Source organism: Antechinus flavipes, chromosome 3 (assembly GCF_016432865.1).
Source record: "Antechinus flavipes isolate AdamAnt ecotype Samford, QLD, Australia chromosome 3, AdamAnt_v2, whole genome shotgun sequence".
NCBI lineage: Eukaryota > Metazoa > Chordata > Mammalia > Dasyuromorphia > Dasyuridae > Antechinus > Antechinus flavipes.
In genome coordinates, this window is record NC_067400.1 from 176,314,860 (window position 1) to 176,386,948 (window position 72,089).

The window sequence follows — 72,089 nt, forward strand, 5'->3', positions numbered from 1 at the left end:
ACTTCTCCAGGCTCTTTTGCCAAGCCTCCCTCTCCTTTTCCCAAGCCTCCCTCTCCTTTTGCCAAGCCTCCCTCTCCTTTTCCCATTTTTCTTCTAGCTCCCTTGTGAGAGCCTTTTTAATCACTTCTATGAGGTTCATCTGTGCTGAGGAACAGACAATCTCCTCCTTTGGGGAATCACCTGGGGACTGTCTGTTTTTAGTCTCCTCAGGATTTAGAGTCTGCTCTCTATCTGTATAGAAGCTGTCAAGGGTTAAAGTCCTCTTCAGCTTCTTGCTCATTCTGTCTATTAATCAGAGACAAACTACCAAAGAAAAACAGAAAAAACTGGAGTCTTTCTTTGGGGGGGGGCTGGGTGTGTTATCGAGCTTCCTCTACAGACTGCAGGGGGCAGCAGTGAGGCACTAGCAGGACTGTGCTGCGCCTGCGCTCTGAGATCCCAAAGCGTGCTGAGTCACTGAGGGGGGGGGGAGGGGGGGGGCGGCCAGGTCCTGAGAGACTCCAGCTGTTTGCGGTTGTGTTCTTCAGCCCCGGTGTTTTTAGCTTCTCTGCTGGGCTGTTGACTTGCTGCAGGTTCCAAACCTGTAGCGAAGCTCTCCCCGCAGAGACGGCTACGATCACTCCCCACCCCCTCTCAGCTCTGCTCCCGCGCTCTCACTGCAGCTGCCCTCAGCCTGCGCCCGATCTAAAACCGCCCCAGCCCTCCAGTAAAGACAAACCTTTCTTGGCGGATCTCAAGGATGGCTTCTCTTGGTAACTATTTGTGGGTTTTTTTCAGTCAAGCATTGATTCAGAGGCTTGTAATGAAGTGGATAGTGAGAGAAAGCGTGGAGCTTATGGAGCTGTGAGTCTCCTCTCCGCCATCTTAACCGGAAGTCCTTCAGCCATTTCTCAATGGATGGGCATGCCCTCACTTTCCAGTTCTTTGCCCTGAAAAAAGAGTTGCTATAAATATGTTTGTACATATAATAGTCCTTTCACTTAAAAAAAAATCTCTTTTAGGATTCATGCCTAGTATAATATTATTATGTCAAAGGATATGCATGATTTTATAGCCCTTTGGATTAGTTCATATGTTTTGATCATTTATCAGTTGGGGAATGGCTCTTATTTTTTTTATAAATTTGACTCAATTCCCTAAACATTTGAGAAATGAGGCTTTCATCGGAGAAAATTTCTTCAAAATTCTTTTCACAATTACCTTTGCTAAATGTATTTCCCTTTACCAATTTTTCATATTCTCTCTCTTTTCATCCTGTTCTTCCTCAAAAATGTTTTACTGTTGATTACCCTGTCCTCTTATATGCCTTCTTTTCTATTACCCTTCCTCCTTCTTGTATCCTCTTTCCCTCCTATTTTTCTGCAAAGTAAGATAGATCTCTAAGCTAATTTTGAGTGTATATGCTATTTCTTTTTTCATTCAATTCAGATGAGAGAAAACCTTACTCATTCCTTTCTACTCCTGTTCTTCCCCTCCACTGTAAAAAAAGAAAAAATTTTATGGCAAATAATTTGTCATTCCACTTCTTCTAATACCTTCTTTCATACCTTAATTTAATTTTTTTAGATATTATCTTTTCATATTCAACTCATACCTATTTCCTCTGTCTATATATTCCTGACTGCCATAATGAGTAGGTATGTAAACAGATAAATCTTGTTAATTCCCTTATAATTTTCCTTTCCTGATTATCTATTTATGCTTCTCCTGAGTCCTGTATTTAAAAATTATATTTTCTATTTAGTTCTGGTCTTTTAATAATGAATGCTTGACTATCTTCTGTTTCATTGAATATATACATTTTCCCCTGAAAGATTATAGTCAGTTTTGCTGGGTAGGTGATTTTTAGTTGTAATCCTAACTTCTTTGCTCTCTGGAATATCATATTCCAAACCCTTTGATCCTTTAATGTAGAACCTGCTAAATCTTGTCTTATCCTGACTGTGGCTCTCCTATGCTTGAATTGTTCCTTTTTGGATGCTTGCAATATTTTCTTTGGGGCCTGGGAGTTTTGGAATTTGGCTATAAAATTCCTGGGAATTTTCACTGTGGGATCTCTTTCAGAAGGTGATTAGTAGATTCATTCAATTTCTATTTGACCCTCTGATTCTAGAACATCAGGAAAGTTTTCCTTGATAATTTCTTGAAAGATGATATCCAGGATCTTTTTTCTGATCATGATCTACCTAAAGGTAGACCAACAATTTTAAAATTATTTCTCCTGGATCTATTTTTCAGATCAGTTGTTTTTCCAACAAGATATTTCATGTTGTTTTATTCCTTTGGTTTTGTTTTATTGTTTCTTGATGTCACATAAAATTATTAGTTTCTATTTGCTCAAATCTAATTTTTAAGGAGCTATTTTCCTTAATGATCTTTTGTACTTCCTTTCCCATTTGGACAATTTTGCTCTTTAAAGGCATTAGATTTTTGCATTTCCTTTTGCATCACTCTCATTTCTCTTTCCAAATTTTCCTCTACATCTTTTACTTTATTTTCAAAATCTCTTTTGAGCTCTTTAATGGCCTGAATCCAATTCTTATTTTTCTTTGAGGCTTTGGATGTAGGAGCTGTGACTTTGCTATCTTGTTCTGAGTGGGTATTTTGATTTTTGTCACCATAGTAACTTTCTATGATCAGGATCTTTTTCAGTTATTTGCTCATTTTCTTAGCCTATTACTTGACTTTAAATTCTTTGTTAAAGTTAGACTCTGTTTCCCTGGTGGAACATGTAATATTCCAAGTTTCAAGGGTTTTGCTCTGCTGTTTTCAGAGATCCTTCTAGGGATTGTAAGTTTTTAGTTCTTCCAAGGTGTTATGATCCAAGAATTGTGTTTGAGTGATCACAAGCATTCTTTTCCCTAATGGAATTGTAAAAATGGTCCCTGCTTCACTGTGGCTATAAGTTCTAGTGTGCTAAGTCAACAAGGTCCTTCCTCAGTGTAAGTAAAGAGAGTCCTTCTGATCAGTGTGATCCTCTTATCATCTGTGGCCTGACACCTCTAGAACCCACCACTGCTGCTTCTCTTCCTCCTCCTCCTGCTGATGCTGCTACTGTTGCTGCTGCTGCTTCTTCCACTGCTCTGCCACTGCTGATTTAGTGGCCTACTCCTAATTTGCTGGTTTTCCAAGGTCCTCTCATCCCAGTCAGACAAACATTTCCTGCCAACCCTTCACCTTATCTTTGTTGTCTCTGGACTGAGAGGTCTGGAAACGTCCAGTGCACTGATTAAGTAAGAGACCCAAAAGCTTACTCCAGTTTGCTGGGTTTGGGCCTATACTTACATAGCCTGTGCTGAGATAGCACTGGAGTCCCACCCTTGTGAGCCGAACCTTTCCTTCTGATTTTCTAAGTTGACTTCTGCTAGAAAATTGTTCCATCTCTTTGTGATTTCTAACACTCTAAAATTTATTTAGAGTCAGTATTTAAAGGGATTTGGAGGGGTCTAAGGGAAAGCTTGCCAAGTCCTTGACTTTAATTCACCATCTTAGCTCTGCCTCTCCTAAATCAATGATTTTCAAAAGTTTTGTTCTCAGGACCTCTCTATATTCTATTGACTTCTTTAATAGCTTTTTTTTTTTTTTTAGATGTGGATTTCATTTCTTTATCAGGTATTAAAATGTCTTAGATATTATAAAAATAGAGTTAACCTTGCAGATCTTATGAAAAAGATATTAGGAATTACCAGAGGTCCCTAGATCACATCCTGAGGCATTGATATAATCTAGAGAAACCCTTTATCTTACAAATAAAGAGATTAAGGCTGAGAAATATAAATGGTTTTTTCATAAATCACACAGGTAATTTTTTAAAAATCAAATACAGGATTTTAAGCCAGGTTTTTTTTGCTCCTTAAAACACTAAAAAACCCCCACTTAAAACACTTAAATTACTCCATAATGTAGGTATGTAGTTATGCTGGTTATATATCAAGAGTAAGACTATTGGAATTATTCAGCTAATCATAACATTTCAAATTTTTGGGGAAGGAGAGGTATAAATTCTAAAGTCTGTGTGCAAGTAGACTCATACACATGGGTAAATGTATAGGTAGAAGGTGATAAAAATGCCACTTCTCTTATTTTTCCTCTTACTGCATTATAAAGCAAGAAGGAAGGACTGACTTGAATGAAAATCACCACAAGAGACAGTAGTAACAATGCTACTAACGGGGAGATGACAAAACCCCTGTCAATGGGGAATAATATAAGTGTGCACTCCCATTTAAGCTAGTCTTAGGGGTAGTACATGAATGATAGCTCTGATGTGCAGAGGAATAAGTGTTTTTACAAATGTCTCAGAACTACTAAGGATCCAATAGTTCAAGCCTATCTAGAGTGTTTAGGCAAAGAATTGATGCGATCACTGTTGGGGTAAAGAGGAGTTAAGGCAATAGGATGGCCTATATCAACAGAATAAAGGATGAGGTGTAGGAAGCCAGGAAGCTTAATTCTAATTGTATCTACTCCCATTGAAACACGCCAATTGAATTTAGATTGCTTTAATGATCTAAAAACAAGATACCTTCAAATTTAAGATGTATGCTTAAAATGAAATCTCTTTTAAAGGAAAAATGCATATATGCAACAAGTTCTGAAAACATTAGATCATACACACATCTTTACTGTAAAAGTGATTTACATTTTTAAGTCAATAAATATGTCATTCCTTTTTTATCATGACTGCTTTCTTTTTCTGCATTGCTTTGTCATTCTCTTATTCCTTATTTTTGCATAGTATGCTGTCTTTGTTATCATCCATTAGTATTACAATTGAATATAAAATCTCTGAGGATATTGAACACTCTGTATAGACATACTGAGCATAATACCTTGCATCTGGTAGATACACAAACAAGAAATTCTTGTTGAATTGAATTGTCTAAAGTGAATCTGAATTAAGCTCATAACGATTGATTGTACTTTCATTCTACATGAACCAGATTTTGGAAGAAGATAATGCAGCCTATATTTGTATCAGTACAGTACATAATGCTTTTATGATTAACATTTTCACCCTCCAACAGGTTTTAAAACTGTCCAAAAGAGATTAGTGACTTTAAAAAAAAATCCTAATTTCTGAGATGTTTACTTTTGGCCAATTTTCATTTTAAAAAGCAATTGTAAAGTCTCCAGAGGCTCAAAACCAGTAGTAATTAGATACAATGTTGTGCGATACACTGATTCAAACAAAACAGAAGTTCATTTACCAAAAAAACGATAATGCTATTATTGTCTTGATTTTTGTCTAAACACATTGATCGCCCTAATTATAAATCAGAGTAAAAATAAACAGAAACAAATGGCTGGGGTTGAGGGGTTTTTTTTTTTTTTTGGTTGTTATTGCTGTTTGTCATTTAACTTTGTATTTTCAATGAATTAGAGTTTATCCAACTGATGTAAAATACAACAGAAGCTAATTATATAATTAATAATACTTGCAAGTTGGCAACAGCACAGCACATATGTTATTTGAAAGGACCTCCAAGACTGAGCTTTCCAGCCTTAAGAGCCTCAGACAATGATTGCCATAAGGTTATAATACCCACCTAACCATTCTCTGGGAGGGGAGAATCTTTTGGAGGTTTGAATTTTTAATTTTCAATTCTCAAAACCAACTCCCTGAACCCACCTTTGGTGCCCACCTCCTTAGAGACAATAGTTGGAGGTTACAATGAAATTGTCTGCTCTCATGGCAGCACTTTCTGAGACAAGCCTTCCAAGCAGGAACAGCCTCTCAGCTTTCCCTGAAAACCCTCAATTCCTGCAACCAAATTTTTCTCTGACACTTTAATACTGCCTGTTCCTAAATCAACACAATGGGTGATAATTAATGGCTGATAGCTACACAAAAGCCCAGTCCACAGGAGGATTTGTCTGAAACTATTGTTTTTGATGTGACTGCAGACCAAATTAGAGCCAGGCTTAGAAACTATTAGAAGCCTGCTAAGGGAAAGAATGGATTAGGCCATAGCAAAATTATCCTGGGCTCACAGATAAAACACCATGAGTCAGTAAAGTTGACTTTGCCATTAATTCCCGGACCAACCCGAGGTGAATTACTTTTCAGCCCACTCTTTTCTCTCAATGCACTCTGGCAATTACTATTTTCACCTCTCCACATGTATACTAATTGCACATTCATCCTCCTGGTCTCCCGGGCTCCTGAAGGGCAGGAGTATTAGAACTTTACCAGGCACCTTTTGAGACACCCCATAAATATTTGTTGACTCATTAACTGATAATGTTGTAATGCCCTAACTTATAATTTAGAGAGGGGATGAATCCTATTGCCCCAGTATTGCCCCAGTACTTTTAGAATCTTAGTGCAAAACAAATAAGCAAATAACAAAGAAGGCCCTGCAGATTCTTTTTTTTTCTATTTCTTAAGAAGGATCAAGTTTGACAGTATGTGTCCATCTGCCATTGAAAAATATTGCCGTTTTTAACATTTGCTTTAAGCGACTTGAGTGGAAGGTGCTAGACAAGATAATTTGTTTATATTTTTATTCCAACTGCCTTTATCTTCTCATATTTAAGTGTTCTCTCAGGATTTGTTGATGAAGCACTGAGCTGTGACCACTGAAGCACCAACCATAATGTGGTTCAAGAAATTCCCTTGAGGAAAGGGACTTGAATGTGCAAGAATGTTTGTGGCAGCCCTCTTTGTAGTGGCCAGAAACTGGAAATTGAGTGGATGCCCATCAGTTGGAGAATGGCTGAATAAATTATGGTATATGAATATTATGGAATATTATTGTTCTGTAAGAAATGACCAGCAGGAGGATTTCAGAGAGACCTGGAGAGACTTACACGAACTAATCTGAGTGAAATGAGCAGGACCAGGAGATCATTATATACTTCAACAACAATACTGTATGATGATCAATTCTGATAGATGTGGCCCTTTTCAACAATGAGATGAACCAAATCAGTTCCAATAGAGCAGGAATGAATTGACCCAGCAAAAGAATTCTGGGAGATGACTATGAACCATTACATAGAATTCCCAATCCCTCTATTTTTGTCCACCTGCATTTTTGATTTCCTTCAAAGGCTAATTATATGCTTTTTCAAAGTCTGATTCTTTTTGTACAGCAAAATAACTTGTGGGCATGTATACATATATTGTATTTAACTTATACTTAAAAAAAAGAAATTCCCTTGATTTTGACCAGGATATCATGTGTACAAAGAAAAACAGCTATAATTGAATCACGTAATATCTATTAGATCAATGAGGGAGCTTTTGGACCTTAATAGTAAAAGAGATGATCAAGAGAACTAATGATTTATATGAATACTTTCTTATCTATACAAAAACTTTATGAGAATCATTTATATAAAACACATGCAGAGTGACTTCATTTGTAGACAACATATTTTCCCTTTAATAAGTGATTAAAAGATTCAGAGAATCTAAAATCTTATTATATTTACTGTCTATGGAATAGAGAAAATAAAATTTTTTTGGACTCTTTCAAACTAAAACATTTCTTTCCAAGTTCTCTTACAACAAAATGGCAGGAGTCCTTAATAGGAGAAACAGCATGTGAAAGTGGTTCAGTGGTTCTTTGAGAATAAACATTATGTGAGTCATAGAGTATACCTGCCAAAGGAACTTACTGCTCTGATGGAGGAGATGTAGTCTAGGATCTTGGTTAAGGAAAGATTCTCTATGGTTGCTCTGAGGCTCTCTAAATACTCCCATTTATGTACAACATTGTACTGATTATTTTAAGACCCAAGATACTGCAGGGCTTGTGACCAGTCAAAAGGGTTTATTCTGTTTAACTGCAGAGAAAAAAAAAATTGATTAATAAAATTGCCCAGCTTTCAACATGCATTTAGAATTTAGGGGTCCTCAAACTTTTTAAATAGGGGGCCAGTTCACTGTCCCTCAGACTGTTGGAGGGCCAGACTATAGTTAAAACAAAAACTTTGTTTTGTGGGCCTTTAAATAAAGAAACTTCATAATCCTGGGTGAGGGGGATAATTGTCCTCAGCTGCCGCATCTGGCCTGCAGGCTGTAGTTTGAGGACCCCTGATTTTAGATGAATATGCATACAGCTTGTCTAACAATATGTGTATTTGAGACAGACAGGTGAGGGGACTACAGTAGAAAAGAAGATAGAGAGATGGATTGCTTTGTGCATATTGCAAAGGTTCCCACAAGATTCATTTATTTCCTTCCTTCCTTTTTTCCTTCCTTCCTCTTTTCCTCCCTCCCTCCCTCTCTTCCTTCTTTCCTTCCTTTTTTTGCAAATTTTAGGTTATACATGTACATTCATTTTTTTACATATTTCTGTGTGAATTAGATTGGGAAAGAAAAATCAGAACAAAAGGAAAAATCACAAGAGGAAAAAAAACAGAAGGAAAAAAAGGTGAAAATTGTATAATCTTCTTAGCAATTGAATGATCTAAGGCAACTCCAATAAACTTTGCATGGAAATTCTCCAGAAAGAGAATTATGGAGACTGTGTGTATCAACACATACAATTTCCACCATTTTTCCTCTGATTTTTCTTAGAGTACATTACAGTTAATCATCACACAATCTTCTTGTTGCTGTATGCAATGTTTTCCTAGTTTCACTTGTTTCAGTCATCATCAGTTCATGTAAATCTATCCAGACTTCTAAAATCAGCCTATTTATTATTTTTTATAAAGCAATTACATTCCATTATTTTCATATACCATAACTTGTTCAGCCATTTCCAAATTAATAGACATCTACTCACTTTCCAATTCTTTAGTAAGGCCCATTTTGATCAGTTTAATCAGTTTAATCCTGGGGTTGTAGTAGAGTGTAAGAACTAATGATGTGTCATTGCCTATGAAAAACTAAATAAAGGCATTGCATAATGGGCAACAGAAAAGTTCATGGAGGGTGGGATCAGGCTGTGACATACAAACTAAGAGGACAGGAAGAATGGTTGTCATCAAGAAATCAAATGTCAGAAAAAAAAAAATGGGCTTTATCAGAGCTGTAGGGAAGCAGCATACACATTGCTTTAAGCTCATTGTTAAGTGACTTGTGAGATCTTATGGAAAGGTGTTTGGGGCTCATCTTCCTAATATGGAACAAAGCAGTATGGAGTCAGGAACATCCAGATATCCTGATGATTTCAATCCTAACTATGAAACTTAATAGCTATGTGATCTTAGGCAAATCAGGTTAACTAACACTCAGTTTCCTCATCTATCTAATGAATGGGGTTGATTAGAAAAAGCGATGACAGATAGATACCCAGGATACTTTATTATTCCTTTTACTATGTTGAGAAAAAGCAAGGAAAGATTCTGGACCATTGGTTATATTCTTATAGTGAACTTTTGGGAGGATGTAGATGAGAGTCATTCAGGATAAGCATATGTGGATAGGTTTTGATCAGGATCATTAGAGTTAATTCCTGAATCAATGAGCTCACAAATCCATTTTAGAATTTTAACATTCTGTGTATCTGGGGAAGATTTGGTGAAATGAGGAGTTTTCAGAAGTAAAAAGATACAAAACAGAAGATAAATCAGGGATCATTTAAGTAGAGGGGAAAAATGAGTTTACAGGCTGTTTAATCTCTTGCCTTGGAGATGTTAGTTTCAACTAAAGATCTATAAATGGTAAAGGAAGCTTACATGGTACATAGGTAATCTTGCTGTAATATATTGGTTAGTTCTTGTTTGGATATCATTTGCTGATGATTTTTGCTTATTGTTCAGTCGTTTTATTGACAAAGATAACAAAATGGTTTGCCATTTCTTTCTCTAGCTCATTTTACAAATAAAGAAACTGAGGCAAACAAGACTAAATGATTTTCCCAAGGTCACACAGCTACTAAATATCTAAGGATGATTTTGAAGTCAGGTCTTCCTAATTTGAGGCTGGTGCTATGTCTACTGAGTCATCTGCATGATGATTAGTAGAAGCTTTGGCCAGGGAACGGAGGAAGGTCCACAAATCACAAAACCTAGGGTACACAAATTTAACTTATTTGTTATGAAGATCACATGGTCATTCTTCCATATCTGATCTTTGGTTTAATTTTCCCCTGTATAAATTCCTATGTCTCCCACATTACAAATCCCTATAAACATAATCCATTTCTTTCCTGGACTGATATCTTTGATATGATGAAAGTCAGTAAGGAATGGAGTTCTGGAATCATAATCAGCAATAGAGACACTTCCCTGTTTCACTTACTTGATGTGTGATTGTAGGTAATTTGGATGATCTCTTTGGGTCTCAGTTTTGTCATCTGTAAAGTAAGATAGTTGAATCATAACTTCTAAGATCCCTATGAGGCTTTGTTTCTGCCTGCAATGAAGAACTTTTTTCCTATAAGTTGGCAGTGGCTTCTTAGTGCCTCAAAATCATGTAATTGCAGCTTTAACTCCATTACTTCACAACAGGTCCAAACATTAGCCACTCCTTCCTCCACAGATCTAGCTAATCTATTTCTATCTACATTGTTTTTTTACTCTCTTCTTTTCAAATTAATTTGATTTCTATTTGAAAATGAAATCTATTTTATCCCTCTACCATGCTAGCACTCATCCTATCAGATCAACTCAACAAAGAAATGAGGTCCTGGTATAAGGATTTACAATTAGGAAGATCCTGAAAAGGACACAAAACAAACTGAAACTGAGCTTAGACAAAAAAGGATGGATCATCTGCAATGTCTAGGGGTTGTTCTGATACACTGTCAATCAGCCTCTGTCTAGGAATAATTAAGTGTCAAAAAGGAACAATAATATCATCTGCCCTAAAGTATTTTGGGTAATATATCCAGAACCAAGAAGTTAAGTCAATAAGCAGCCAGTTGCCATAATAAGATAGAATATTGAGTTTGAAGTCATGAAGACCTGAATTCAAATATAGTCTCAGATATTTACTCTAACTCTATATCTTTTGTGAAATCACTTAATCTCTGTCTGATTCAATTTTCCTAAGAAAAAAATGGAGATTAAAAAAACAAAACTGACAGGGTGAGTTATCTCAGAGTGGTTGTGAGGCTCATCTGAAAAAATATTTATAATCCTGAAGTCAGGAGGATCTGAGTTCAAATCTGGCCTCAGACACTTACCACGTCCTAGTTGTGTGACCCTAGGCAAGTCACTTAACCCCAATTGCTTCAGCAATATATATATATATATATATATATTTGTGATGCTTAAATATAGTGCCTGGTATATAGTAGTCTTTTTTATTTTAATTTTTTTAAAAAAATATTTATTTCACTGAATATAAAAATAAGAAAAACCGGCATTGAAAAAAGAAAGAAAACAAAAACAAAACAGAACAGAACATTGCCATGTGTTCTGCAGAAAATCAGAGAGCATTTAAAATACATAACAATAAATTTCCATTTCAAGAAAGCATATATAATGATGGAAGAAATTATATTCACGAGAGTCTATCTTTTCTTTGCTTCCTTGTAGATTATTCTTTTGTTCTCTGTTGTGTACTTTTTTTTACTTTATTTTTTCTCTTTTCATTCCCCCCTTCCCCAAGGTAGACTATAAGCACATCTATATTTATATAGACAAAAAGATACATATATATATATATATATAAATACAGATACAGACAGACAGATAGACAGAGACACACACATATATATATATACACACACATAGAGCTACATGGATACATACCGTACTCAAAACACACACACACACACTTATGCATATATAAACATGCATCTAAAACAATATTAATGTGGCTGACATATAATGTAGATTTCTCTGAATCTTTAAAGTTTAACTTCATTTAAAATCAATGATTACTAGTCCCTCTTTTTTTCTAATAAATTCTACTCCTGATCCTTGTGTTTTTATATATCTCTTATTTTCTATCCTTAATAACTCTTCTACTTTAATTCTGCTCCTTAACTAGCCTTGCTATTACTTGGCTTCCCTCCACCACATGGATCTCTCCCTTGTCTTCTTCCTCTACTCTTTCCTTCTCTCTTTATCCCTTGCCCATTTACCCTAGTCCCCTCAACCCCCCTCCCCCATTGCCTAAAATATATTTTTGAGAATGCTATACCTTTCATTGTATGTATGTTTATACACACATGTACATACATATACTTATATATCATTCCCTATTTAACTCATTTCTGATATGACTAAGTTTTCAGATCTTTATATTTTGTTTTGTTATTTCTTGGCCTCTTATAGCTTCACTAGCTTCCCCTTGCCCAATTCTAATTTTCAAATAATTATTTTTTTCTTTAAGACTCTATTTTCTTTTCTAGTTGGTTAACTTTTTTTTCATAATCTTGTTTTTCTTCAATAATCTTTTTTTATTTTAAATTTTTAGTTTTTTCTTCCTCTCTCTCATTTGATTTTTAAAGTCTTTTTTTTTTTTTTTTTTTAGTTTTTCTATAACTTTTTTTTTCCCAGGAAAGTAATCATTTAACATTACTCTTCAGGGTAGAAAAGGCTTTTTTTACTTCACTGTCCTCCTTTGAAAACAAAGACTGGTCTTCTCTATCCCCATGTAAGTTTCTTTAGCTGGGTTCTTTCTTCTTTACCAATTCATTTCTTTTAAATAAGAACTATTAATGTAAGTATCTCTAAGTCTGGGATGGAGGGATACTGTCTCTAGTTTCACTTCAGCTCTCTCTTCTGAAATAGAATCCCAAACCAAAAGTATTCCTGCAAGTGTCCACATCCAGCAGCCTCCCTGCCCCACTGCCTCTGTATTCCAGGGTGTGCTAGTTCCTTTTTTGCCCGGGTTGTATCTCAGAAGCACAGCTGATACTAGCATTCCTATTCAGCCAAGATTCTCTCAGTCTTACTAGACTCAGATTTCTGACTCCCCAAACTGTCTGGGAGGTGAAAATTTCTGTGGTTTGGGGTGAGGCCCCAGCCAAACTCAGCTAGCCCCAGCCAGGGCTTCCCCACTGGCTGTTTCTGCAGAACTAGCCTGGAGGTGTTTGCACTTCACACTGATTAATCTCTATCCTGGGATTTTTCTTTGAGTCTTTTCTGATTATTCCAGAAAGATCCCTGTTCTGCCTCAAGTCTTCTCTGTTTTTTGTCAGTCTGTGTTTCCCCCAGCAGCACAAATTTAATTGGTTTGTGGGGAAAAATATGGAGAGCTTAAATTTTTCTTACTTATTCTGCCATCTTCCCAGAATCCTCCCTCCAAGTTTTTTTTAAAGCTTTTTTGTTAGTATTTTATTTTTCCTAGTTGCATGTAAAAACAATTTTAAACATTCATTTAGAAAACTTTGACATTTTTGTTTAGTATTTTTTTCCTAGTTGCATGTAAAAACAATTTTAACATTCATTTAGAAAACTTTGAATTCTCATTACCACCTCCACCCTTACTGAGAAGGCAAGCAATTAGATATAGGTTATGTCTACGTAGTTAAAATAAAACATTTCCATGTTAGTCATGTTGTAAAAGAAACATAGATCAAAACAATTAAGGCAATATAGAAAGTTTAAATAGAGCTTGTTTCACTCTGTATTCAGACACCGTCAGTTCTTCCTCTGGGGATGGATAGCATTTTTCATCATAAGCCCTTCAGAGTTGTCGTGGATCATTGTATTGCTGAGAATAGCTAATCTTACTATATTGCTGTTACTCTGGACACAATATATTTCACTTTGCATTGCTACATATAGTTTTTCCAGATTTTTCTGTGAGCATGCTACTACTCATCATTTCTTACAGCACAATTGTATTCCATCACAATTACATACTGCAATTTATTCAGCCATTCTCTGAGGATGGACATCTCCCTGATTTCCAGTTCTTTGACCCAAGAAAAGAGGTGCTAAATATTTTTGTACATAGTGGTGTTGCTAGGTCAAAGAGTATTCAGGGTATGCCCTTTGGGCATAATTCCAAATTGCTCTACCAAATGTTTGAATCAATTCACAACTCTACCAACAATGCATTAATGTCTTATTTTCCCCACATCCTCTCCAACATTTGTCATTTTTACTTTCTGTCCCATTAGCCATTCTAATAGGTATGAGATAGTATCTCAGAATTGTTTTAATTTGCATTTCTCCAGTAAATAGTGATTTAGAGTATTTTTTCTTATGGCTATAGATTCCTTTGATTAGTTCATCTGAAAACTGTTCATATCTTTTGATCATTTATCAGTTGGGAATGATTCTTATTTTCATAAATTTGACACTTCTATATATGCTTGAGAAATGAGGTCTTTTTAGAACTTACTTTAAAGCTTTATTCATACTTGCTATTATTAATTACTTCCCTCCATCCTATTCCTCCCACCCCTTTATTCTATTGGCTCTCTTTTCATCTTGTTCCCCCTTAAGAGTGTTTTGCTTCTGACTATCCTCTCTTCCAATCTGCCCTCTCTTCTCTCACTACCACCCTCCAACTCTCCTCCTCCTTCTTTCCTGCATGGTTAGAAAGATTTCTATACTCAATTGAATGGGTGTGTTATTCACTCTTTGCCAATTCCAGTAAGAGTTAGTTTCATTCTTCCACTTCATCTCTCCTATCTTCCTTTCTAGTGTAAAAGCTTTACCTTGCCTTTTTTATGTGAGATAATTTTTCCAATTCTAGCTTTCCCTTGATCCCAAAGTATTTTTCTCTTACCCCTCAATTTTCTTTTTTAATATATTATATCTTCATATTCAGCTCATACCTGTGTCCGTATATTCCATCTAACGACCTTAATAATGAGAAAGTTCTTATGGGTTACAAATGTCATCTTCCAATGTAGAAATGTACACCATTCAACCCTTTTAAGTCCCTTTTCTGTTTACCTTTTTATGCTTTTCTTGAGACTTGTACTTGAAACTACAATTCTCTATTCAGCTCTGGTCTTTTCATCAAGAATGCTTGATAGTCCTCTATTTCACTGAATATGCATTCTTCTCTCCAAGCCTCCCATGAAAGATTATACTGTTTTGCTTAGTAGGTGAATCTTGGTTGTAATCCTAGCTCCCTTGGTCTCTAGAATATCATATTCTAAGCCCTCAGATCCTTTACTGTAGAAGTTGCTAAATCTTGTATTATTCTAACTGTGACTCCATTGTATGTTAACTATTTCTGGTTGCTTGAAATATTTTCTCCTTACTGTATCTCTGTTAGGGCCATACTCAGAGGGTGTAGGTATAATTTGTGTTGATATAAAAAAGAAACTAAGAGTGGAAAAAATGATTGTGCTGGGAAAAGAGGAAAGGGGAAGTAAAATGGGGTAAATTACATCACATGAAGAAGCAAAAGAGACATAACAATTGAGGAAAAGAAGGGAGGGGGATGAGCATTGTGTGAACCTTAATATCATTTGATTTGGCTCAAAAAGAGATTATCAGATATATTTATTTTGATAGAGAAACTTCTCTCACCATCTAGGGAAGTTAAAAAGGGAAAGGGGAAGAGAAAGGGGGAGGGGCTATAAAAAGAGAGGGCCATTTGGAGGGAAGTGATGGTCAAAAGCACAACACTAGGGAAAAGGGAAAGGGGGAAAGGAAAGAGAAGAGTATAACTCTACTGGGCTTATATCCCAAAGAGATATCAAAGAAGGGAAAGGGGCCTGTATGTGCAAAAATATTTGTGGCAGCCCTTTTTGTAGTGGCTAGAAACTGAAAATTGAATGGATGCCCATCAACTGGAGAATGATTGGGTAAATTGTGGCATATGAATGTTATGGAATATTATTGTTCTGTAAGAAATGATCAAGAGGATGATTTCAGAGAGGCCTGGAGAGACTTAAATGAACTGATGCTAAGTGAAATGAGCAGAACCAGGAGATCATTATACACTTCAACAAGATTATATGATGATCAACTCTGATGGGTATGGCTCTCTTTAACAATGAGAGGATCCAAATCAGTTCCAGTTGATCAGTAATGAACAGAACCAGCTACAATCAGTGAAAGAACACTGGGAAATGAATGTGACCACAACATAGCATTTATACTCTTTCTGTTATTGTTTGCTTGCATTTTTGTTTTTCTTCCCAGGTTATTTTTACCTTCTTTCTAAATCTGATTTTTCTTGTGTAGCAAGACAGCTTTATAAATATGTATGCATATACTGTATTTAACATATACTTTAACATATTTAACATGTATGGGCCTACATCTACTAGGGGGGGAGGTGGAGAGAAGGAGGGGAAAAATTGGAATAGAAGATTTTGCAAAGGTCAATATTGAAAAATTACACATGGATATGTTTTGTCAGTAAAAAGCTACAATAATAATAATAAAAAGAGAAGAGTATAACTTAAGGAAAATAAAATGTCAGGATATTCGGAGTTAGTAATTTTAACGATACATGTAAATGGGATGAAGTCTCCCATAAGATGGAAGCAGATAACAAGCTGGATTAAAAACCAGAATCCTATTTTTTACAAGAAAAATACTTGGGGGAGAATCCAAGATGGCGGAGAGGAGACACATCTTTATCTTAGCTTTTCTTGATATCCCTCAAATCAACACCAAAGCAAGCCTCTGAACTGCTTTTGTAGTGATAGAACCCACAAATGTTTGTAGTGTAACAAATTTCCAACTTCAGAAAAGGTCTTTCAATTGAGCACAGAGAGAGGGGCTGAGCACAGCTAGCATATGGACCCTGGGCTATGGGGTGTCTCGCAAGTCAGAGAATATAATCAAAGGACTCAACAACAGTGTTGGCTACTCTGTCTTGGTTGTAAGCCAATAGATCAGCAGATTAACTGCCAGACATCCAACATAAATACAAAAGGCAAATACTGAACTCCTGAACCTCAGAATAATGTGGAAACTAGAATTGCCCACCCAACACTAGAAGTTTTTCAGCACCAACTTAGCACAGTCACTGTTACCTGTAGAGGAAGCTTGCACAATCTTCCCTTTGATCTAAAACCAGACCTCAAACTTTTTAAAAAATGAGCAAAAAAGCAAAAAGAACTCTGACCATAGATAGTTTTTATAGAGAAAGATAAGAACAGATTTCAAACCTTGAAGACACTAAAAGCAGATCATCTCCAGATTAAGTCCCAAAGAATGATATGAATTATTCTCCATCTCACAAGGCTCTTCTGTAAGAATTCAAAAAGAACCTTAAGAGAGAGTTCGAAGAAAAATGGGGAAAGGAACTGAGAACTTTGAAAGAGGTTTTGACAAAGGAAATAGGAATTATTTGAAGAAAACGCCTTAAAAATAGACTTTATGAAATGAAATCAACTACTTATTCAGTACTGTACTTATCAAACTCCCAAGAAATCTTACAAAATAGATTTGAGAAAATGGAAAAAGCAAATAATTCCCTGAAAAACAGAATTTGTGAAATGGGAAAAATATCCATTGAACAAAACAACTCATTTAAAAGTTCAATTGGCCAAATACAAAAGGAGCTAAAAAAAGATAACTGAAGAAATAATTCACTAAAAATTAGAACTGAAAAAATAAAAAATGAATGACTCAATGAGGCATCAAGAATTAATCAAATAAAACCCAAAAAATGAAAAAAAATAGGAGAAAATGTAAAATATCTTGCTGGAAAAACAACTGACTTGGAAAATAGATCTAGGAGAGACAATCTAAATATTATAGGACTTCCTGAAAACCATGATAAAAAAGAGCCTAGACATTATTTTTCAGGAAATCATCAAAGAAAACTGACTTGATGTCCTAGAACCAAAAGGTAAAATAGCCATTGATCACCTCCTGAAAGAGACCCCAAAATGATAATGCCAAGGAACATTGTAGCTAAATTTCAGAATTATCAGACCAAGGAAAAAATATTGCAAGCAGCCAGAAAGAAACAATTTAAATATTGAGGAGCCACAATGAGAATTATCCAGGACCTAGAAGTGTCCACCTTAAAGAATTGAAGAATCTGGAATCTGATATTCTAAAAGTCAAAAGAACTTGGATTGCAGCTAAGGATCAACTATCCGGCAAAATTCAGCATTATCTTTCAAGAGAAGAAGATGGACTTTCAATGATACAGGAGATTTTCAATTATTTATGATGAAAAGACCAGAGCTGAACAAAAAATGAGGTAAATTACATCTCATGAGGAGACAAAAAAGACCTATTACAATTGAGGGAAAGAGGGGAAGGGGGTGAGCATTGTGCATATCTTATGGCTCAAAGAGAGAATATCAGACATATTTAGCTTCACAGTGAAACTAGTCTCACCCTCTAGGGAAGTAAGAGGAGAAAGGGGAAAGGAAGGGATGAAGCTAATAGAAAGGAGAACAGAAGTAGAAGGGGTAAAGTATAAGAAAAGGGGAAGGGTTGCAAAAGGGGAGGGCTATTTGAGGGAGGGGATGATCAATGACAAAATGCTGGGGAAGAGGGAAAGGAAAGAGAAAAGGATAACTGGGGGTAAACAAGATGGCAGAAAATATAGGCTTAGTAATTTTATTTGTAAGTGTGAATGGAATGAACTTTCCCATAAAACTAAAGTGCATAGCAACTAGATTGAAAGGCAGAATCCTACAATTTCTTCTTTACAAGAAAATCATTTAAAGCATAGTGATACATCCAGATAAAGGTAAAAGGCTGGAGCAGAATCTATTATGCTTCAGCTGAGGTTTAAAAAAAAAAAAAAAAAAAAAAGCAATACTGATCTCAGATCAAGCAAAAGCAAAAAATACAAATAATTAAAAGAGATAAGGAAGAAAACTATATCCTACTTAAATGTACTATAGATAATGAAGTAATAGCAATACTAAACATATATGCACTAAGTGATATAACATCCAAATTCCTAGAGGAGAAGTTAAGAGAGCTACAAGAAGAAATAGAAAGCAAAACTATACCAGTGGGGGATTTCAACTTTTCTCTCTCAGAAATAGATAAATTGACCCACAAAATAAGTAAGAAAGAAGTTAAGGAGGTAAATATAATCCTAGAAAAATTAGATATGATAGACCTTTGGAGAAAATTGAATGGACACAGAAAGGAATATACTTTTTTCTCAGAAATTCATAGAACCTATACAAAAATTGACCCTATATTAAGGTATAAAACCCCTCAAAATCAAATGCAGAAAGGCAGAAATAATAAATGCATTTTTTTTTCAGATCATGATGCAATAAAAATTACATGCAATCAAAGGCAAGGGAAAAATAGATTAAATGTTAGTTGGAAATATTCTAATTCTAAACAATGAATGGATGAAGCAACAAATCATAGACACAATCAATGATTTTATCCAAGAGAACATAATGAGACAACATACCAAAATTTGTGGTATGCAGTCAAAGCAGGTATTAGGGGAAATTTTATACTTCTAGATGCTTACTTGCATAAAATAGAGAAAGAGAAGATCAATGAATTGGTCTTGCAAGTAAAAAAGCTAGAAAAGAACAAATTAACCCCCCAAATTAAATAACCAATTTGAGATTCTGAAAAAAAAGGAAAATTAATAAAACTGAATGTATGAAAACTATTGAATTCATAAATAAAACTAAGACTTGGTTTTATGAAAAAAATCAACAAAATAGATAAACCTTTAATTAATTTGATTAGAAAAATGAAATAAAATTGTTAGTCTCAAAAATGAAAAGAGAGAACTTTCAACCAAGGAAGAGAAAATTAGATAAAAAATTAGGAGTTATTTTACCCAACTATATGTCAATAAATTTGATTTCTATGTGAAACAGAGAAATATCTACAAAAATATAGATTGCCCAGATTCACAGAAGAGGAAATAAATTTCTTAAATAGTTCCATTTTATAAAAAAGAGATAGAACAAGCTATTTAATCAATTCTCTAAGAAAAAAAATCCCCAGGGCCAGAAGGATTTACATGTGAATTCTACCAAACATTTAAAGAACAATTAATTCCAATACTATGTATATATTTGAAAAAATAGGGAAAGAAGGGGTCCTACCATAAAATTCCTTTTATGACACAGATATGGTGCTGATATCTAAACCAGGTAGGATGAAAACAGAGAAAGAAAATTATAGACCAATTTCCTTAATGCATATTGATGCAAAAATCTTAAATAAAATATTAGCAAAGAAATTACAGGAAGTCATCCCCAGGATAATATACTATGACCAAGTAGGATTTATACCAGGGTTGTAAGGCTGGTTTAATATTAGGAAATCTATTAGCATAATTGACTATATCAATAGCCAAACTAACTAAAATCATATGATTAATCAATAGATGCAGAAAAATCATTTGATAAAATCCAATACTCATCCCTATTAAAAACACTACAGAGTATAGGAATAAATGTAGTTTTCCTTAAAATGATCAATAGCATCTATTTAAAAACATCAGCAAGCATCATATATAATGGGGATAAACTAGAACCATTCCCAATAAGATCAAGGGTGAATAAGATAAGAATAAGGCAAGTGAAGGTTGCCCACTATTACTATTACTATTCAATATTGTATTAGAAATGTTAGCTTTGGCAAAAGAAAAGAAAAAGAGATTAAAGAAATTAGAGTAGATAATAAAAAACAAAATTATCTTTTTTTGCAGATGATATGATGGTATACTTAGAGAACCCTAGAGAATCAATTAAAAAACTACTAGAAATAATCCATGGCTTTAGCCAAGTTACAGGATACAAAATAAATCCACAGAAGTCATCAGCATTTTTATATATTACCAAAAAGTCTAACAGCAAGAGATAGAAAGAGAAATTCCATTTAAAAAAAAACAAACAAACAAAAAAAAAAAACCTCTCAATAACATAAGATATTTGGGAATCTACCTGCCAAGGGAAAGTCAGGAACTATATTAACTATAAGGAATACACACAAACACACACACACACACACACACACAAAACACTTTTCCACAGAAATAGTTAGATCTAATCAACTGGACAAATATCAAATGCCTGTGGGTGGACAGAGTGAATATTATAAAAATTACAATTCTACCTAAATTAATCTACTTATTCAATGCCATACCAATCAAACTTCCAAGAAATTATTTTATAGATAACAAAGTTCATCTGGAATAGCAAAAGGTCAAGATTTTCAAGGGAATTAATGAAAAAAATGCAAATGAAGGTGGCCTAGTTGTGGCAGACCTAAAACTATATTATAAAGCAGCAGTCATCAAAATCATTTGGAACTGACTAAGAAGTAGAGTAGCTGATCAGTGGAATAGATTAGGTTCATGGGACAAAATAATCAATGATACACTAATCTAGTGTTTGACATACCCAAGACCCCAGCTTTTGGAATAAGAACTCACTATTTGAAAAAAACTGCTGGGAAAATTGGAAACTCCTGTGGCAGAAGCTAGGCATTGATCCATACCTAATACCATATACCAAGATAAGGTTGAAATGAATTCATGATTTAGACATAAAGAATGATATTATATGATATTATAAACAAATTAGAAGAATATAGGATACTTTACCTCTCAGATCTATTGAGAAGGAAGGAATTTATGGCCAAAGAAGAACTGGAATCCATTATTGAGTATAAAATAGATGATTTTGATTATATTTAGTTTAAAAGTTTTGTACCAACAAAACCAATGCAGACAAGATTAGAAGGGAAGCAATAAACTGGAAAAACATTTTTACATTTAAAAGTTCTGATAAAGGCCTCATTTCTAAAATATGTAGAGAATTGACTCAAATTCATAAGAATTCAAGCCATTCTCCAATTGATAAATGGTCAAAGGATTCTTCAGATGAAGAAACTGAAACCATTTCTAGTCATATAAAAAGACGCTCAAAATCACTATTAATATTGATCAGAGAAATGCAAATTAAGACAACTCCGAGGTACCACTACACATCTCTCAGGATGGCTAAAATGACAGAAAAAGATAACAAATGTTGGAGGGGATGTGGGAAAATTGGGACACTAATACATTGTTGGTGGAGTTGTGATCTGATCAAATCATTCTAGAGAGCAATTTGGAACTCTGCCCAAAGGGCAATCAACATGTGCAAACCCTTTGATCCAGTGGTGTTTCTACTGGGCTTATATCTCAAAGAGATCTTAAAGGAGGAAAAGGGACTCACATATGCAAAAATGTTTGTGGCAGCCCTTTTTGTAGTGGCCAGAAACTAGAAAATGAATGGATGCCCATCAGTTGGAGAATGGCTGAATTGAATTGTGGTATATGAATGTTATGGGATATTATTGTTCTGTAAGAAATGACCAGCAGGATGATTTCAGAGAGGCTGGAGAGACTGAACTGATGCTAAGTGAAATGAGCAGAACCAGATTATTATACATGACAACAAGATTATATGATGATCTATTCTGATGAACATGACTCTTTTCAACAATGACTCAGGCCAGTTCTAATGATCTTGTGATGAAGAGAGCCATCTACACCCAGAAAGAGGACTGTGGGAACTGAGTATGGACCATAACATAGTATTTTCATTCTTTTTGTTGTTTGCTTGTATTTTATTTTCTTATTTTTTTTCTTGTTCTGATTTTTCTTGTGCAGCAAGATAATTGTATAAATATATTCATATATTGGATTTAACATAAATTTTTACCATGTTTAACATATTTTTGATTACTTGCCACCTAGAGAAGATGGTAGGGAGGTGGGGGGAAAATTGGAACACAAGGTTTTGCAAGGGTAAATGCTGAAAAAATATCCATGCATATGGTTTGAAAATAAAAAGATTTAATTAATTTAAAAAGAAAAATATTGGGAATTCCTAAAAGATTCATTTTCCAGTAATTGATTTATTGCAATTCAAGGCTAGCTTTGATTTATCATGTAATAGGCACTTAATAAATACTTTGATTGATTCATTGATCTATCTTCTTCCCATCCATTTATTTAACTTCTTTGCAATTCTGATAATAATACCCATAACACATATTTTATAGATTTGTTGTAAGATTCAAATGAGATAAATATCAACCTATTACTCAAATTATTCAAATACAGAGTCAACTGAAAAGATATTTGTTAATGAGATAGAATTATATTAATATGAGATAGAAGCATATTAATTTCTAATGATAGATATGCCTGTCTTCAGAAAGAGGACCAGTTGTCTATATGTAACTTTTTTTTGATAAGTCCACTTAGGGAACTAAATTATTAACTGGAAGATTATTTAATGAACACAGGATTAGAACAAAGAAAACTGGATATTCTCAAGTGATATTTCCACTTTATTTTTCCAATTAGTAGTGGACCTGGGGAATTGTCCTTTTGTGCATGAGGCTCTCAGAAAAGCTACACCAAGTTCAAAAAAACCTCTATGGGTTTACATTCAAAAGTGTAGTGTTCCTCTTTTTCTTCCTTTTTTTCCTTCCATCCTTTATTCCTTCCTTCCTTCCTTCCTTTCTTCTTTCATTTCTTCCTTCCTTCCTCCCTTCCTTCCTCCTCTCTCCCTTGTTTCCTCCCTTCCTCCTTTCTTTCCTCCTTCACTTCCTTCCTTGTTCCCTTTCTCCCTTCTTCCTCCTTCCCTTCCTCCCTCCCTTCCTCCCTCCTTTTCTCCTTTCTTCCTTTCTTTCCTCCCTCCCTTTCTTCCTCCCTTCCTTCCTCCCTCTCTTCTTCCTTTCTTCTTTTCTTCCTTCCTTCCTTTCTACCTTGCTTCCTTGCTTCCTTCCTTCCTTCTTTCTTTCCTTTCTTCCTTCCATCCTTCCTTCTTTCCTTCCTTCCTTCCATTCCAGATGGCTTAGCTGCAACAAGACTCCACTGCTCTGTTGCTAGGAAATTCTCTCCTCTTCTTCCTCCTTGTTGCTATATTTTACCCCACTTCTGCTTGGGACTCTGTGATTTTTCCTCTTCATTCTAGCCACAATCAATTAAGGAGGGAAGCTAATAGAAAGGGAAAGTGAACAATATTATACAAGGAAGAGAGAATGAAAAGGAAAATCCTAATTACTTGACTGTGGACCCCTGTAACTTCTCCATTTTTAAAAATCTCTCTTCTTACTGGAATTTTTGGATAGATTTTTTCATTCCATCTAAGTGTCAGTTATTGGTAGATCAGGAGAAAGAAAAACTGATTTGGGATAATAGAAGGGAGGAGAGAATCCATCTAGAATAATTTGTACATGCGTGCATGCGCTCTCTCTCTCTCTCTTTCTCTCTCTCTCTCTCTCTCTCTCTCTCTCTCTCTCTCTCTCTCACTCTCACACACACACACACACACACACACACACACACACACACATATACACACAATCCATGTCCCATACCCTCAGCTCCATCTAGATTCCTTGTTGAATAGGTCAGCATCGGCTATTCACTCTACTCTAAAATTGGAATAAAAAGGTAACTCAGAGACCACCTACTATAATTACTTCTTTTTTTATAATTGAAAAGTCCTAGAGAAATAAAATAATTTCCCCAATGGCACCTAACTAGTAGGTGGCAAGACAAGGATTTGATCCTACACTATTGATTACTGATCTAGTGCTAATTCTACCAAATGCTTCTTTGGGAGATAACAAAGCATAGTACAGAGAGATCTAGCCTTAGAGTTCAAACTACTTGGATTCAAGTCCTACATTGGCGATAGGTATGTAATGTGACAGTCACTTAACTTCTGAAAACCCCAGGCAACTCTCTTAATACTAAATTCCAGGAAACTTGATGACCTGCTTTGGAAGGGGAATTTTTACATTAAGAATTCTTTATAACAATAAAACCACAAGTCAGGGCCAAGTAATGCTTGACATTTATAAAACACTTTTTAAGGTTTGCAGAAATTCTCAACATATTTTATTTCATTTGATCTTCACAACAATCCTATCAGGTAGATACTACTGACATTTTTATTATTATTCCCAATTTGCATATGAGAAAAACGAGTATTTTTATAAGGTTCCAACAGTTAGTAAAAGTTAGAGCCAGTATTCTAACAAAGATTGTTAGGAAACCAGAGCTTTTTTCATGAGAGCATGCTGCTGTATAGGATACAAAGGGTCATGTTACTTTAATTTGTTCTTTCTCATCTTTCTGAAAATCAGACTTCACTATATGATTCTAGATTTTCTCTCAAGTCTGTCCAGGTCTAAATCTATGATTCAGATTATAATTGAATATGTTGCCACCAAATCTCCTTGCAAACCCACAGGTCATAAAATTCAAAGACAATATTTATTTACACAGCAAACAAAGCAAATTGAACTTAGCTCATAGAAAATATTAGCATCTACTAGTGAAGAATACTTTCTTAAATATCTCTATAGTTTTAGCCACATAATTAGGCACTATGTAGGACTAAGCACTGCCTCACACAGTTTCTCAGCAAAATGCACCTCTTCATATTTTGCAGTATGTGGCTACTGTCATTACTCCTCTTGCAATTATCCTTGGCTCCCAGCAAGTCATAAAGCTGTCACTGTTTTTTTTTTTTTTTTTTCCTAAGATGGGGAAAAAACCAAACCCTCTGGTTGTGGGTCGTACCACTTTAATTTAAGAGATTCAAATTTTCATAGTTCTGATTGTTATCTAGAGTTCAAAAACAAAAAGGAAGGTTGCCCTTATCTCAAAATACTTCCTTGTACTAAGGTTCCTGCAAACCTCTGGCCTATCACAAAAGCTTGTTTGGGTGTTAGAAATACATTTCACCTTTCTCATCTCTAACATGTTCTTCCTTGTCAACCTGAAGTTGGGACATGGTGATTCTACAATCTGTATTCTCACAATCCAGGAATAGTGAGTTTTTCGCCATATGAGCAATTTCAAAAAGTGTAGAATCTATCTTTTAAAAAAAATAACCCAGATTTATTCCTAATTTTTTCAACAGTCTTATTGATGATAATTCAATAAGGTTACTGAAATGATTTTGAACTGTTCTTCATTGCTCTTAAATGCAAGTGGAGAAAAGAAGAAAGCCAAGAACATGTTTGTTGGTTAACAGAATGAAAGAAAAAGAAAAGAAAATGAAATAATCACATGTATGTGATATCATTCAATTCAATTATAAAATACTAATTTAATACCAACATGGAGTTGGCAATAGATATTGTAAGAGATAAAATGAGATATAAAACTCTATCTGCCCAAAAGCAAATTAATAGAAGATAGAAAGCAGATAGATAGATATATAAATAGATAGATAGATAGAATCACTAACGACTTGAAAAATATACATATGCCCTGCTATCTAGGTATAGATTTTAAGTATATTTGCTTAATGGGACAATAGTGATTTAATCCAATGATTCATCATATGGATTATTTTTTATAGTTAAAGACCAATTTTTTTTCTATATACTATGCTAAAGTATTTAAACTTCAGCTTCAGTATTTGACCTTTCATTTATTAGCTTAAATTATTTTCTTTAAATATTGATTATTTGATTTCTTTGCTATCCAAGGGAATCTCAAAAGTCTTCTGGAGCACTACAATTTGAAAATGGACCGCTGAAATTTTCAGTGAATGAAGCCCCAGAAGTGATCTGAAAAGATTAAGATAGAAATCAGAGTTTTGGTAGAAATTAAAAAGAATTTTCTATCTCTAAATTGGCTGTTAACAAAACCTCCATGAAGGCCAAAGAAGAATGAAAAAAGATAATTTTAACTTGGACTTCCATTGGCTGCCAACCTAGATGCTTTAGACCTTAAGCCTTGTGATATGGAAACAAACTTGACCCTCTTTTTCAACAGCAAAGTCTTCCTACCAGATTTACCCCAATCAGTTAATCAATGAGTAGATAGCACATGGTTCTAAAGAGACTGGAGAGTCAAAAATTGGCAGGCCAATTGAGATGCCCAATGCAGAGCAGACACTCAATGTGATTGTGGGTGTAGAGCAGCAAAAATAAAGTGATGATATCACCAGGAGACATCTACAGCTCTGAATTATTGAAAACATTAATCTTTTTGGTCATACTTTTGGCCTCCATACATGCCCAGTTCACATGTTCTGTGTTTTTCTGATTTGTACTTCTCCTTCTACCTTCATATAACTCATTTTCCCACACTTTCTAATGGACATTTCTAATGAACTGGATGTTCAAGATAAACACATACAAGATAAAACATTATTTCCACCCTAAAAATCATTCCTCTTTCAAATTTCCCTTTTTCTAATGGGGGCATAAACATTCTCTAGTTCTCAGCTGCAAAGTGTTCCTTTAAACCTTATTCTCTTTCACTCCATCTACATAGATTAGTGTTTATCTTGATATCTCTCACATTCATCCCCCTTTTTTTACTAAAATATGCTAGTCATAGAGGATAAACCTTATTCTCCCTCGCTCCATATATACACATTAGTGTTTATTTTGATATCTCTCATATTCATCTCCCTCTCTTTACTAAAATATGCTAGTCATAGGGGATAATAATATAATTATCTTTACTTAAATATTCTATTTTATCCTATTTTTACTAAAATATCTTATTCATGTCCTTATCACATTTTATGGCTTTCTGTTTTCTGACTCTTTTGTTTTTAGCCCTATTCATCCTACATATAAGTGTCAAAGTGATATTTCTAAAATGACAACACCATGAAACTATTTTCTATTTATCAAATTTCAGTGACTGTATTAGGATTAAATTGAAATTCCATATTTGCCATTTAGAAATTTTCACAACCTGGCTGCAAACTATATTTCCAGCTGAATTCTATATTACTCTTTTGTGTGTACTTTACATTGCAAACTGATCTTCTTTCTCTTTTTCACATGCAACATTCTAGCTTCTATCTCCATGTCTTTGAACAGATTATCCCTTATACATGAAATGCATTCCTTCCTGAACCTCACTTCCTAGAGTTCCTGGTATTCTTCAAATATCAGTTCAAGCATCACTACTAAGCCTTTTCTGTTCTCTTCACTTTCTGGTTCTCTTCTCCACAAAATTTCTTTGGTGTCACAAAAATACTTCTAAAGCTACACTAAGATTTATGCGTATGTGTGCATACCTACATGAATATATATGTATATGTATACACATGTATATATTGCACATATGTATTATATATACACACTGTGTGTATTTCCCATTATATCCTCTGAATTCAATATAAAGCCTGGCAAATTCTGCTGTTAATGGGTCATTTCAGTCATATATAATTCTTTATGACTCCATTTGGGTATTTCATGGCAAAGATACTGGAGTGATTTGCCACGTTTTTTTAGCCATTCCTCATTGATGGGCATTTACTCATTTTTCAATTCCTTGCCACCACAAAAAGAGTGGCTACAAACATTTTTGCACATGTGAGTCCTTTTCCCCCCTTTATGATTTCCTTGGGATACAGACCGAAACTGTTTGGACAGTTTGATAACCCTTTGGGCATAGCCCCAGATTGCTCTCCAGATTGGTTGGATCATTTCACAACTCCAACAATGCATTAGTGTTCCAGTTTTCCAACATCTCTTCCAACATTTATTATTATCTTTTCCTGTCATTTTAGCCAAACTGAGAGGTGTGAGGTGGTACTATCAATCAATAAACATGCATTAAGTGCCTACTATGTACCAGATACAGTGCTAGTTCCTAGAGGATACCAATACAAAAAAAAGAATAAATTCCTATTCTTGAGAGTTTTAAATTTTAATAGAAATGGAGACAGGAGGGAATAAAAAGGAAAGGGATAGTTGTTCCAAAACGTTACAATTATCTACTTGGATCCTGACAGAGACAATATGAACATATATAAGTTTATACAGAATAAGTGGAAAAAATAAATAGTTAGGGGACAAGTAAAGGAGATGCTTGAGCTTCATTCTGAAGGAAAATAGATAGTTTATAAAATAGAACTAAGAAAAGAGTGCTTCCTAGGTATATGAGATGGCTGTAGAAAAGGCATGGAGAAGGGAATTTGAGTGTCATGTGTGAGAATAAAGAAAAGGTAAATTTGCCCACCAACATTGGGATCTAAGTATGAGGATAATGTTCAATGATTTTGAAAAGGTAGGGTGTAGCCAGGATGCGAAAAGGTCTAAAAGCCTAAAGTTATACTTAGTCCTGGGGCAACTAAAATTATTATCATGGTCACATTTATGCTTAAGCAAAAATCATCTTGGCTGCTGTGTGGAAGATATGTGGAAGTGGGGAAACACTTGGTACGAACAATTAGGAGTCCATTCAACAGTAGATAGAATTCACGGAAAAGGCTTTGAATTTGGGAAAGACTGAAGGCAAAATAAAAAGGGATGATAGGGGATGAGAGGAATTGATATCATAGAAACAAGAAATAAATTTGGACAGACTGAGAGACAGTGGAGCAGAGAAGGGCCTGGCATACCACAGCAGAATAATGAAGAATCAGGGAACATGGAACAACAAAACAATAACAAATAAATGTGTGAATTGGTATTAAGAACTGTTTTATTTCCTGTCCTCCAATTAGATGGGAAAGCATGATGGGTAGATGCCGTATATCTCTTTGTATCCCTCTCATTGTGATATTTGGAAGGCATAAAATAAATATCTGTAGAACGATGAATGCATTGATGACATTACTATATGTCTATTAGTCATGTTGGTTGGAGTAGCTTGTTTCAGCAGTGGTGATGGGCTACTATTAGAGTTCTACATTCTCTCACCCAACATTAGGTAAGTAAACTGTTTCAATTGAAACAGTCTTGGCCATTATTTTAATTCCCAGGGAACCCAGTGGCTCTTAACAAAGACACAATTTTTAAGACAGCTAGGGAGTCTCTAGCTAGGGAATGGAACTACTTCTTTGGGGAGCTAACCTTCCTGGTAAGAAACTGAAACTTAACCTAGTTGGCTTCATGTTTAATGCCTTAATCCGGCAATTTTTAACTTTTTTGCAATTATAGAGTTTTAAGATTAATCACAATTTTTTTTCCTTTTATTTCTCCCCAAATGAAAGCTGAATAATTACAAAGTCTAATTGGGAACAAGCAATTATTAATGAGGCAGGGAATATTGGAAATAAAGATGTTAATGCCACTGAAAAGTGAAAGCCTGGTAATGAGGAGGCAATAGAGACCTTTGGAAAAAAAAAAGGTAGACCCCAATGTAAAAGGCACATGGACAAGCAGCTCTTAAAATCATGAAAATGAAAGTTCCCAGTGTGTACTAAATCATTCCTATTGAGCATAAGGCACATTCCCGTGTCTCCTTAAAGCAAAGTATATTGAATAGAGAACCAGCATTTGAGTCATAAAGTTCAAATCTTATATTTGCCACATATTGGTTCTCTGGCCCTGTGGTCAAGTCATTTAATCTCTCAGTGCCCTACTCAGTGAGACTGTACATTATAAAACATACACATAGGAATTGGTAATGAACTTGTGATTTAATGAATATAAGAAAATCAGGGGTTTGAGAACTCCTTCTACCAATGTAGGTTGACAACTTCTTTGCAACTTGGAACCATAGAGACCTACTTAGAGTACTGAGAGGTTAATTGCTAGGGTCACTTGACCAATATTTATCAGATGTAGGAGTGAAAGTCAGATTTTCTTAGTTTAATGGTCAGCTTTCTATCCACTAAATAATGTTATTCCATGTGTATGCATGTATTTATGTAGATGTCGATATATGTGTATGTATGCATTCACATGGATATTTCCTATTATAACAACTTTTATGGAAATCTTTCTTTTAATTATACTTTGTCTTTTTAAGTAGAATGTATAATGAATATAAATATAATGAACAATAAAGATAAATAAATAGGTGCCTTTATGCATGTACCCATATATATTATGTAGAAATGCATATTTGTATACATGCATATATGTATACACATATATCCACATATAAAAATAAATATACATATATGCACACAACCAACATTTTGTTTTTGTTCAAGTCATGTCTGATTCTTTGTGACCCCATTTGGTGTTTACTTGGCAAAGATTTTAGAGTGGTTTGTCATTTCCTTTACTAGATCATTTTACAGATGAAAAAACTGAGACAAACAGGGTTAGGTGATCTGACTAAGGTCACATTAGCTGAATCTGGATTTGAACTCAGATGGATGAATCTCCCTGACTAGAACTGGCTCTCTTTCTACTGCACCACCTAGCTTCCCTACCCACCCCCCACATACATTAAAGAAGATGGGGGCTATAGTGTATAAAACCTTATAATACAGATTTGTATTTTGGGGTAAGGTAGGGAAATTCTATCTCTTTTTTTAAAAAATAACTTTTTATTGACAGAACCCATGCCAGGGTAATTTTTTACAGCATTATCCCTTGCACTCACTTCTGTTCTGATTTTTCCCCTCCCTCCATCCCCTCCCTCAGATGGCAAGCAGTCCTTTACATGTTAAATAGGTTAGAGTATATCCTAGATACAATATATGTGTGCAGAACCGTACAGTTCTCTTGTTGCACAGGGAGAATTGGATTCAGAAGGTATAAATAACTCGGGAAGAAAAAAAAATGCAAGCATTTTATATTCATTTCCCAGTGTTCTTTCTTTGGGTGTAGCTGCTTCTGTAGGTAGGGAAATTTTCATGGGATTTTGCCATCCATAGACCTCTTTATTCCTATGCTTCTTTGTTAATGCTTTTCTAGTTCTTTTGACTAATATTTTTCATTCCGTTTGCTTCCCAGAGGCAATATATGGGTTGAGATATATGGACTACAATATCTAGTTGTGCACATAGACATTCCTTCTTATGAATTTGTCAATATCTTCCCTAAATCTTTTTATAGCCCTTCTTTATATACTGTTATATGTCACTGAGTCTGAGGATGGTTACAGTCTTTTTCTCTGGAGTAAAAAATCACAAGTAACTTGTTCACTTTTGAGAAGAATTTTTAATTTACTTCTAGATTCATGATAAGGATTTTTGCTTATCTATACTCATAAAAATATGCAAGGGTCTGTGATTCTCTAGTGAGATAAAAATCTCCATCAATGCAAATCACAATGTCTATAGCCTGATAGATACATTCTAGGCACGCAGAGGTCCTCAAACTTTTTAAATAGGGGGCCAGTTCACTGTCCCTTAGACTGTTGGAGGGCCGGACTATAGTAAAAACAAAAACTTTGTTTTGTGGGCCTTTAAATAAAGAAACTTCATAGCCCTAGGTGAGGGGGATAATGGTCCTCAGCTGCTGCATATGGCCCGCGGGCCATAGTTTGAGGATTCCCTGTGAGACTAGGGAGTTGTCTAAAACACAGAAATTAAATGATTTGCCCAGAGAATACAGCAGGTGCGAGAGGTCCAATTCAAGCCAATTCTTCCTCACTTCCAAACCTAACACTCCATATAGTATACCACCACATGATCTCTCGACTATATTTTTTATATTTAAGCAAATTGATCATTTTTTTTTTTTGAAATAAGCTTCATAATATCTCTTAAAGAGAAAGATTTTTCTTGGTGCTTGGAAACCATGGAGTCTGTGTTCTATGCAAAATTATCTTCAGGAATTCATGTCAGAATGTTCCCTATGATTCTCAATCCTTGATCAGGAAAGTAGAATTTGCTGATAGCAGGTGCTTTACTAAAATCAGTTTCCTGCCAAATCTATTATCTTTGAGATAAGGACAATTCAAAGTCTTTTGAAAAACAAAACAAGACAAAAACAAACAACATCCCCCTAAAAAAAACCCTAAAACCCCCAAACCCGACACAACCCAACTCATGAGTTTTATGGTGAAAGAGAAAACAGAAACTAACTTGATTTTTCTTCCAAAATACTAATCATTCTCCATACATATCCTTCTGTGGAGGTCCATGCTTTCTAATTGTCAAGACTAGGGGCTTTGTCTGTTTCAACAAGGAATTTTCCTAATCTTTCCTTAGTGATTTTTGAGGAATACACACACACACACACACACACACACACACACACACACACACACACACACACGTGTATACGTATCTATGCTTCTTTGTTTATGCATTCAGTGATAAAATTACTTCAGCTTATTTTAATTTCCTTCTGACTTCCTTTGTCCTAGCTCCTCCCCCACTTCCAAGTACAAAAAACAAAAACCAAAAAAACTCATTACTTGTTCTTGAAGAAAATAAGATGTTAGGAAAGTTTCTTAATGAAACAAACCATACTGATAGAAATGGGCTTTAATACCTTGAGGCACTGAGGGAAGAAGAAATGATGAGATGTATTATTAGTATGTTGTTTTGCTTCCCCAGCAGAGATGCCAACATGAAATTTAAAGTATATCTCTTGAAATAAAAGCCTAGAGCATCAGATGCTATTCTTACCTTTTACCTTAGCCATCTCTTTTCAGAGAGGACCATAAAATGGGTTGATAATTCACTTAATGCACTGTTTAAATTAGAATCTTCTCTCTACATTAAAAAACAATATTATGTCCTCAGGACTCCATCTTCCCTTCTCTGAGTCAAGTGGTTGCTTTTTTGCATTTAGGAACTCTTTTTAAAGCATTCTGAACTTGTCAACCCAAAATACTGGACCAGATTTTGCGAGACATTTTTTTTTTTACTTATGTTACTACATGGAAAAATTGTGTTGTTTGCAGTTGTTGCTACTGCTGCTGCTACTGAGGGCATTAATGTTGATGCTGATAGTATTGTTATTTTGGTGTTGGTGACAATAATAGTAAGGGAGTTTTGGAGGCATAAGTGGCAAGTAGAGGTAACTTGGTATTATGGAAAGAACACTGCCTCTGAAGACAGAATATATGCCTCTAAAGAGAGAGAGAGGATTCTAATTTAAACAGAGCATTAAGTGAATTGTCAACCCATTTTTTGGTCCTCTCTGAAAAGAGATGGCTAAGGTAAAAGGTAAGAATAGTATCTGATGCTCTAGACTTCATATAATCTTCTGAACTTCAAAAAATCACTTCCTTTCATTTATCTCCAGTGTAAAATGATAAGCTGAGATCTCTTCAAGCTCGAGATGTATGATAGTAAGTAGGAGTTAAGAGAGGTCAAGGGAGCTACAAAAAAATCAAGGAAGCTTAAGGGGAAAGGAAGTTGAGGGTCAATTGATAAGGCATTCAAGGATCAGAGTGTTTGTATATGAGCCATTTAGCTTTTCTATATTTTCATCAATTCAAGACAGGTTCTATTTATCAAAGGTTTCTGAAAGGGTAATTTTTTCTGTTTTGAAATCTTCAGGAAAATCATGAATAAGAAGTACATCAATGTATCTTATTCAGGTTTCATATCCAGAGTACTTATTAATCTTTCACTAGTTCCGTATTAGAAAATTCTGAGGGGGTGGGAATTAGAACTAGAGGAACATTGAAAAATCTATGATCAAAATTTGTGATGCTATGATGATTCTTTTAAAATCGAATTTAAAATATAGACTTTTTTTTTTTTTTTTTTTGGCTGAAGCAGTTGGGGTTAAGTGACTTGCCCAGAGTCATATAGTTAGGAAGTGTTACGTGTCCAAGGCCAGATTTGAACTCATATCCTCCTGACTTCAGGGCTGTTGCTTTATCCACTGCACCACCAAGCTGTCCCAAAATAGAGATCATTTTTGAAAAGACTCCTAGTGCACCATTTTACAAGATCTCAGTTTTATTTCATCATGCAAAAGAAGAATTGAAATGAAGATGGTTTTCTAAAGAAAATTATTTTTGGATTTTAACAATGGTCCTTTTGAATCTTCCTGATTATTGACATGTATAGATAGCAATGTAGAGTCAATCAGGCAAAGATTTTACAAGGCCAAACATTTTATGGAAAAGTAGTAATAGTCCTGGCATTGGTTTATAATATACAGTATTTCAGATATACATTTTTCTAATCAATGCTTATTCTCAATAGTATAATATCAACCTAGTTTAGGTTCTTATCAATTCTTACCTCCTTGTTAGGCTCCCTAAATCCCATCTCTCCTCTCTCCATTCATCTTCTATACAACTACCAATCTGATATTTCTAAAGCACGCACTTGACCATATCATTCTATTGCTCAGTAAGCTTCCGTAACACCTATTGCATTTAGACTAAAATATAAATTCTTCAATTGACCTTTAAAGCCCTTCATAATATGATTTCAACGTTTCTAGTTTGATCTCACATTATTACCCAAAATTTAACTCATGTTTTAGCAAATTATCTTACTACCTGTCTGTGGAATACCCCATTCCATTTTGGCACAAGCTGTTTGCTGTAATTAGAATTTTCTCCTCTCATATGTGCTCCTTTGAAGCTTCCTTCAAGTCTCTGTTTAAGCACTACTTCCTATTTTAATCCTTCCTTGAAAACTCAAATAACAAAACAAATGAAAATTCTATCCTTCCTCCAATAATAACTATAATTTATATAACTCTTTAATGCTTACAAAATGTTTTTACATATTTTATTTCATTTGTTCTTCATAAAGAACCTGGAAATAGGTGCTGTTATTATTCCAATATTGCAGATGAGGAAATTGAGACAGATAGGGTAACTTGTCCAAGATTACACAACTAATAAGTTTCTGAGATTAGATTTGAATTCAGGTGTTCCTGCCTTCAGGTCTATCATTCAATTCACTGGGCCTTTCTAGCTGGGTAGAATTGATGCTTTATTGGTACAATTTTTAAGAATCCAGTTATTGCCACTATTGAGATAAAACATTGTTGTAGAACCTTAATAGAGGTATAGATTAGATAAAAAGATATAAACATACACATATGTGTATGTCACTAGGAAGAAATATATGCTTGTACTTATATGTGTATATATGTATGTTTTATACACACATATGCATACCTACATACATATTTCTATTTCCTCTAAATGGTCTTGCTTTCAGCATTACTTCACTTTTTCTCTCATTCCTTATTTTATTCAACATGTTGAGTTTTCTTTCAGTTTCTTGCTAATCCCCAATAATCTTGCTTCTTCAGACTCTAGCCATTAATTTTCATTCAAAGGAAAGCTACAGCTAAAAATAGGGCTTAGCACTGAAATAAGAGACCCAGATGTCATTTTCAAAAGCTAGGGCAGCAGTTGTCTTCACAAATTTCAAGCTCTCCTGTTCCAAATCCAGCTATTTTTACTGTGACACAGGGAGCATTGGCTTTAAGAAGACTTTTTAAAAGCCTGCCTTGTATTTTAAAAATGGAATGATTTCTTTGTCTAGTTTAAAATGATATGCAAATCAGGTACAATGATTAGTTTGCATGTAGGGAAGGAAGCATAAAATATTTCTAATCCAAGAAGCATATCCTGGAGTCAGAAGGCCAAAATGATGCTATTTTTGGCTCTGATCTTTACCTGACTTACTGTGTGACTGTGCAGCATTTGCTTGGCCTCCCTGTGTCTGGTGTCCAAAATGGTGAAGCTATTCCCCTCTACTTAGCTCCATAAGAGAGTGTTGCTCATAGGTTAATAGAATTCAAAATAGAATCTATTTTCATTCCATGAAATAAATGAGCCGTGGAAATCGACAATGTGATTATAGAAAGAGATATAACAGTTCCATTGCAATAGAAGCTAATATTTCTAACTTTTGTCTCCAATTAATAGAGTCTCTTAGTTACTTGAAGTACTATATTGAAAGCAGGGAACAAAGTTTTTCTTCAGTCAGTTGCTAATACATATTCTTATAATTAGCATCATTTGTCTGGAAAATAGCCATATTGCATATGAAAAATGGGACAGGAGTTTTGATTAAGAAGCAGGTTTTTAACTTGGCAAGCATTGTGAATAAACTCCCCTATTTGTTTCCCATCCAAAAATGAAAATGGCAAATCTGTCATTTTGTCCAAATTGTTTTTTAAAAGTTTAAATGATGAAAACTTTCAAATTTCAGATAATTATCTATCTATCTATCTCTTTGTCTATTTATCTATTAATTTTCCATATAACTATCTTTAGGGCATTGGATGAATGTTTAGTTTCTCCTAATGTCTTTCATTTAATTGTAGTAACTTGATAATTTTCAAATACTTTGGTAAGATCTGTTTATGTATACATCAAAAAAAAAAAATTAAAAAGAGGGTGCCTGAGACAATTGTCTGAAAAATTTAAGCAAACTATTTACCTTTACCATATTATAATTCTGGTTCTTTTCAGGAGGAATAGGTTAGGTATCTGATTTTCAGTATATTTGTGAAAATTTGTTTCTGTGTAGACAAACTCAAGTTGTTCAGACCCTTGGTAAATGATTTATTGTTTACTGGAAACCAGCAATTGTTAAAAGTTGTTAAAAGCTTTTAATTTTTGGTGGGGAACAAAAATCAACCTTTTGTTTTCTTCACCATATAGGAGTCCTGTCTTACAGCTTCACATAATCTAAAAGCCACTCACTTTTATTATGACAACACAGGCTTATAATTTTAAGGGATCAATGGATCTAAAATGGATTTAGAAATGAAGAAACAGAGTCCCAAAGACCTGAAGTGACTTACCCAGTTACAAAATGGAATAACTGGGATTCTAATCTAGTCTCTCTATTTCAGATCTAGTACTGTTCTCAGTTTACCAACTAGTACCAAATAGGAATAATTTGGTTTCATGAAAGAGGCTGTGGAAGATGAAGTTCTCATTGTTATTAAGCAGCATCTTTTAATTGGTCTCAATTATTTTTAATTTTTGCCTGGACCTAGAGAGAGTTGTTAATCTGGCTTGTTTGTAAACTGAGACTATGCCCACTTGCTATATCCAGAAGGTTTAGGAAAATGTTGTGCCATTCATACATACATAGGGAAATATTCAGAACCACCTGCTGGCTAAAATGCTAAGTACCTATGATGATTTTGTTTATTTCACTCTCTCATAACCAATGACCAGATGATTGCTTTCAATCTTGGCAATCTGCTTCTTAGGACTGGAAAGGAATGCATTCAGTATCTGAAAATAATTCATCTTGCATTGTGGACCTAGTTGCTTTTTATTCCATAGTGAAGCCTCATTTTTTAAAAAATTCTTATGCCAAACCTCCCAAATCAAACCACTTTGAAGACTTCTACAGATGTTCATGGATTGGTTTTTAACCTTACCCCAACCTCTTATATTAATCATGTAGATAGAAAATGGAATTTACTCTCCACTCTTCTCAGATTTCCCACCAGTCAACAAAGAGGAAATTAAAGTAGAATCATAAAATTCTAGAGCTTGAAGGGAGCTTATAGATCTTGCAGCCTAAAACTCCTATATTATATGCTTCATGGCTTAATTGACCTTCTCCTCATCTCAAAAGCAGACATAAAAATTATAAGCATTTCTTTTGCTGATAGAATATAATCTCTTCATGGGTAGAGATCAACCTCTCTGCCTTCTATTCTCAAGTAACATAATCCTCTGCACATAGTAGGCTGCTAGGTGGAAAAACATTGAGTCACAAAGATATGAGTTCAAATGCGGCCATAGATACTTATTAGCTGTATGATCCTGGGCAAATTAATTTTGCTTTAGTTTCCTCATCTACAGGATAATAGCGCTTGCCTCATAGGATTATTGTGAGGTTAAGAACTTGGTACAATCCCTGGCATATGAGGTACCATGTAATACTTATTTTCCTCTGTATTTTATAAATGTTTTGAGTTGTTATTGATATGGCTATTGTTATATAATTTGAATAATACTACTAATGAATGAAGTAAAACCATAATTAACTGGAGTCATATAATCATCCCTCCTAAAGAGTAGTACTTTGGGGAATATATGTATATTTTTCAGTCATAGATGTAGAGCTGGGGAATTTTAAAGGAAACTCTTATCAAGGATGATTGACACTCATGTCACAACTTAAAAGTTTTAGGGAGCTGTTTAGGATATAGACAAAAATAAATGTCTTGCTCAGAGTCACATGGCAAGAGTAAAAAAAAGGTTATTTAACATCTGTAATTGGGGAAGAAATCATGGCTTGGTCAAGAATCCAGTTAACTGACATGGCAGTGTTTAGAATTCCCATTTATCTGGCTGGAATAGGGAGTTCTGAAAGCATATCATATTAAAAGGACTTTACTTATGGATATGTCTCTAAGTCAGAGATTCTTACCCTTATTTGAAGCATGGGCTCCCTTAGCAGTCTAGGAAATCCTACAAACTCTTCCTTACAATAGTATTTTTAAACATATAAAGTAAAATACAAGATATGACAAAGTAAAGCAATTATATTGGAAAAAATACTTACAAAATATTTTAAAAACTAACTTCAAGGGGATGCGGGAAAACTGGGACACTAATGCATTGTTGGTGGAGTTGTGAACGAATCCAACCATTCTGGAGAGCAATCTGGAATTATGCCCAAAAAATTATCAAATTCTGCATACCCTTTGATCCAGCAGTGTTTCTATTGGGCTTATATCCCAAAGAAATACTAAAGAAGGGAAAGGGACCTGTATGTGCCAAAATGTTTGTAGCAGCCCTGTTTGTAGTGGCTAGAAATTGGAAAATGAATGGATGCCCATCAATTGGAGAATGGCTGGGTAAATTGTGGTATATGAATGTTATGGAATATTATTGTTCTGTAAGAAATGACCAGCAGGATGAATACAGAGAAGACTGGCGAGACTTACATGAACTGATGCTAAGTGAAATGAGCAGAACCAGGAGATGATTATACACTTCGACAATGATATTGTATGAGGACATATTTTAATGGAAGTAGATATCTTTGACAAAGAGACCTAACTGAGTTTCAATTGATAAATGACGGACAGAAGCAGCTACACCCAAAGAAAGAACACTGGGAAACGAATGTGAACTATCTGCATTTTTGTTTTTCTTCCCGGGTTATTTATACCTTCTGAATCCAATTCTCCCTGTGCAACAAGAGAACTGTTCAGTTCTGCAAACATATATTGTATCTAGGATATACTGCAACATATCTAACATATATAGGACTGCTTGCCATCTAGGGGAGGGGGTGGAGGGAGGGAGAGGAAAAATCGGTACAGAAACGAGTGCAAGGGATAATGTTGTAAAAAAAAAAAAAAATTACCCTGGCATGGATTCTGTCAATATTAAGTAATTATTAAATAAAAATTAAAAAAAAAAACTAACTTCATAGACCTAGGTTAAGAGCCTCTGCTATATACCTAAGCCTCAATAAATGGAAATTCCTAATGTGACACTTATTTGTTAAGGTTTTGACCTTTGCAGAAGAATTGTATCAGGAGAAATGTTGCAAGAGTAATGGATCTGCCTAATAGTCAGCCAAAGGTAGTGAAGACATTAAAAGAGCCATAAGATCAATGATGTCAGCTAAGAACAAAGAACTGAGAGCTGTCACATCATGTGGATCATGAAGCATCCCTCACATAAGTCATTTAATGTATTCCAAGGGTCAATTTGTGGGGGATTTCAGAAAGAGATGAGTCCTCCTTCTCAAACAATGAGAGAAAATAAGAACATCCTCATGTGTATGAGATCTTGGAGACTCTGGATTGCTAAAATGGACCTGAAGAATGCACTTGCCAATTGCTTTCTTAGGTGGAGGTAATTCTTTCTTTAGTTGGATTTCCATACATAATCTAGATCTAGTTATGGAACTAGATGACTCCAATACTTGATAATACTCAAAATCTCTCTAAATTAGTAGGACCTGTTTGTGCCCTAAGACATAAAAAGACTTTTGCTGGACTTCAAAAACTTGGGGGGATCATTGGATTCCCTGATATGTGAAGCAATGGACAATAGATTGGTTTTGGACTACCTCTTGGCTGCTGAAGAGGTATATGCGTGACTGCTGTTTACATACTCTCCTTCTAGGACTTCTGGCAATCTTTTACATCATAATGTTGATTTATGTTGTTTGTTATACCGTTACTTGGGTGTATAATTTATGTTTGTTACACCACATCAAGCCTGCACTGACTGTGGGGAGAGTCATCACTAATAGCCTCTGTGTTGTTGCTATGTGCTATGTGCTATGTGTTCCCATGCTGATGGGTTTGTGCATAATAAGACCCTTGAGCCCAGAAACCTGCTAGCAACCCCTACTTCCCTTTGGTGCTTTTCATCTCCCTTCCTGAGATGTCAGGGAGGGCATGATTATCTCCTTTTTAGTGCTTTCACCTCCCTTCCTGAGAAGTCAGGGAGGGCGTGATCACCTCCCCTTGGGGGCTCTGACCTCCCTGAGGAGTTAGGGATGGCATGATCACCTGTGTTCTAAAACAAAAGAAAGTGGGAGATGTAATGGGCTGAGGCTTGAATTGATGTACTGAGGTTCCAAGCACATGAGGCTAAATAGTAATTGGACCATACTCTATTAATATATAAGCTTGGAGAAAGAATGGCCCCTGCCCACTCTTTGTGCAAGTCCTGATGTATTGTATAGGAAATGACGATTTTGGTGGGTGGAGGCAGGGGAGTGGAAAAGGAGTTTTAAGTTTTAAGAACCCACCACATTGTATGATGAGGTACTTGAATAGATCCATCCTTTCACTTGAGTAGGTCCATACATCTTCTGATGATTCTATGTAACTCTAAGTGATGAGATAAAAGTTTCTTTTCAATTAAAAGTTTGGAGGATTCAGCAAAGCAATAGTGAGGGACACCATGTATAGGAGTGATTTACAGCATATAATTGACAAAGACTTAAGAAGGAAAAGTATCCAAAAAGAAAAGGATTTCATGAGAAAGAGTTAAAACTGGAAAAAAAAAAAAAGGTGAGAGAATTATATGGAGAAAGTAATAGATAACTGATGCTTCATGAATATTAAAATATGGTCAAATTATTTGGAGAACAATCCCTAGTCAAGTGGATATCTATAATAAATTTACTGAAGGACATTAACTGGAGTACTACAGACTTCTAAAGCATGAGTATTCTAAAGCATTAGATGGCAGCACTCAGATACAAATGACAATGATACACTACAATACAGAACCAAATCATTTTTTAAAATAAAATTGGGAATTTCATTGGTAGAGCTCTCTAGCACTATAAATGGCCACCTTTTTAACACTTTTAAATTTTAGACAGATTCTTGAGGGAAACTGATAAGGGAATGTGACTTGTATATAGTCATGTAGCTAGCTACTCAAAGCATACTTCTAAAGAAAACTGAATGAAAGAAATCATTGACCTATCAACAAATCTAAGTTTAAGATAGTTGCTAGGAAGTATTGGAAAGTTTTACATTAAGAAAATCTCAAAATTCCATAGGACCAATGACAAAGGATGCTATTTACTTCCTGAGAGAGAAGTGATATACTCCAAAGCCAGAATGAGACATACTTTTTTATGACTAGGGCCCATTCAAAGAAACAGATGGCTGCTCCAAATGAGTTTTGAATTTCTGCTTTCCAAATCTAAATTATTTCTTTTTTTCACTATTAGACAAGTAGTAGGTTGGTCATAAGGAATGCTCTGCTAATTACTTTATGTTTACACATAGTTCCATTTTATTGTTTTTTTAAAACATTCTGTGAGAGAAAAGATACTCCAATATATTTAAAAATGAAATAGAAAACACAATGCATTAATCAGGAAAGAGAAAGTTCAAATGAATTGTTTGTATAGAGTCATTAAAGGCAACTGTAAAAAAAAAAAAGTAGGTGTAATTAATTGCTATTCCTCTAAGGAGATGACAGAATTCTTCAGAAGTGAAGCTTCAGATAAGATGATCATGGATAAGAATTGACTATTGCCTTAGGTATGAGGTCAATAGAATAGAGTATCACAATTATTTTTCGAACTTCAAATAATAATGAGGTCAATAGTACTGGAGAGAAACTTAAGAAATTATCTAGCCCATGTTCTTATTTTGTAAATGATAAAACTGATGTCTAGAGATATTACATTATTTTAACTAGTTAATTATAGATTCAGTGCTAAAACCAAGATATTCCAATTTGTTTCCTTGCCATAACATGATATTTTGTCTCTCGTGATGTCCTTGTAGTGAAATGATCATACTGAATTAGGTTGATTCCTTTTTGATTGACCTACTGTGCTTAAAGTGTTTTGACTAATAAAATAAAGTTCTATCTCTCTGAAAGATAATCTCTAGTGAAGTGTCACAGTGCTTTGTCCTAAGGACTGTTTTTTGTTTTTGTTTTTTTTGTTTGTTTGTTTGTTTTTAGTATATCTGTCAAGACTTGGACAAAGGCATACATTTTGTACTTCTTTAATTTGAAGAATAGTTAGATAGCAGCACTCAGATGCAAATGACAATGATTCACTGAAATAGAAAATTCACTGAAATTCAATTAAATAGAATTGGGGATTTCATTGGTAGAATGGTAGAACTGGTAGAATAGCACTGCAAATAGCCACCTTCTTTACACTTTTTAACTTTAGCCAGATTCTTGAGGGACCTTGTTAGGGAATGTGACTTGTACATAGTCACATAGCTAGCTACTCAATATCACAGATATAGTCTAAATTAAGTTCTTTCTAATTCCAAAAGTAGTTCTTTCTCCACTCTACCATATCACCTGACGCTAAGTCAAAACAATAAGAAATTTATGGAGAAAAGTATAAAATTCTATACTTAGAATTAAAAAAATAGTAACTTGCATAGGCATAGCCAATGGGAGATTTGGCAGGGGAGTTTTCATTAACTTCAGTGTGTGAAGTCGACTGTCAAATAAGGATGCAGGACAGTCACAGCTGGCTCAGCCTAGGGGGTAGTTTCTAGGTACAAGGAATTTGACAGCTAGAGGATGCACCTGCAGGTAATTCTTGTGAGTGTTGGTTGCTTCAGGGTTTACAATAGGAGACACAGCAGCAGGGAATGGCTGGTGATGTTGGAAGCTGGCCCACTATCATTCTACAGTGCCAGAGTCAAGTGATCTGAGCATAAGAATGACAGGAAAGCAGAGTAGGCTTTGATGTGTTCTGTTGATGCTGTTAACAACAGGTGTAGGTCAAGAAATTTCAAACCAAGACATATGAGTAAGATTTGGTTGAAGGAACACGTGTTACTGAGCTGAAAAGAGAAAACTTGGATAGAATTGCAGATGAAGAATAATGGAGAGATGAGCCTAGAGGTATGGCCCAAATATTTGAATGAATGTTATGCTAAAAGTAGCCCAGAAGACAGAACTGGGACTGGTAAATGGGAACAAAAGGCAAGGAGATTATATCTGAATATATGGTGTCCCAAAAGTCTTAGTGCAATTTTAAGTTATTAAAACTATCTTAAGGTATTAGAGATTAAACATGTACTAAGATTTTTGGAACACATTGTAAAAGGAAGAAGTTTCTAAAACTTAAAGCAGTGTGAAAATGGAAAGGGCTACATTGTGAGGTCGTGTGTTTCTCATCACTGAAAGCATTCTAATTTAGACTACACTTATTTATGACACTGTAGAGAAGACCTCTATTTTTAATAAGAGTAGTAAGATAAGGCAAGAAGATTTTTGGGTATTTTATAATTGATCTTGTTAGGACTCCTAGAGGAGCCAGTGTTGGGACAGGATTAGGGGAGGTTAATTGGATGCTAATTATCCTTTCTCTGTTTTTACAGAGAATTTCAATGCTAAAGATAACATGCTATGGGAATATAATTTTGAAAGGAAATCCAGAAGTGCAGGGAAATGCAGAAGATCAAAGGGGGATCCTTGCGTGTTAAAGGTGCCATTCATGGTCATACAGAGGTTAGGGAGCACACTGCAAGGATAAAAAATAAATCACAAAATCTTAGAATTTGAGAGATGAAAAGGACCCTCAGGGCTAGACTAACCCAGAATTACTAAATAGTCCCTTTTTCAACAAAATCAACAAATGATCATCATTGCTTGACTTAAAGAAAAGTGGTGAAGCCCCCAATATTCTGAGGCTGCCAATTGTAAAGCTCTAGTTTTTAGGAATTCTTTTCTTAAATCAAGGTTAAATTTGTCCCTGCAAATATCACTCATTATTCTTAGTTCTTTTTTTCCTAAAACATTTTGGTATACTTTATAAAAGAATGAAGTTTCTAAAACTTAGAGCAATATAAAAAATAGAATGTCTTACCTTATGAGATGGTGAAGCATTCCAGCTACTTGGGAAAAAGGGGAAAAAAATCTATTCCTTCTTCCATTTCTGTTGTTGTCCTTTGTGACCCCATTTAGAATTTTCTTGGCAAAAAATGCATTTCCTTTTTCAGCTCATTTTATAGGTGAAAAAATAGCAAAAAAGGTGACTTGTCCAGAGTCACACAGCTAGTATGTGTCTCTTGACAGATTTGAATTCAGAAAGCTGAACCTTCTTGACTCCAGGCCCAGTACTCTCTATTCATTGTATTGCCTAGCTATGGCCACTTCCATATAATAGCCTTGTAAGTATCTAGAGAGCTATTACATCTCCGTTAACTCTTAATCTGCATATGACATGGACTTGAAGACTTGAACCATACTATTTACACTTTTTTTTGAAAGTGTGTTGTGAAGAATCTACACCAACTCTTTCCTTTCTGTCTTCAAGTGAGATAATATTTGTAAAGTGCTTAGCATAATCCCTAACAGATAGTCCACATTTAATAATTTTTATCTACCATTCTTCTCCATCTTCCAAAGGCAGTTAGAGGAAGTGGATAAAGTATTGAACTTGGAGTAAAAATAACCAAAACTAACGAACAAAAACACCTGAGTTTGAATCCTGTTATTAAAGAGATGGAAATCAGCAGAGGGTAGACAAATGTCTGTGTTACTTGAATATTTGGATTCATGGATATCTGGATGAAATGAATATATGCAAATTACTTTTTTCTTATGAAAGACAATGTTTTTTACATATATTCAATTATATATAATATCATGCCAGGCAGAACTCAGATACAACTTCTAGGCTGTCTCTTCATTTAAAAAAATAATTCGTACTGTGCCTTATGATATTATATGTATATATGTATGTGTGTGTATATATATATATGTGTGTGTGTGTGTGTGTATTTTTTTTACTTCCTTGGATGTTAGTTGTGATTGTGATTTATCCATGGCCATTAATTCCTGTTAACAATAGTCAGTACTTGTATGTATCTTTCTCTAACATCCAGAAGATATTTTGTGCCATTTGCCATTTCTGTACTCCAAAGTGCTTCACTCAAGGCTTTGGCTCTAAAGAAAGTATTTATTTCTGAAACCTTTCTTTCAACTTAAGAATATCTGCCAGTATAAGAAGCAAAATCTACTCTACTAGCCAATGATATGTCTACTCTGGGATGCTATTATGAAAATTTTTTAAAAAAATCTAACAAACTCTCTTATGTGTTAAACTTTAAAAAATAGCCCAACTTCTTATCATAAATCCATTTCTGTGACATTGCAATCTTTCTTTTGAACTACAACAGATAAATAATATCATGGTGATGCACTGTCAAACTAATCAACAAATAAATCAGTTTACTGCAGTTTGCTTAGAATAGAGGAAAGCTTTAAAATTTGGAATCATTAGCATTTTGTGCTAGATTCTCTATTACAGATAATATCTCATTTGAATTTTACAATTTTGGGAAATGGATATTATTGTTATCTCTATTTTACTGTTGAGAAAGCTGAGGCAAACAATGATTAAGGGACTTGCCCATGATCACACTGCTAGGAAGGGTCTCAAGCTGGATTTGAACTCAGATCTTTTTACTTGAAGTCTAGTGTCTAATGTTCTATCCATTACAACACCCTGGTTTCAAATAATTAGTCTTTCTATTTGCTATCTATGTGAACTTGAATTACTTATAATTCATTTATAAAATTAGGGGATTTGACTAGGTGACCTTTAGATCTTTTAGACCTTTCCAACTTTAAATATATCATTCTGTGGTTCTATGATGCATTTACTGACAAATAGCTAGTAATATACTAAACCAGTGAGAGACATTTTGTATTTTTGTGTCCATGTTGCTTCTCCTAAAAAAAATGTAAATGTCTTCAGGTTAGGAATCATGTCATGTTCTCAGTGCTTCAAGCCCTATAGTATAACATAGTGTTGTTTAGTCAAACTCAAATAGAAATGATTCCCTGAAATCTGTATATTCACTTAAAAAAAAACCCACAAATAAACATTTATTTATTTTATTTCATTTTAATTTATTCTGTTAAATTTTTCCCAGTTACATTTTAATGTGGTTCTTACCACTTTTGGGAGTGTTGTGGACTGCATGAGATTCTTGCATAATCGATAGAAAACTGGACTTTTTAGACAGAATAAACTGGATTCTGACACATACTGTCTTTGTGACTTTGGGCAATAACTTGACCTCTTAGTGCTCTAGGCTGCTAAGAGTATAAATTGCAGAGCACATACCAATTTGCAATGGTAAAGGGAGTTTTCTTACTGGGAACAAAGAAATCAAAGGTCTATTCTCTATTCCCAGTGCCTAGCACAGTAGGTAACCTTAAGGTAAATGGGCATTTTTTAATAATGCCTTGATAAATAAATAATTATTGAGTGATAGATTAAAAAACTTTTTGATATAGTTGGAAAATCAAGTCTAAAAGCTCAGGCAATTATAATAGAGCAGTATGATGTCTAATCAGGTGTTCTAATGTAGATTCTAAGTGCAACCGAAGCAGAAGAAAAAAAAAAATCTTTCTATTCTGTTGTGCTCCTTTAAGAAATATGTCATTCTTTATAATAAAAAGAAAAAAAAAATTAAAGTCTCAAAAACCATTGCCTTCTTCTTAAAAGAAAAAAACAAAACAAAACAAAAAAATCTGTGTTTTCCCTGACCTTCATCTTGAAAAAGGAGACTACTCTTTTGTGATGGTATCACTATCAGTGGGTAAGTTTTTGTCCAGGTCAACTCTTTTAGCATAATAATATTTCTGGTCACATTCTCATTCTCAGTAGTCAATATAGAAACATTGCTGCATATAAACAGGACATTTCCTTCAAGGGCAGGATTGATTTGTGTGTCCTTTATCCAGATATCAGTCTTGCCGGTTACCAAGTTATGGACAAACAACGGCATTTTCTTGAAGCCTTGAATTTTGACCTCAGGATTGAATTTTGTTTTAATTACATTCATGCTAATTTGTATGGATCCTGACACTCAATTGAATTTTAAGCTTCTTGAGGTAAGGAACCACATTTTCTTTTTCTTTTATATCTACTTATAGTACTTGGGTAGAAATTAGAACACACCGCACATACTCATATCCTGAGGCTAAGTGACTCATAGTTCATCCAGAAAGCTAGATGGTGCAATTTGGGAGCACTGGATTTGAAGTTAATTATTCCTGAGTTCAGTTACTCCCAGATACTCACTAGCTGTGTGACTCTGAACAAAACACTTAGCTTCTGTCTCAATCAGTTTTCTCTGCTGTAAAAACAGAAGCAATAATACACCTTTCAACCAGGGTTGCTATGAGAATCAAACAAAATATTTGTAAAGTACTTTGCAAACCTTAAGGTGTTGTTTAAACTCTAATCATTCAATCCAATGTATCTTAAACATCACAAAAGCAACTCAAAAGCAATGTTTAGCATGGATTCCTTAGAGACTTTCTGTGCCACTGGCCAATTAAACTTCAGTGTTCATATCAGATTCATGAATTTTCTTCTTTTCCCTTCCCACTGTTTGTCCTCCCTCTCCTTTATAGATTCTCTCTATATTTGGACTTTCGTTTTTGTTTTCACAAGTTTGTGAAATAGCAAGATAAATGTCATTGCTTGAAATACTGAAAATAGTATATTTCTTGAGGTAGAATAATGTTTAGTATCCCTTCTAAAAATATACTTGAAGAAGATGGCAAGAAGATGAGGTCTTCTATCCCAATACCAAATCAAACTCCACCTCAAGCAAAAAAATAATAAGAAAGTCAGAGTTGAAAGACTACTTTTTGTTTATAAAAAGAAAGAATTATTACAGGGAAAATGAAGACAGGAAAAAATGAAGATAGACAAAAAAAAAATAGACATTAATCTATTACTCCTGGATTTTTTCAATCAACCTCCCCTCATTCCCAATTCCTTTCCTTTCCCTAATCTCAGCGGCAATTTTAGGTATTATCTTTTGGCAGTATAGGTGAAAAATTATTATTAATAAGCAATAATTTGGGGAGATTCATATTTCCTCCTTTTCATTCTCATTTCAAGACTTCAAACTCTGAAAGTTGAGCTACCTTTCTTCTCTAGGCAGAGATAGAGACAGAGATGGACAGATAGACAGTTAGAGACATGGACATAGAGAGAAATAAAGCATCAACAAAAACAAGTTTAGGAAATTAAGGTATCTGGCATTTGTCGGGTTAATTGGGAAAGTAAGGGATATTGTAAGAAGAGTAAAATAAATAAATAATCCACAGAGACTAAGTGATGACTTAAAAATCTCTTCCTATCTCTCTCTCTTCCTTCTCAACACACACACACACACACACACACACACACACAAATATATAACAAATTAGAAAGACATTGCAGAAGACTCTTTGCTGGCACTGGGTATGGGACTCATGCATTGCCCATATGTTGTTATATGTCATATCCTCAGGGTAAGGAGATGCACTGGCAGGAACACAATGATAGGTAGAAAAGAGTGCTTATGTTCACAGAGCATAGACCAAGAGAATGGTGAATACTCCTCTCTTTAGATCATACCACCTTAAGAAGGATTGAAAACTTGCAGATATCTCAGAATTAGCTTTGAAAACAGGGGTACTATTCCAAGCTTCAAGGATTTTGTGCTTCTGTTGTCAATCATTTATATTACAAAGTTATAAAAGTTTAGGCATAAAACTTTAAATAAGATAAAAAAACATATCTAAAATTAAGCACTAATACTATTTGTGTTAGAGAAACAACAGAAACATTCCTAGTATACACAGTAGTAAAGCAAACAATGTCCTTCCTCCTTCTTAATATTCCTTGACAATTCTAAAAGTATAATAGATAATAGTAATAAAAATGAGAACAGAATTAAATATATGAATACTGACAAAATGTTCAAGTGATATTGTACTTGGAAAATCCCCAAGGGTCAGCAACAAAACTAATTGACATGATTACTAGCTTCAGAAGCAGGACACTGAAAACAAAATTGCTAAATAACTAGCATTTCTATGCAATACCAAAACATACTAGGAAAAAATGATAAAGAAATTTCAATACATAATTATTACTAAACACACAGAGATCTAGGAGTTAATTGGTTAAAAAATAAGATTTTTATAAATACAACTATAGAACATTCTTTACAGCAAAAGAGGAAAACAAATAATGAAGGAGATATTTAGTACTCGTGGTTCAATGATGGCATATAATAAAACATCATGATACCATATTTTACATAATTTATGTAATGCTATGCCAGTCAATTATCAAGGAGATATACGATTGATGTTAGGCAAATAACAAAATGGCAGAAATAATGCTCTTAGAGCAGCTAGAAGGCACAGTGAATAGAGCACGAGCCCTGAAGTCAGGAATACCTGAGTTCAAATCTGGTCTTACACTTAATATTTACTACTAGTTGTGTGACCCTGGGCAAGTCACTTAACCCCAAGTGACTCTCAAGAAAAGAAAAAGAAAAAAAGAATAATGAGGGGAAAAAAATTGGAAGTGGGGGTGGTGTATAACCTTATCAGATCTCAAACTAAATGATAAAAGACAAGTAATAAAAATATCTGATAATGATTGAAAAAAATTAATTGAGTATACTATAAGAAGAAAAAATGAACAATAATTTAGTGCACCCGAGAATAATGCTTACAACTAGAAAAACTTCTGTTCTAATAAACTGCAAATAACTGGAAAATGGTTTGACAGAAATAAATTTAGACCAACACCTTATACTTTATAAGTTCAAAATGGATATAAAATCTAAATATAAAGTATAAGCAAGAAGCTCTCAGGGCCAGATAGTGCACTAGAAGCTCTCAGAGGCTCTCAGAGACTGAGACAGATTCATTCCATTTTCCACCTTTGTTGTGGCTGGAGACTGAAGTACAAACCTTTGGATTTTGAGAGATTCAGGAGCAGAGAAGGAGGCAGGAGCTCAAGGCCATGGAACCAAGGAGAGAGAGAGGCCTCTAAGAAAGCTAACTGGGACCCAGGAAAGGAGACAAGACTTTGAAAGAGACAATAAAGGATTTGGACTTTTAACACCTGTCTACATTTGTGGTAATTACTGACCTGAAATGAAGACTGCCTCCAGAGACCCCAAGACAACTTCAACAGAGAACATAACATTTTAGAGAGAATATTACAGAGAAGTAAAAAAAAATGTCTCATATATGCCACCAAAATCATCGATGCGAAATTCATATGAATTGATGTGAAGTGAAATAAGCAGAAACCAAAGAATAAAATATACAACATGTTATTATAGTACACAAAGAATAATATGCCATGATATAAAGGAAAATATCACTAAAAGGAAAGAAACTCTGTGCAACTGAAAAGTCAGATGTCATGTAATCAAACATGACACTTTAAATCTGTAAGAAAGGGAATTGCTGACCAAAAAAATGTTTTATATGTTGCTAGATTTTGTTAGAGTTCTTTAGTCTGTTTTTGTTATTCTCTTTTTTGTTTTTCTGTTACCAGGAAGCCTTCTTTTTTCATGATTGTTTTATTAAGATAGAAGACATCTATAAAACAGATTTAAAACAAATTACTTATGAAATGTCCCTGGTGTGTATCATTCTAGGAATCTCTTGCAAAAAAATTTTGAGAGGATAAAATAAATGTATTTTTTAAGTTAACAGCAAGAATCTATACTGGATCTTTTCCATGACTTTCTCTTTCTCTCCACCATTCTATGACAACACACACACAAACACACACACACACACACACACACACACACACACACACACATTCCTTTTCTCTATAAAGAACTTTGAAATCTTGTTTTAAAGGATTTAGGTCATATGTGGTTGGCTCCTGGTTAATCCTTTGTTAGGTAACCATTACTACCTATGAAAATAAGCAGAAAAGTGCACAATGTAATATAAGTGACAATTAAGAAACAATTCATGAATAGCATAGGCATTTGTCATGCTCCCTATTTCAAAACAGTTGGGCTGAAAGGAATGTCTCAGGTGTTAATAATGTTAATGTTAATAATAAGGTTTTTTTCCAGATGTTTAACTTCAGCTGTCAGTAGCAAGACACCCAGAATCAGATCCCATTTTCAAGAGGCCAAAATGTAAAGTTGGGAACATCCATGGAAGATTTCAGCAACACTTGCTAATCTGATTATTCTCTATGTGAGCCACCTATAATGATTTAACGTACCTTCCTACCCTAAGTGAATCTAAACTTCATAACCAGGATTGATCAACTCCTATCCTTAGATGCATCCTTGTCCCAAACTTTGGGACTTATCTCATCCCTGGACATAAAGAAATAAAGGAATTCTAAGTCACAAAGAGAACCTGGTAGTTATAGAGGGAAGGGAGTTTCAGTTTTATCTGGAGGAAATATGTTTTTAATATTGACTCTACTATTTGTTACCTATGCAAACAGGAGCAAATTATTTCTCTCTGGGCTTCACTTCTCCTGTTATAAAAAGAAAAGATTGGGCTAGATTGGATCTCTTAGGTCTCCTCCAGTTTAAAATGTTATAAGCAGTTTAGTACCATTAGGTTTCCTGCTTTTTGTTTTGTTTTGTTTTTAATAGCTTTTTATTTACAAGTTATATGCATGGGTAATTTTACAGCATTGACAATTGTCAAATATTTTGTTCCATTTAGATTTCCTGTTTTGCCCTTGGACTCTGATTTTGGTGGCAAGGTCTTGTTTTATGATAATAAGGCTTCTCCTTTAATTCTATTTGCAGGTACCTGCCTTTTCCCCTTACTTGCATCTTAGATATTGTATAACTAGACCCCCATTTTATTTCCTGAGTCTTTTAAGAGTTTAAGGGATTGGAATGCCAGTTTCCAAGAATGGGTAGCTAACTCAGAAATGGCCTTGGAATCAGGAAGTCCTGAGTTTAAAATCTTACCTTAGAAACTTACTAGTTGTATGACCCCAGATAAGTCATTAATGTCTCTTGTCCTAATAACTTATCTATAAAGTGAGAAATGAGAGCCCCTCCCTCTTAAGGTTACAAAAGAATTACTGCAAAATATTTTGTACACCTTAAGAATCACATGAGTGCTGGCTATTATTATGAATTGGTTCTTAATTCCTCCCTGATATCAAATAAAGTGACTGCCTGTTTTTTGTAATATTTGCTGTTAGAGAATCTTTTGATTTATCTAGCATCCCTCTTCAGCTCTTCCTCTTCTCTTGTTTTGGGGCATCTATAGTTTTGACTGTTTCATTGTTCACTCAAGTTTGACTGTGATGCTACCTGAATTAACCAGGATAGATCACAAAAGAAACAGCATTTTGAACTTGCTTTTGTAAGTTCTCTATTGAGATAATATGCCTCTGCATGTCACTATTTGAAAGAACTTACGTGAGGAGAGATGGGATAGGAAATGGGCTTAAAATACATTATTCTCTACACTATTTTGAAATACTCCCAAAGACAAGAAAGCATGCAAACAAAAACAGGGTGATAATAGCAGAAGAAATGATTTATCTATTATTTTCCTAAGTATTCATCATTTTAAAAACCCAAATTTATTGTGCTAGTCAAAATAAAGAAAAAGAACTGATGGTTCTGAATTAATAGGCTTCTTAGTATTATATGACAATAACTTATATTTATATAACACTAGCTTGCCCAGTGAATAGAACACAGGACTTAAGAATCTGGACAATCTGAGTTCAGATATTACCTCAGATACTCATTAGCTAGATGGCCCTGGGCAAATCATTTAATAGTATGTTGTCAGTCATTCTTCCTTTTTAAGAGAAAACCAATGATTATGTGATGTTGGGGTAAAATAATGGATGATAGGCAATGACTTGTCTACATGAACTGGATTCAAGTTAAGCACAGATGTATAAATGTATCAATCTCTCTTCCGCACATCCAAGTCCAGTAGAAGGACAAAAGTCAAGAGAACTGGTTTTAGCCCGGGATGCAGTGGATGACCTTAGCATCTTTGCCTGACCAAACTCTAAGTATTTTACAATGCCTGTTTCATTGCCTTCATGACTTTTGGAACAAAATGCTCTTCTCGTCTACCCATCTACCTGGGGAAATCAGATAGACATTCCCCCTAACTCACCAACAGGTTTGAAGTCTGCCAGTTATACTCAAGCTGGTTTAACCTGCCAAGATGGTTTTACCAGAGCATGGCTGCCACATATGCTACAGTTTTTAGGAGCAATAGTCAGGAATCGGGTAAAGATAGATGAGCAATTCAGAAAAGGGTTTGGCAATTTCTCAAACTTGCTTCAGCTGCTTCATTTTTAAAATAAGAAAAAATAATAGTGCCTTCCCACCATGGCTGTTTGAGGATAAAATAAAACATTTTTTAAAACCCTTTTCAAATCTTAAGACAGCTCGGTAGGCATCTATTTATGGAATCCCCAGTATGGAATCAGGAAGGCTCACATTCATAAGCTCAAATACAGTCTCAGACACTTAATAGATGGATGACCCTGTTACTAAACCTATTTGCCTCAATTTCCTCATCTGTTAAATGAACTGGGAAAAGAAATAACAAAACATTCTAGTCTTTTTGCCAAGAAAACCCCAAATGAGATTGTGAAGAGCTAGATAAAACTGATACAACTAAAGAAGAACAACAAATTGAAAATCTTAAAGCACAATATAAATCTTTGCTGGTTTTAAAGACAGAGAACTGGCCTGAAAGCCAGGAATTTATGACATGAAGTTCTGCATCTGACATATATCAATTCTGACTATGTGACATGGAACTAGTCATTTCCATAATGAGCTCTCTCAGTCTACAGAGAAGATGGTGACCTATGTAATTTCCTCATGGAAGAGCCCACTATATAGTGAAATAACTGATCCAGTTTTCAATTCCATTTTATCTTCTCTATCTCTTGAAGGTTAATAAAATGTTGTCTTCATATTAGCTAATGATGGCATAAATATAACAATCACCAATTTTATAGTTGAAGAAACTGGATGTCAGAAAGACTAAATTATTTTCTTGTAAACCCATAGATAAGAGGCATCAGAGAAAGTATATAAACTCAAGATCCTGTTCAAGTATGACAAGTTTTTTATGATGCTAAGCTTTTTATTTTTTGAAATACATACAAAAATAGTTTTCAACATTCATCTGTGCAAAGCCTTGTGTTTCAAATTTTTCTCCCTCCCTTCCTACCTCACCTGTCCCCTAGACAGCAAGCAATCCAAAATAGGTTAAACATGTGCAATTCTTTTATTATTATTATTATTATTATAGCTTTTTATTTACAAGATATATGCATGGGTAATTTTTGAGCATTGGCAATTGCAAAACCTTTTGTTCCAATTTTTCCTCTCCTTCCCCTCACTCTCTACCCCAGATGGCAAGTAGACAAATACATGTTAAATATGTTAAAGTATATGTTAAATACAATATATGTATACATATCCATATAGTTATTTTGCTGCACGAGAAGAATTAGACTTTGAAATAATGTACAATTAAACAGTGAAGGAAACAAAAAATTCAGGCTGACAAAAACGAGGGATTGGGAATTCTATGTAGTGGTTCACACTCATTTCCCAGAGTTCTTTTGCTGGGTGTAGCTGGTTCTATTCATTATTGAACAAATCGAACTAATTTGGTTCATCTCATTGTTGAAGAAGGCCACGTCCATCAGAATTGATCATCATATAGTATTGTTGTTGAAGTATACAATTTCCTGCTCATTTCACTCATCATCAATTCATGTAAGTCTTTCCAGCCCTTTCTGAAATCATCCTGCTGGTCATTTCTTACAAAACAGTAATATTCCATAACATTTATATACCACAATTTATTCAGCCATTCTCCAATTGATGGGCATCCATCCACTCAGTTTCTAGATTCTGGCCACTACAAAGATAGCTGCCACAAACATTCTTGCATGTACAAGTCCCTTTCCCTTCTTTAAGATCTCTTTGGGATATAAGCCCAGTAGTACTACTGCTGGATCAAAGGGTATAAACATGTGCAATTCTTCCAAACATTTTCCCATATTTATCATGCTGCACAAGAAAAATCAGCTCAAAATGGAAAAAATGAGAAATAAAAAAAAAAACAAGAAAGCAAATAAGAAAAACAACAACAATAAAAAAGGTGAAAATACTATGTTGTGATGCACATTCAGTCCCCACAGTCCTTCTCTACATGCAGATGGCTCTTTTCATCACAAGACTATTAGAATTGACTTGAATCACTTCATTGTTGAAAAGAGTCAAATCCATCATAGTTGATCATTACATAATCTTGTTACAACAGTCTTTTTTTTTTTTTTTTTTACCACGCAGTAATGGCTCTAACGAGTTTAAGCAAGATCTTCATATTTGATTGACACAAGTGAAAATTTAATGATTTTTATTTTTTTTAACTTTATCACAAATGATTACCTACTAAAGTTTGAGTCTATAAATTTATCAAGAAACTTTTCCAAGTTGGATATTTGGGATGAAATCAAATTTTCCACCAAAATGTTTTTTTTTTAATCTCTTCATATTTTTATGTTATGATAGAATAACTTAAATTAGGTAGGGTTGCATAAGGAAGTCTATAACTCAATGAATTAAACAAACTTTCTCAATAAATGGCTAAGACTACAGTAAAACTATTTTTAAAAATTGACTGAATGGTGGTACTTTGTTCCCAGCAATCCCATTGAAGAAGCATCCTGGAAAACAAATAAATACCTCTTTAAGCAGCAGTTAGAAATAACTCTATTATTCTGTAGTTCCATCATCTTTGTAAATCTGTCATTTTTTGAGCAAAAAACTGACACTGGAAAATGCACATAATGATATTGAAAATAAATTCTTTATACTTTAAATGTAATGACTTTTAGCTCATTTTCAAAAGGTGTTCATCTGACATTTGTATTTTTGTTCTCAAAAACATTTTATTTTTTCCCAGTACATGTAAAAAAGAGTTTCTGATGCTTCTAAGGGCAGAGCCCAGAGCCACAGTGGTGGAGTGAAGTCAAGTAGCTGCTCAAACTCTCCCAGTTTCCCTGGAAACCCATATGAAATCAAGCCTCTAAACAGAGTTAGGAATGGCAGAGCCTACAAAGATGAAATGAAACAATTTTCTAGCTCAATGTAGCTTGGAAGAACATTATGAAAGATCAGTCTCACTGGGAAAATTAGTGTGAGGGTCGTAATTATAACGATTAGCAACTGAAACCCTAGATTCTGACTCAGTAAAACAGTAGCAAGGCAGATCAGTGGAGCAACCTCTAGTCCCAGTTCAAAAGATAAATTGCCAGCTGTAAGCATGACACCAAACATAGAGTGCCTTTGTGTTCAAAGCCAAGGAGCTTGAAACAGTGCCACTATTTATGCTATATATATAAAGCAAAAATAGATCAAATTAAAAGAGGTAAGAAAGGAAGCTACATCTTTTTTAAAGGTACCATAGACAATAAAGTCATATCAGTACTAAACATATATGCCCCAAGTGGCACAGAATCTAAATTTTTAGAAAACTTAGGTCAGTTACAGGAAGAAGTAAAGAGCAAAATTTTAATTAGGATCTCAATCTCCTTCTTTCAGAATTAGATAAATCTAAGGACAAAATAAACAAGAAAGAAGTTAGGAAGGTTATTAGAATATTAGAAAACTTAGATATGATAGAACTCTGGAGAAAATTGAATAGGAATAGAAAGAATTTTTTTTTTCTTAATGATACATGGAACCTACACAAAAATTAAAATGTATGGGGTATTAAAAAAAACCAAACCTCACAATCAGATACAGAAATCCAGAAATAGTAAATGCTTCATTTTCAGATCACAATGCAATGAAAATTAAATGTAATAAAAGGCCATAGAAAGATAGACTAAAAACTAATTGGAAATTAAATAATCACTTTCTAAATAATGAAGGGATCTAGTGATAATTCATAGAAACAATCAATAATTTCATCCAAGAGAATGACAATAATGAGACAATATGCCAAAACTTATGGAATACAACCAAAGTATTTCTTAGATGAAAGTTTATATCTCTAAATGATTATATAAAAAAATTAGAGAAAGAGACCAAAGAATTGCACATGCAACTAAAAAAAGCTAGATTACAAATTCTGGAAATCAAAGAAGAGATTAATAAAATTTAAAGTAAAAAAAGTATTGAAATAAATAAAACTAAGAGTTGGTTTTATAAAAAAAAGAATAAACCTTTGGTTAATTTGATTAGAAAAATAAAAGAAGAAAACCAAATTACCAGCATCAAAAATGAGAAGGGTGAATTTATTAAAAATGAAAAAGAAATTAAAACAATAATTAGGAGCTATGTTGTTCAATTGTATGTAAATAAATCTGACAATCTAATTGAAATGGATGAATATTTACAGAAATACAAATTACCCAAATTAGCAGAAGAGGCAATAAAATTCTTTAGTAACCTCAATTTAGAATTAGAATTAGAAAAAAAGAAATTTAAAAAAAGAAAAAAGAAACCTCAATTTAGAAAAAAATAAATTGAACAAACAAACTCCCTAAGAAAAAATTTCCTGGGGCCAGATGGATTTATAAGAATTCTACTAAACATTTAAAGAACAACTAATTCCAATACTATATAAACTATTTGTTAAAATAGAAGAAGGCGTCCTGTCAAATTCCTTTTATGACACAAATATGGTGCTATTATCTAACGAGCCATTATTGTCTAAGAGCCAAAACAGATTAAAGTTATAGCTCAATCTCCCTAATACTATTCACACAAAAATTATAAATAAAATATTAGCAAAGAGACTGCAAAAACTTATCACCAGGATAATAAACTATGACCAAGTGGGATTTATATTAGGAATGCAGGACTGGCACAATATCAGGAAACTACTGACAAAATGAACCATATTCATAATAAAACTAACAGAAATTATATGATTATCTCAATAGAGACAGAAAATGTTTTTGACAAAATACAGCACCCATTCCTATTAAAAACACTAGAGTGCATGGGAATGAATGGAGTTTTCCTTAAAATAATATACAACCTCCACCTAAGATCATCAGCAAACATTATATGTAACGGGGAGAACATAGAAACATTCTCAACAAGATCGAAGGGAAACAAGGATGCTCATTATCCCCACTATTATTCAATATTGTACTAGAAATGTTGGCTTTAGCTATAAGAAAAGAATAAAAAATAGAAGGAATCAGAGTAGGCAATGAGGAAATAAAACTATCACTCTTTGCAGGTGATAAAATGATATACTTGGAGAGTTCTAGAGAATAAACTAAAAAACTACTAGAAACAATCAACAATTTTAGCAAAGTTGCAGAATATAAAATAAACACAAATTAAATAATTACCATTTTTATATGTTATCAACAAAGCCTACTAGCAACAGATAGAAAGAGAATTTTCATTTAAAATTACTGCAGACAAGATAAAATATTTGGGAGTCTACCTGCCACCTCCAGGAACCATATGAATACAATTACAAAAATTTCAAACAAATAAAGTTAGATCTAAACAATTGGGAAAATATCAACATACCAATCAAACTGCCACAAAATATTTTTAGAACTAGAAAAATAGTAACAAAATTCATCTGGAAGATCAAAAGGTTAAGAATATCAAATGAATTAGTGAAAAAAATGCAAAGGATGGTGGCCTTGTAGAACTAGACCTAAAAATTGTATTATAAAGCAGTAGTCATTAAAACCATTTTGTATTGACTAAGAAATTGAGTGGTGGATCAGTGGAATAGGTTACCTATGCAAAACACAAAATCAATGACAATAGTAATCTACTGTTTGTTGAATGAAAAGATTTTGGGTTGTGGAATAAAAACTCACTACTTTACAGCAATACTAAAAAATATTATGTAAAGCAACACTAATATCTCATATCCCATATCAAAATAAGGTTGAAATACATGACTTTGGCTTACTATAAACAAATTAGGAGACCAGGGGATAGTTTATTTATCAGATATTTGGAGAAGAGAAGAATCTGTGGCCAAAGAAGAACTAGAGAACATTATAAAAGGCAAAATGATTTATTATGATTACATTAAATTAAAAAGGTTTTGCACAAACAATAGCAGTATTACCAAGATTTGAAGGGAATCATAAAGCTGTGATCCTAAAAAATATAAAGAACTAAATCAAATTTATAAAAATACAAGTCATTCTCCAGTTGATAAATGGCTAAAAGGATCATGATGGTTGAGTAAAGTCAGGAAGCTGCTTAAGATTTCCCATTTTCCCTCAAAAATGACATGAAACCAAGCCTCAGAACAGTGTGATGTAATGAAACCACTCTCCTCAAGACAGACTGAAAAAACTTCCAGAAAGGTCAATTTTACTAGGGTAAAAAGGGGGTTCAGCCCAAATCACATAGACTCTTGAAAAGCCAGTGAAAGAGGGTCTTAATAACAATAAATCAGCAACTAAGACCCTCTGTCCTGGTTCAGTGGAGGAGTAAATCAGTACCAGCTCAGAAAGCAAACTTTGGGAAACCCGACTGTTTCCTGGAAAGAGCAGCTAAGCTACATCCTAGAAATACAAGGGGTACCTGTGCTCAAAGCCAAGGCTCAGAAGCTGTGCAGGAAGCTTGGAACAGTGCCACCTTTGCCCCAGGAGCAGAGTTCAACCTTAAAAGTAAAAAAAAGAGAAAATACCAAACAAAAAGGAAAGAAAATTAGTAAGCTACTATGGTGAAAGGGCAGACCAAAACACAAACTCAGAGAATAGAATGTCTACAGAAGAAATCTCAAAAAGTGAGATAAATTGGTCTCAAGCTTAGAGAGAGGCTTCTTGGAAATGCTCAAAAAAGACTTCAAAAGGCAAACAAAAGAGGTAGAAGAAAAAATGAGGAAAGAAATGAGAGGTATGTTTGAGGGAGTCAGCTGTTTAGAAAAGGAAGAAAAAAAATTGTCTGAAGAAAATAATTATTTAAATAGTAGAATAAACCAAATGGAAAAAGAAATAAAAAAGATAACAGAAGAAAACACATTATAAACTAGAGCAGGGCAAATGGAAGCTAATGACTTTGTGAGATAGCAAAAATCAGTCAAACAAACTAAAAAGAATGAAAAAAAATGGAAGAAAATGTGAAATACCTCATTGGCAAAACAGCCAATCTAGAAAATAGATCCAGAAGAGACAATTTAAAAATTATCCTACCTAAAGGCCATGACCAAAAAAGAAGTCTGTATAGAATTCTACAAGAGGACATTAATGAAAATTGCCCCAATATTCTAGAGACAGAGGGTGAAATATTCATTGAAAGAATCCATTGATCACTTCTGGAAAGAAATCCACAAGGAAAACCTCAGGAAACATTGTTGCTAAACTCCCAAACTATAATCTCAAGGAAAAAATACTGCAAAGTGCCAAAAAAAAATATTTGAGATATCAAGGAGAAATATTCAGGATGACCCAGATTCTGGTAGCTTCTACGATAAAGGAATGGGAGGGCCTGGAATACTGTATTACTGAAGGAAAAGGACCTGGAATTACAATCAAGAATTAACTACTCAGAGAGACTCAGCATTATTTTCAGGGAAGGAGATGGAGCTTCAATGAAGGTACAAGACCTCCAGTCATTTCTATTGAAAAAAACAGAACTAAATAGAAAATGTAATCTACAAACACAGAACTCAAGAGAATCACAGGGAGAAAATATACATTTAAAGGTTAAACAGTGTACATCCCTAGAGAGGAAAACAATATCTATAACTCTTGCAAACTGTATCTGTTACTGGGGGAGATAGAAAGGGGTACATCAAATGGGCTGAGAGTGTGGTTGTGAATTGTCCCAGATGTAATGGCATCAAAGAAAAAAAAAAACATTAAGGAGAGGAAAACAGCTTGTAGTGGAAAAAGAGGAAAAATGGAGCTATAATGAGACAATTAGTTCACATGAAGAGGTGCAAAAGACCTATTACAATCCTGGGAAAGAAGAGAGGGGAAGAGCAGTGTCTATAGCTTGATCTCATCAGTTTTGGTTTTAAGACAGAATAATTTTATCATTAAATTGGATATAGAAATTTATCTAACCCTATAAAGAAGTAGAGGAGAAAGAAGAAAAGAAAAAAGGGGGATAGATTAGAAGGGAGGGCAAAAACAGTAGAAGAAAAGGTAAAAAAAAAGGAGGGAAGGGTTGATAGAAGACAAGGTACCAAAATACACACTACTAAGAGAAGGAGAGAGGGGTGATAGGAGATAAGGTAGTGGGTATGGTGGGGAAAAACCAAAAAAACATAGGACTAAGGATGGTGGTGGGGGTATGAGAAGACATATACTAGAGAGAAAATAGGATGGAGAGAAATACAAAGCTGGTAATCATAACTGTTAATGTAAATGGGATGAACTCTCCCATAAAATGGAAGCAAATAGCAGAGTGGATTAAAAAACAGATCTTACAATATGTTTACAAGAAACACATTTGACACAGAGAGGCACATACAAAGTAAAGGTAAAAAGCTGGAACAGAAATTATTATGCTTCAGCTGAAGTAAAAAAAAAAAAGCAGGGGTAGCAATTTGTTCTCAGATAAAGAAAAAGTAAAAATAGATCTTATTAAAAGAGATAAGAGGGAAAGTACATCTTGATATTGAATCTATGTGGTAGCAGTAATGAAGTAGTTGTGATATACGCCAAGTGGTAGAGCAGGAAAATTTCTAGAAAAGATTTTAAGTCCATTACAGGAAGAAAGACAGCAAAACTATTCTAGTATGGGGCCTCAAACTTCCCCTCTCAGAATCAGACAAATTAACCACAGAATAAACAAGAAAGAAACTAGTGAGGTTAACCTAGATGTGATAGACCTCTGAAGAAAACTGAATAGGGACAGAAAGAAATAAACCTTTTTTTTGCAGCAGTACAAGACACCTACACACACACACGCACACACACACACACACACACACACACACACAGACACACACAAAGTTTCTACTATTAGATATGAACTTGAGTCTTTCTGACCTAGACACAATATTTTATCCATTATGCCACTTAATTACTTTCTGACATGTGATATTGTTCTAACTTTCTAACTGTATGAGAAAGCAGGCTTGCTTTTAGAAGCTATTGCTATAAAAACTATAGAAAGGTTAGGACTTTTGTGTCATTCACATGAGATCCTTTAAGTACTCTACACTTGTTGTTTAATTTCTTTGTTTTGAGTTGTATCCAACTGCCTGTGATACTCTGGTATTTTCTTGGCAAAGATATAGGTATGGTTTGCCATGTCCTTGTCTATTCATTTTTAAAATGAAGAAATTTTGGCAAATAGGGTTGAGTCACTTGCTTAGGATTACACAGCTAATATTTGAGGCTAGATTTGAACTCAGGAAGATGAGTCTTTCTGACTCCAGCCTGGTACTCCATTCACTGCGCCACTCCAATAGTACTTTACCCTTTATAAATGTACCCCAGAGAATAGTGGATGTTATATCATGCTTTATCTTGTGCATTTGTTCTTTTTATAGTGCTGAATTGCATGTTTGCTGGAATGCTTTAAATTTTCAGTCTCATTATTTCTAAATGTGTGCACCATCATCTGGATATGGTCTGATTGCAAAGTCATTTGGACATAATTTTCTCTTTTTCCCTCTGTTATTCTCTACAATGTACATTATGAAATGTGTAAATGTGATTCAGCAAGATATTCCTGGTGTCACATAAGAAACAAAAATCAAAGATTATCCTGAAATAACTTTGCTACATAATGAAGACACCAACAAGTCACCTTCTCAGGGCTTCTTGAAGCAAATTGTATGTATAAAAACAGAGCTTCTCTCTCCCTAGTGGGTCAGAATTAAATACTTAAATTTTCAGAGAAACTATAATTTTAAACTGATCTTATCATTCATCCTCACACAATATACTTTGTCTCTTTTCTTTATGCCTTTTGCTTAAATTACCTTAGAAGTCATTGAGGTATCTAGATGACTTAGTGAAGAAACCATATGAATTTTATTCTGAAATACATGAGCTCAAATCTAGCCACAGCAACTTTTCAGCTATACATTCATGAACAAATCACAACTTTTCTCAGACTCAGTTTCTTTACCTGTAAAATCAAGTGACGTAGTATATGCAAATTGTTTTGTGAGTCTTAAAATGCCAACTTGAACAAAGATGTATGGGAAAGATAGACGTTTGAAAAGGAAAGAATATCCTCTCTCAACAAGAGGCAGATACAGCAAAGCTTGGCTTCCAGTGTTACCCTCAGCAAGGATAAATGTGAGAAGTCCTGATATTTATTGTTTTTCCAAAAATTTTCCCTATTATATAATATTTATTCATACTTTTCTTTTTCATTCCACCCATAATTTTTTTTTCTGCATAGAGTTGTTTCCTGTATCATAATTAATTGACTTTTGGCTATAAACACTATTCAGTCTTTGATTAAAGGAAGGATGACTACATATCTAATTCATGAAGCTAACAACTAGGATAGTCCAAGGGAATTTTGCCTTTTCATTGTGGACAAGATTTTTTTTTTAAGGTAATCATTATAGGGTCTAGGAGAAAATGAGACTGGAAGGGGCAGTTACTTTTTTTACTCCAACAAAGTTAATCAAGGAATTAAAAGGAGGAAAAGGAAGAGGAGAACAAGTAAAGGAGAATATGAAGAACAATGAAAAGAATGACTAAAACAATAAGAGGAAGAAGGAGAAAAAGGAGGAAGAGGAGGAAAAGGAAGAGAAAGATGAGGAGGAGGAAGAATAGAAGGAAGAAGAGGAGGAAAAAGAGGTGATGGTAGAGGAAGAGGAAGAGAAGATGAATAATAGAATTCCCCACCACCTGTAAATCGCAAATCTTTCTATTACACCAAATCACTATTGCTATAATTGAAACTCACTATCTCTTAATATAGAACATTTTATTTGTGGACATCTATAATTGTTAAAAAATTCTTCATTATGTTGAGCTAAATTTTGTTTTAACATTTAACCATTGATTGTAGTTCTTTTTTCTAGGGTCAAAAAGAACACTATCTAATCCATCTTTTAAATAATACCATTTCACATATTACTTTTGTAGCTGGTATAGTGGGAAAAGAATGAGTTATGAAGTCAGAAACCCTGGATTCAAATCCTTCTGAGATGGGAAAATCTTTCAACCTTCCTGGCCTTTTCAGTATCCTTGTTTGTAAAATGAGGAACACATATACAGGACAACTTTTGATGTCTCTTTTGTTTTGGACTTTTGATACTCTTAATACTGAAGTATTTGAAATTGTTCAAAATATCCCCATATCTTCTATTTTCTGGGCTAAATACCATCAGATGTTTCAATGAATTCTAATAAGGCATGAAGTCCTTTCCTTCTTTATATAAGAAACAAACATTTTATGAAGAACTGTATAGCCCTGCTGATGAAGACAGGGAAAGATTTTTATTCATGATCTTACAAAACTAGGTGTACAGAAGGCACACTTTAAACAGCATGTTTTTTTTTTGTTTGTTTGTTTTGTTGTTGTTGTTGTTGTTGTTTGTTTGTTTGTTTTTTTAAATATCCTGTCGCCCAAGCACAAGTCCCTCCCTTGATTCCCCACTGGTTGGGTAATACCTTACAGCTTATCCAGAGTGCTGATCCCTAAGATTTCATCTACAGTCATCCTGATTTATATCTGGCCATTAGACCCAGATGGTTCTAGGGGAGAAAGTGAGGCAGGTGTTGTTGCACAGCTCTACATCACTTAAATCTAATTCACTTGAATATTATAGCATCATCTCCCTGATATTATGAACCTCTTTAAGAAAGAAGGCCAAACAACAATACAAGAATAACAACAATAATTGTGAAAATAGGATGGAGTTCACTTATCAAAAATATTCAAAAAAATGTTTCATACTCAATCCAGAATTGTAAATTTCAAAGAGTTTGAGATTTTATTCTGCTGATAAATTCACAGAATGACTTACTGCTAGATGCAAACCATAAAGAGATTGTATCTATATTTACTATTTCAGTAGTATGAAGAACTTCCATGTGGAAAAACTCCTACTAAGAATATAGGTCAAAACCTTATCTTCAATTTATAATTTTCTTTTATTTTTTGTATTCTTGAGCAGCTAGAAAATTGATCACCTTTTTTCTAGTTTCTCTCTAATTGGAAGTTGGAGTACGAACTATTTTCTCACAATTGGTCAAATATGTTTTGGTATTTATTTTTTATTTTCCATTCCAAATTCTCTTCCTCCTTCTAAGTCTCTCCTCTACTTACTAAGAAAACAAGAAATATTCATTATTTATATGAAGTCAAGCAAAGCATGCAAAGCGATTAGAGAATATTGTTAAAAAATGCAATGCACTTCCAACATTGTTAGTTATTGATAACTATTTCATGCTCCTGACTATCTTAATTAGTCAACCAACTAGCATTTATTAATCATATGCCAGCCACTATGATGAGTGATAGGGTAGGAGAAAGATGAACTCAGTCTGTTGGGAAAGATTGCAAACAAGAACCTATGCACAAACAAAACACGGACAATTTAGATTGAGAGTTAAGCTTAGAGGAAATTCATTAAGATTAAGGGTGTGTAAGGAAAGGCTTCTTACAGAGGAGGACTTAAGCTTCTTTCTTAAAAGAAGCCAGATAAGATAGTAGGTAGAAATGAGAATGAAATCAAGTTTCCAAGTATGAGGGAAATGCTGTGAAAATGCCCAAAAGAGGTCAATGTCACTGAAAAGGTAGGAAGGGGATAGACTGAGAAGGACTTGGAAAGCCAAAATATTTTGTATTTAATCCTAGAAGTCATAGGGACTCAATAGAATTTATTGACTAGTGGGGTGAATAGTCAGAAGAAAGTTTAAGAAATATCAAGTTGACAGCTAAATGTAGTTTGACCTGAATATGGGAGAGCCATCAGAAAGATGAATTAGGAGGCTATGGCATAGTCCATGCATAAGATAATCAAGACCTTCATCAGCATAGTTGCAGTGGCAGAGAAAAGAATATGCTATGTAAAATAGAAGTGAAGGCAGAAAATAGTACAATAAACCCCTAAGATTATTTTTAATAAGACAAATTGCTATCTAACTTTTGACTCATACTTGTGAATTTGCTTTTTGAATCTAAGTATATGAACTTCATCTTCTTAGATTCATCGCAATGCTATAATCTGTCAAGATTTTTTTGCCTAATGACTCTTATTTAATCTCTTAGTCATTTCTCCTGATTTTTTATTACCTAAAAATTTCCATCACCTTTCTTTATATAATTCACAGATAAAGATGGTAAATTGAGAGTCTCTGATTTTAATTTTAATAATTTTAATATTAATTACAATTTTAATAAATTTTAAATTTAATTTTGCAGTTTCACATAGTTTTGGGGGCTCATTCCAGGATATTTCATGTTTGTGAAGAGTCTCTCTCATTCTGAATCCTTGGGCAGGCATCCTTCAGAGAATTCTCTGATGGTCCTTGGACTCAACTTGGGAACTCCCACTCTGATCTCAATATAGTAAATTTCTGAAGAGAGACGCTCATAGAAAACAAAAATGGAACTATGCTAGCAAAAAATAGAGGATTAATTTCGCTCAGGAGATAAGCCAGCTGAGAAAAGCTTGAAATCAATCAGGTAAGTTGTGTACAACCCAGGTAGCTCAAGAAATTGGTTAGAGGGGGAGAGACTCTAAATGATCACAATCCATAAGAGTACATTCCCTTTGACAAGAATTGGTGGGCCTGGATGACTGAGATTGGGATTGGAAGACTTTAAGAGTTTTGATCCATAAAAGGCTCCTATTTCCCTTTGATAATGGGAAACTCTAATCAGTTAGAGTCTGTGAGGATTTTTTTCATTTTCCTTTGGTAATATCAGGAGAGTCCTTCTTCAAAGAGGACAAGATATTGTGAACTATGGGAAAGGAACAAACTAAGGTAGCTGGCTCTAAAAACTTCTCTGGTGTCCCAGAAAGATAGCCTTTTATAATTGGGATAAAGTATCAAAATTTAAAGGAATTATTATTATTTTTTAATTTGGGCTTTTGCCCCATTTAGATGAACTGTTGATCCTCGTAGAGCTGGATGTAAATTCAAAGGAGTTTACTGCTCTGGAACTCCCTTCCTTGCTGCCACCTCAAAAGGGGGCTAAGAATGGGAGCTTGATTGATTAAAAAAAAAAAAAGAAAGAAAGAAAGAAATTTGTGTTTGTGTGTGTGTGCCTGTGTTTTGTCTTCTGTGTTTCTTTCTAGTCAGCTGAATTACAAAGGAGAAGATTTGACTATTTGGAACTTAAAAGCACTTATTTTGTATATATTTGAACTTATATAAATAGCTTTTAGCTAGAGAAAGGAAGGACTAGTTCTGAGATAGGTAAAGTTTTAACTGCAACACCATAAATAAGAATTTAAAAAAAAAAAGGAAAACTGACATTTCTATAGACTAGAACTGGCCATTTTGGGCTTGCAGAAATAGTTAAAGTTACAGAATTGTTAAAACATTTAAAAGATTCTGGAGTTTTTGAGACTAATTATTAAGTTGTTTGGCACTATCTCTCTATCAGCTAAGGTAAGTTAGTCCATTGTATTTTTAAATAGGCCTAATTTACATGACTAAAAGCATTCTGAAAGCCTGAAACTGAGGCTTACAGAAAAACTGCAAAAGAAAAAAAAATAATCTTCTCTGAGATTTTCTATGCTTTTCTTCCTTGGATAAACTTGTGGAATCTGCCCTAGCTATGCCTTGCATCCTTCACTGGCCTGATTCTTCTGGGGTTGGCACTGGGGCCCCAACATCTTCAACGTGACTCCTTAGCAATTCTGGCATGGAGAGTGAGTTAATCACTGGGCCATAGGCCTGCACCAACATCTGTATCCAAATTTCTCTGACCCTCCTCCCCCAGCATCTCAGCGGTTTTCTTCCACCTTAAATTTGGAGGCTGTGTTTGTGAACTTGTTTATTCTGGTATAAGATTTTAGAAATATGTGTATTAATATTGAAATGTTGCTACCAGAAGTTTAAATCAGTAGTGATTTGATTTTAAGTTAAAAAATGTGAATATTAAACAAATATTCTCTGGTAATTTATAAGCTATGCTTTAACATTATATCATCACTGCTGGATATGTGGTATAAATTTTGTGAAATTTGGTCCAAAGTTATTTAGACCTATATTCTGAATCTTAAGGTTTGTCTTGCTTTCTCCTGTTAACAAAAGAAAAAAAGCAAGAAAATTTAGTATAGAGCGTTATGTGTAATTGCAAAATAAATTGTACCTGAAAGATGTGTAATATGGTTAAAGAGAAATAAGAAGGTATTGAGGAGGTGTCCCTCTGGAGGGAGGAAGCCTGGGTCCAGAATATTCAAATTTGGCTTTACTGAAATGACACCACAGGGAAAACAGGCATTTACTGATTATAGTAGACCATTTGATAGGATGGATCAAATCCTTAATTTGATCTGCTGCCTTAAGAGGAGTTAGTAGAATAACATTGAAACAAATTGTACCTAAGTATGGATTGGTAGGGACTAATGATCCTGATAATGGAACATAATTTACTTCTAAGTCTTTATTAGAAAAAATGGGAGAGATTGCAAATTGAGTGGCAGTTCCATATACCTGGGCATCTGTCTTCATCAGGGAAAGTGGAAGAATGTACCAGATTCTTAAAAAAAAAAAAAAGTGAATTACTAAATTAATGTTAGAGACTAAATTGCCTTGGGTCAAATGTTTGCCTATTGCTTTGTTAAAGAATTAGAATTGTCCCCAGAAGTGATCTTAGATGTTGTTTGGTTTGCTTTTATTAAGCAGGAGAAAGGAAAATACTGTCTTTTGATACAAAGGATAAGTTTTTGAGGAATTATATACTAGCTGTGTCTTCATCCTTTTCAGCCCTTAGGAAGCAAGGATTGCTGGCCCAGACAATAGTTTTGGAATTTGCAGTTCCAGGAGAGTGGGTACTTACTAAGTCTTGGAAAACTCAAAGTGGGAAGGACCTTACCAGATGTTACAAATGACTGAGACTGCAGTTTGGAGGCTGAGAACACACCAGGGTTAAAGAACCTGGTGAGAAACCTCAAGAATGGATTGTTAAGGACAATTTATAAGCTCTAAAATTGACTTCACATCAGGGCAATTAGGGATATTTTGGTAGGAGGGGAGATTCATTGTGGAATTTTAACAATATTGTATCTGTTATTTATATGTCCAGAAAAGTTTATATGGACTCCTCGATTGGAGGAAGTTGAATTAACATTTTTTTAGGATATAGAAATTAATGTTAATTTTGATAGGGTTCTCTAAGGACAGTATATTCTATATTATATGTGTTTTAATTGGTTGTATTGAGTCGTTTTAAAGCTGTTCCCATTGTTTAGAGAGATTCTGAGAAAAGGTTTATGTCTTTGTCCCTTTGAACATAGTTAATACCTGGATATGTTTTAATATAGATTGGTTATTGAGCATTTTAAAGTAAAATGATTTGTGTGATGTTGAATTTAAAACCCATCTACTTAGATATAAAGATAATCTGTGAACTTTCTAGGATGAATCTCTTACAGTTATTAATGTAAGATTATAGTCAATACTTATTTAGGATATGTGATCTTTGAGAGCTAAATTCACTTGAAGCTTCGATGAATGAGATTTGGGATTATTTGAGATAAAATCTCTTGGGACTGCATCTGATAATATTTGGAGTTTTGAATTTTGGTATGATTGTCTGATGCATCATCAAACCAACAATCCATCATCTGAAAGGAATATGCCACAAACTACTCAGAGGAATGTGATATTGGAATGTTACAGGTGAAAGTCTCTGGGCAAGCATTGGAAGGACAACCTTGGCCTCTGCTTAAGTTGGGAGCCTTCTGATTCAGTTTCCCAGTGTTGTTCCTTTGAATAAGAACCCACCTGATTATTCCTGAGTCTGGCTACAAGATGGAATTGCTATTGCATACAATTACCTAAAGTCAAATTGAGCTAAGGATGCTTTATCCTGTCATGTATGTGCTCTCAGACGAGGCCTGAAGGACCAGTTTTTGATTATAGCATGTCTCTGCTTTTTCCTCTTACAGGAAATTTTTATTACATCTTTATCCTAAGATCTTCAAAGGTTAATAAATAAGAGGAGGGACTGAATGGAATAAACTGAGTGCAGCCCTCTCATAAGAATATGGCTTCAACCTATACCCTAATTGTGAGTTGAGATTTTGCAATAACAAATTGAGCTATAGCTAAAAGCGTCAGGTGTTTGATTATCTTAGATAAACAAACATTTCCCTTCTGTCTCTACCTACATACCTTTTCATTACCATTTAAATACTTAATTTGGTAAAGTGTATTCTTGGATTGATACATATTCAGTGGGTAAATTAGAACTCTCCAGCCAATGGGAGAAAAGGTCAGAACAGAGGATGGGGGCTTCTGTGTTAAGGTCTGTATTTGAAATAATTTATTAAGGTCTGTATTTGCAATAATTTGCAATAAAAAAAATAATCCTGTATTTGCAGTTTGTGCTTTGCACTCCTCTACTGACACCTTGTCTGTTAGGAGTTGCCCTTTCTCGGGAGATTGTAATAAATGCTTTTTTTGCTCTTTACCTTAAAAGTCTCTGATTTTAATTTGGGGAAGGGTTGCTGTCCCATGCAAAAACAAACTCATTAATGCATGATTGCTGGAGCTCTGAATTTGTCCAGCTGTTCTTGAAAACAATTTGAAATGATACTAATTCTTTGATCTAAGGCTCAAGTTCAGAACAAAGTGTTTCCCAGAGTAATACTTTGAAGAGTGGCCAAAGGCAAAGAGGAAATTCAGATAACACCTGAGATCCTGTATATCCTTCTCTTTTGATCATCTTCTTTCCCCAACTACCACTGACAAATCCTTTTTGTTGTTTTTAGCTTTCCTTGTTCAATCTCAGTTAATTTGAAGCTTTATCATTCCTGATACCATTCTTATGGTACACTCTTGATTATGTAGTATATGGTATAACTAGGAAAAAAATAAAAATTGTAGTATTTAAAAAATATATATTCCTAGGCAATGTGTCCTTGATTTTCCTCTTCAGTATGAATATTTTTAGAACCTAAGTTTATTGTTGCATTCCTATACATAGAAAAGGCATCTTTAGTGCGATATGGTTTTTCTTCATTATTGGAAATACTCCCCTTTGTATATTTAAATTTTCACTCTCAAGTGTTTCCCATCTTTTATGGGTGATTTCCCTAAATTTTTAGGCAATAGGAAAATATCTTTCCTTCCTCTGAACCAATTGAAATAAGGTTTCCCCAAATCTAGGGAAATTGTTGGACTTTCTTTTCCTGTAAAATCTAGAAAAAAATCATCACTTAACCTAGAAATCAGTGCTCACTATCAAAATAGTGAGAATCAGATTTAGAACAGAATTTCCTCTTGTTGGAGGACCCAACAAATAAAACCATTATTGTTAACTGTTTTTAGCTAAGAGAGAGCTTTAACAGATGTCAAAATAATTGAAATTTT